General features: G+C 54.9%; 1 protein-coding gene across 1 annotated transcript; it reads left to right on the top strand.

Moving 5' to 3' along the window:
• Positions 1–19,123: 19,123 nt before the first annotated feature.
• Positions 19,124–63,980, top strand: TSPAN14 (tetraspanin 14). The gene is made up of 9 exons (XM_056120619.1): positions 19,124–19,315; positions 44,399–44,496; positions 57,769–57,819; positions 59,027–59,173; positions 60,533–60,703; positions 61,431–61,556; positions 62,173–62,217; positions 63,122–63,241; positions 63,769–63,980. The coding sequence occupies exons 2-9, from the start codon at positions 44,416–44,418 to the stop codon at positions 63,838–63,840; spliced, it is 813 nt and encodes a 270-aa protein (XP_055976594.1). The 5' UTR covers positions 19,124–19,315; positions 44,399–44,415; the 3' UTR covers positions 63,841–63,980.
• Positions 63,981–69,484: the final 5,504 nt, after the last annotated feature.

The raw sequence follows: 69,484 nt of genomic DNA, 5'->3' as shown, positions 1-69,484 counted from the left end.
GGGTTTTCAGACAAAAATTGAAGAACAAACATCTGATATATTATGTAATCCTGCTTGACCAAAAGCACAATTCATGAAGGAAAGACTTGATAAAATGAACTATTTTGTTTGTTTGTTTGTTTGTTTGGGTGCCAAATCCAGCAGTGCAATGGGGCTGCTACTGGCTCTGTGCTCACTGCTGGTGGTGCTGAGGGGACCATGTATTGCCGTGGATCAGACCAGGGTTCTTGCATGCAAAGCACGTGCTCCAGCTTTCTGAATAGCTCCCCTAGGTCAACTCTTTTAAAAATGTTCTGCTCTGTAAAAGGTCCTGCCAACAGAATGGAAAGATAAGACACAGATAGTAGAAAATATTTACATCTGATAAGGGACTCTCACCCAAAATACACAAGGAACTCTTAATTTTTAAAGATAAGAAAAGGAACTACCAACCATTTCAAAGGGGTGAATGAGGCCTATGGGTGTGATCAGCAACAACCCTTGTCTGGGAGGTATGAGGCCCTGGTTTTGATTCCTAACACTGGCCAAAATTAAAATAAACAAAAAGAGTGAAATACTTGGGGCCAGAGAGATAGTACAGTGGCATCAACAAGGCACTTGCCCTGTTGACCCAGATTCCATCCCTGGCATCCTATATGGTCCGCCCCACCAGGAGTGGCCCAAACCTCTCCCCACCCCCACCCCCCCCAAAAGCTAAAGACTTTAACAGAAATATCACCCAAAAGTATATATAGATGGCAAGTCATTGTATGATACAATGCTTTCCATCACTTGGTGACCCAAGAAATGAATCTTAGAACAAGATACCTGTTTTCCGAATGACCCGCCTCCTTGTACTCGCACCAGAGGCTGCTGAGGATGGGAAGCCACAGAAAGTCTCTGTAGCTGATCATGGAAATGTGAAATGGTTCAACCACTTAAGAAGACAGTTTGACACTTTCTTACAAAACTAAACACATTCTTATCATTAAGAAATTATACTCCTTGATATCAATCAAGTGAAACAAAAATGTTTATCCAAGCACACACCTGCAATAAATGTTTATGGTAGCCTATTCCTCACTGCCCAAGTTTGTAGGCAACCATTGTGTTCATCAGCAGGTAAATGGGTGAATAGGTACATCCTGAAAACGGAATATCATTTAACACTAAAAGGAAATGAGCAATCACATTGAAAAGACTTGGAGGTGGGGCTGGAGCGATAGCACAGCGGGTAGGGCGTTTGCCTTGCACGCCGCCAACCCGGGTTCTATTCCCAGCATCCCATATGGTTTCCTGAGCACCGCCAGGAGTAAATTCCTGAATGCAGAGCCAGGAGTAACCCCTGTGCATTGCCAGGTGTGACCCAAAAAGGAAAAAAAAAAAGACATGGAGGGAACTAAACACAAAAAAAGCTAACACCAGAAAAGCTACCAACTGTGTTTCTCCAAAAGGAAAATGCAAACCAATGGAAGCAATAAAAAATGAGAAGTTGCGAGGAGTTCTGGAGGATGGTTGAAGGGACAGAGCACAGAGGATATGTAGGGCTTTGAAACCGTCCCGTATGATTCCGAAATGTCTAATGTGTCATTATTGTACACTTCTCCAAACCTCCTATAAAGAATAGATTGGGGGAAGGGGATACAGTTTCAGAAATTATTAAAATGTAGTACTTTGGTGTGTGCATGTGGAGAGGGGCCTTAATAAATGAAAAGAACAGGGACAATGTGGGAGGTCTCCAAAGTTTCCACTCAATTTCACTGAAATTTGAAACTGTTCTAAAAAAGAAATCAATTCAAAAAAGGTTAATGAACTCAATAAAAGCTGCGAAAGAAGATATAATGAAGATTTCTGTATGAAAAGAAATATAGTGCATATGCTGCTTGAGCCCAGGTGCTGCTTGCACCCACGTGGCAGAGCACATGTGGTGCCCGAGCGCATGTGTCGCCCGCATCTCCCCTCTTGAGATGTGTACTTTCATGTTTTCGTGTCTAATGCTAGGATGTGTGTAGGGGCTCTCTCCGCCCTTGGAGAATCTTGTGTTCTCTCTTGAGTACATTACTCTCTCACTCTCTCCCACTCCACACCTTAAAAAGCCTCCAAATAAAATCTATTTCAAAAAAAAAGAAAGAAACATAAAAGGGGCAGGATAGTACAGCGGGTAGGACACTTGCCTGGAACATGGCAAACCTAGGTCGAATCCCCAGCAACCCATATGGTCCCATAGAACTCCAGCTCGGCCAGGCCAATCGCAGGCAAGGCAAACGCTGTGCTGGCACTCCAGTCTACAGAGGGTAGGGCATTTGTCTTGCACGCAGCCGACCTGGGTTCGATTCCTCCGCCCCTCTCAGAGTGCCCAGCAAGCTACTGAGAATATCTCGCCCTCAGGGCAAAGCCTGGCAAGCTCCCTGTGACGTACTTGATATGCCAAAAACAGTAACAAGTCTCACAGTTTGTTGTGAAATGTTACTGGTGCCCACTCGAGCAAATCGATGAACAATGGGAGGACAGTGCTACAGTGCAGTGGAAAGGGTAGAGTTCTTGCCTTACATGCACTGACCCCAGTTCTATCCCAGCACCACATATGTTCCCTGACCATCACCAGGAGTGACCCCTGAATATGGAGCCAGGAGAAAGTCCTAAGCAATACTGGGCATTAATCAAAAATCCAAAAGAAGGGGCTGGAGTGATAGCACAGCGGGTAGGGCATTTCCCTTGCACTCGGCCAACCCAGGTTCGATTCCCAGCATCCCATATGGTCCCCTGAGCACCCCCAGGAGTAATTCCTGAGTGCAGAGCCAGGAGTAACCCCTGTGCATTGCTGGGTGTGACCCAAAAAGAAAAAAAAATAATCCAAAAGAAAAAAATTAATGTGGTAGACAACACCCAATAAGAGAGAGAGAACAAAAGGGAATGCTCTGCCACAGAGGCAGGGGGGGATTGGGGGGATGGGGGGTGGGAGGGATACTGGGAACCATGGTGGTGGGAAATGGGCACTGGTGGAGGGATGGGTATTTGATCATTGTGTGATTGGAACCCAAGCACAAAAATTTGTAAGTCTACAACTGTACCTCATGGTGTCTCACTAATAAAAATTTTAAAAAATTAATGTGGTAGATAAACACATAGTATACTATCTACCTATATATTTGTGTACATAGCAATCTGCCTGGACAAATCATTTATTTTTTATCTAAAATTATTTTTGGTGGGGGCTAAACCCAGTGGTTGTGTGGCCGTGGGGTGCAGCTGACATAACAACCTGTGCTATGTCTCCAGCCCCTGGACAAATTAAATACAAAAAGCAAAGCACATAGACTCAAGTGATTTCTGTTCATACCTATTTCGTGTGTGTGTGTGTGTGTGTGTGTGTGTGTGTGTGTGTGTGTTCATATGGTTCTAACTAGATAGATGGTTCTAACTAGATGCATTAGTCTGGTGGAAGCAGTCTTGGTGGGTAGGATGGCTATGTGGGTGAGGGGCAGATTTTGATATTGTTGCTTGGATATACTCAGCATCGAGGGTCCAGGCAGCACCACATCCTCAGGCACTTGCACTGAATCACCAGCTCCATTAGGGAAGAGTCCCTTTGCCCCCCACATACACAAAGATCTACTCTCTTTCAAGTATACAGGACTATAGGTCAACTATAGTCACTGTGCTGTGCATTAGATCCTCAAAACTTACTTCTCCTATTAGTGGAAATTTGTACTCCTCAACCCTAATTTTCACTCCTCCCAGCCCTTGACAACCACCTTTCGGCCACAATGTGGTATTTGAATTTCTTTGGAGGATTCTATTAGCTTAGAACCCTCTACATTCAATCATGTCTCAACTGGAGAACTTTGTCTCTCTGTGTCTTTGTGTCTTTGTGTCTGTCCTCTCTGTTGTCTGTCTGTCTGTCTGTCTGTCTGTCTCTCTCTCTCTCTCTCTCTCTCTCTCTCTCAGCAGTGCTAAGGCTCCAGCCTACACCTCCTACATGCAAAATGTGGTTTCCAGCCTTCTGGGCTAGCTCCCAGGCCCCTCGGCTAAATAATATTCTATTGTCTACCCTCTGTACCATTCTTTGTTCTTTCATCCATCCAAGGAAATAAGGCTTGTTTCCATATCTTGATGATTGTGGCTAAAGCTGCTTTGAGCATGAGTATGCAAATGGTTCTTCAGTTTACTTATTTCATTTCCTTAGGCTGTACAATTTGGAGTGGAATTGTTGGATCATATGATAACTTAATTTTTAGAGAAAGCTCCCTATTGTTTTCCATAGTGACCAAACCAATTTACTTTCTTACTAATAATGTATAATGTATAAGAGATCACTTTCCTCCTAGCCAACATTTGTTATTTTGTGTCTTTTGGTAAAAGACACCTTAGCAGGTCCGAGAGAGTTCTCTGTAGTTTTAGTTCGCCTTTCCTTGATTATTACTATTGTTGGGCACCTTTGTCCATATCTTTTGCCATATCTAAGTCTTCTTTAGAAAACCTTGATTCAGGTCCTTAGCTCATTATTTTTTAAATAGAGTCATTTGATTTCTTGTTATTGTTATTGAATGTAAAAGTTTCTGTGTGTATATATACACACACACAAACATACACACACACACATATCTAGGGGTATTCTCTCTTTACGAGATACATGATTTGCAAATGTTTTCTCCAAGTCTATCGGTTGCCTCTTGAGTTTATTGCCTATGTCTGTGTAGTGCAGATTGATGTAGTCCCATGTGTTTATTTTACTGTTTGCCACCCATGCTTTTGGTTTCCTATCCAAGATATCACTGCCAAAAGCAATGTCAGGGAGATTTTTCCATATTTTCTTGTGAGTTTCATGGCTTTAGGTCTTATATTTTTGTCTTTGATCCATTTCAAGTCTAGCGTTGTAAGGAGTGTTAAGATAGGGGCTCAAAGAAACCTGAATGCCCAAGAACAGATGACTGGTTAAAGAAACTTTGGTACATCTACACAATGGAGTACTATGTAGCTCTTAGAAAAGATGAAGTCATGAAATTTACATACAAGTGGTACAATATGGAAAGTATCATGCTAAGCGAAATGAGTCAGAAAGAGAGGGATAGACATAGAAAGATTGCATTCATCTGGGGGATATAAAGTAACAAAATATGAGATTAATACCCAAGAATAGCTGAGATCAGCACCAGGAGGATTACTCCATAGCTTAGAGGCCAGCCGGGTATCCTAGAGGAAAGGGCTATTCAGATAGAGAAGGGAGCACCAAATAAAGGATGTTTGGAGGATCCTCCCAGGAGGGGAGATGCATGTCGAAAGTAGACTATGGACTGAACATGTTTGCCACTCAATGCCTCTTTTGCAGACCACAACACCCAAAAGGAGAGAGAGAACACAGGGGATTGCCCTGCCACAGAGACGGGGGGATGGGGGGATGGGGGTGGGAGGGATATTATCCATGGTGGTGGAAAATGGGCACTGGTGGAGGGATGGGTATCTGATCATTGTATAATTGAAACCAAAGCACAAAAAATTGTAAATCTACAACTTTAAAAAAAATAAAATAAAATAAAGGGGGAAAAAAAAGGGAAAAAAAAAAAAAGATAGGGGCTCAGTTCCATCCTTTGAATGTAGACATCAGTTTTCCCAACACTGTCTATTGAACACACTGTCATTTCCCCATTGTGTATGCTGGGTGGTCATGTCAAAAGTTTGTTGACTTTAGAGCAGGAGAGATAATACAGAGATTAAGCTACTTGCTTTGCATTCAACTGTGGTAGCAATGGTTTGACTCTCCTGTACCACATATGGTCCCCAACAAGCACTGCCAGATGTGGGCCCCTCTCCCCACCAAATTTAGTTGCCTCTATGTGTGGATTTATGTCTGGCCTTTCTACTTTATTCCACTCGTCTGTGTTCATGTCTTTTTTTATGTTCATACCACACTGTTATCAGGAGATCACTACAGCTTTGTAATAAAGCTTGAAATAAAAAACTGTGATGCGTTCAGCTTTGGTTTTTCATTCTCAGGATTATTTTGGCTATTGGTGGTCCTTTGTGCTTCCATACAAATTTTAGGATCTTTTTTCTTCTATTCCTATAAAAAATGTCTTTGGATACTTGATAGGGATTGCCCTAAATCTGTAGATTGCTTATGTGGTATAGTCATTTCCACCATTGAACATGTTTCCATTTATTTGTGTTTTATTTACTCTTTCTAATAATTTATTTATGTAGTAAGTTGTGGCTACTCCTGAAATATTACTTGGGGATCCCTTTGGTGGAACCTGCAACTAATGTATGCAAAGCATGCACTTCCAACCTCTGAGCTAGTGCCCTGGTCCTTTGGTAGGTTCTAATGATTTTCAGTAAACAGGCCTTTCTCCAATTTGGCTAAATGTATTCCTAAGTAATCTATTATTTTGATTTTTAGGTTTTTTTTTGTTGTTGTTGTTGTTTTTATGCTGGATAACCCAAGGCCTCACATATGCAAAACAGTTTACTGCTGAACTCACTTCTCATCCTGGTTTTGGATGCAAATTTTTTGTATTCTTATGTATTGTGACTTTTTATTCCTGAAAAAATCATAATAAAGGTCCCTCCCTTTCCATTCCCCATATACTCTCCTCTTATTTGGGGTGGCAGGGTCCACACCCAGCTGTACTCTTTAACCTGACTCTAGGAATGACCTCTGGCAATACTCAAGGGACCATATGTCAAGTGCTGGGGATCAAGCCAGGTCTGCTTTACTTTCTCTTCTGCTCCCAGTCCATCCTTTTTCCTGATTGTAATAATCCAATTTTTTTTTTTTTTTTTGCTTTTTGGGTCACACCTGGTGATGCTCAGGGGTTACTCCTGGCTTTGCACTCAGGAATCACTCCTGGCGGTGCTCGAGGGACCATATGGGATGCTGGGAATAGAACTCGGGTCGGCCGCGTGCAAGGCAAACGCCTTACCCGCTGTGCTATCGCTCCAGCCCCAATAATCCAATTTTTTGTTCCTAAAGTGTATCGCTAAAAACTGGTCAATTTTATTGATCTTTTCAACAAATTCACTTTGGCTCTGTTGATGTTTTTAGTATTTTTCCTCTATTTCATTGATTTGGGGCTCGGCTCTTTTATCTTTCCTTTCTTCTATTTGTGTATTGTTTAGTTTCTTTTCTTTGCCCCATTGTCTTGAGATGAAAGGTCTTTCTCAGAGTAGGGGTTTTTAGCTACATTTCCTTCTGCGCACTGTTATTTGCATCTCATAAATTTGAGTATGCTGTGTTTTTGTTTTTCCTCATCCCAAGGTATTTTGTAATTTCCCTTTTGATTTCTTCTCTGGCCTCTTGTTTACTTAGGAGTATGCTGCTCAATGTCCACATATTTGTGGATTCCTCACATTTTCCTCTGTTAGTAATTTCTAATTTTATTCCATTGTGGTCAAAGCACATGCTTTGTTTTGTTTTTAATTATTTGCATTTTAAAAAGCTTATTTGGTTATCTCAATATACTCCATATGGGAGACTATTACATGTGCACTCCACAGGAATTCTGCCTTACTGGGTACATTGTCTATAGAAACCTAGTATCTCACTTGGTCCAAGATGTGGTTACTTTCTTAATTTCTCTTTCAGATAATTTGTTACCACTGTGTAGAAACAATGACAGATTTGTGTGGGTTGACTGTATCCTGAAACTTGACCCAATTCATTTATACTTTGAACAGTTTTGGGGTAGAGTTTTTAAGGTTTTCTGTGTAAAAGCTCATGCCATCTATAAACAGATCATTTTTCCTTTTCCTTTCTAACTTAGCTACCTTTATTCCAAATTCTTGTCTGACCATTATGGGAAGGACTGCTGAATTGAAATGAGGGAGAGTGGGGGCCAAATAAGAGTACGGCGGGTAAGGAGCTTGCCTGGAGTGAGGATGACCTGGGTGTGATCCCCAACACCCCAGATGGGCCCCTGAGTCTGCCAGGAGTGATTTCCGAGTGCAGAGCCAGGAGTAACGCCTGAGCTCCACCAGGGGTGGCCCCTCAAAATAAATAAATAAATAGAAAGAGAAAAGAAAGAAGAAAAAGTGGAGAGAGTGACCATCCTTAGCATATTCCTGATCTAATAGGAAAGGCTTTTTGCTTCACACCATAGAGAACCAGGGCACACTTCTCAAGGTGACCTTTGTTATGTTCAGGTATAACTCTTTGATCATTTGTTGAGAGAGTTTATCATGAAACACTATTGCTACGTTCAAATGCCAAATGCACTTCTTTCTTTTAAAATAAACTCCGGGAGAAGCACACTTGATTCTCCTAATTTCTTGTGGGTCTGGCCCCAGGCCACCCTGAATTACAAGGGAAGCTGGTTACATGGTCTTTTTCATAGATTTGTACCCAGAGAAACCAGTATTTTGCCCCTTTAATAAAAGGGAAGGTGGGGCTGGAGCGATAGCACAGCGGGTAGGGCGTTCGCCTTACAAGCGGCCAACATGGCCGACCCGAGTTCGATTCCTCCGCCCCTCTCGGAGAGCCCGGCAAGCTACCGAGAGTATTCGATATGCCAGACACAGTAACAACAAAGTCTCCAATGGAGACGTTACTGGGCCCGCTCGAGCAAATCGACGATCAACGGGAGGGCCTTTACCTTTACCTTTACCTTAGTGGTAGAACGCACAAGCACATGCCTCAGAAATGGGAGTCTCGGGGCTGGAGCGATAGCACAGCAGGTAGGGCGTTTGCCTTGCACACAGCCAACCCGAGTTCGATTCCCAGCATCCCATATGGTTCCCTGAGCACCAACAGGAGTAATTCCTGAGTGCAGAGCCAGGAGTAACCCCTGTGCATCGCCAGGTGTGACCCAAAAAAACAAACAAACAAACAAAAAAAACAAAACAAAAAAAAGAAAGAAAGAAATGGGAGTCTCAGGGTTCAATCCTTGGTACTGTAAAAAAACAAAAAGTGAGTTGAACCAGTACAACCAGTACAATCTGCCGAGGGAAAGAAACAGGAAAATGATGATGATGTTTACCCTAGATATTTACCTAGGGTTTGGGTACCGGTGACGGGGACTGTGAGTGGAAGAAAGAGCTCTCTTTTGACGCCCTTTGGAACCTTGATAATTTGTTCCACAGGAATCTATTCACTAGTTCCTCACAAAGTGCTGCGCGCTTTGGGTGGTGGTGGGGACATGGGGACATGAGGCTGAAGGTTTGGTGCTCAGGCCCTGCAGTGTGGCAGGTTGGCAGTGTGGTGGTGCTGGCCGTGGTGGTGGAGCCTGTGACGCTGGGGATTGAACTCAGGGCCTCCCGTGTGCACGCACTCTGCTGCTTTACGCTATCTCCCTGGTCCTAGGTAAATGTTCTTCCTCAGGAGCAGTGTTGGGCTTTGCTGGCTCTGCTCGGGAGTGACCCCTGCTGTCACTGGGTGACTGGGGCCTCGGTGAGTGATGTTAAAGCAGGCTGAGTGGGAGACTCAGTGGCAAGCGCCTTCAGCCCAGTTCTACCTCTGCGGGCTGACATTTCAATAGAAACACTGAGAATAGTACCAATTCCCATGCTTAGCACTTAGAAAACTTCACAATGGGAGGCTCACTGGCAGGAAGCTTTTTGTGTCCCTCAGACAGGGATTAAAGACCCCTGCCACTGGAGACAGGACCTGTGGTTTGTGGAGACCAGGGGCCAGCCTGGGCAGACCCAGGAGAAGAATGTTAAGCTTGGGGAACCAGCGCACCCAGCACCCACTGCCATCCTGCGCCTTTCCTGGTCATACTTAAAGGGCTGGAAGCGAAGCCCAAGGGCGGGGTGGGGCTGGGGGCTGGGCTGCAGGGTCGGGGTGCTCCATGCACTCTGAAGCAGGGAGCCTCTGCTGCCCTCATCTGCCTCTGGTTTCTTCTGCAGTCTTCTGGCCACGAGACTCTGGATGACCCTTGGGCCACTGTGGGGTGGGGGTTGAGGGCTGTGAGCAGTGAACCTCTCAGCTTGGTGTACCGGGGCAGACCCTCGTGGGCTCCAGCCAGGCAGTGAGGAGTACAGGTGCCCTGGTCCAGAGAGCCTGAGGCTTATGCCTGGGCTGCCTCCTGCATGTCATGGGGCTCCTGACAGCTGTTTGTGAGTGCTCAAGGCTCTGGCAGTTGCCGAAACACAGCCCTCTCCACACACTTGTCTTTTGTGCAACGTGGGAAAATGCAAACAGGTAACATTTCCCTCAATCCTCACTTACTATTATCCCTGCCATTTATAAATCGAGTCTGTATACTTTTGGGGGGTGGAAGCACATATCCAGCAATGCTCAGAGGGAACTTTTGGCTCAGAAATGATTCCTGGCAGTGCTTGAGGGACCATATGGGATGCTGCGGATCCAATCTGGTTCGGCTGCGTGTGAGGCAAACTCCCTACTCGCTGTCTTATCACTCCGACTGGAATCTGTAGACTTTAAAATATGGTAGGTTCCTCTGAGTGTGTGTGTGTGTGTGTGTGTGTGTGTGTGTGTGTGTGTGTGTTGCCAGGGATTGAATCCAGGGCCTCACACATGCAAGTGCTCTGCTGCCGAACTATATTCCCGGCCCATTCCCAGACACTTAACCATTAAATATGACCCACTAGTCTCTTCTCATTTGTCATGTTTATGTCTCATCAGCATTTCCAACAGTTTAAAAAATAGACAAGAACATATTTCACACAAAACTGAATGCTCCTGCTGAATCTGATTCCAGATTCGAACACGTGGGTATGAGTGGTTTAATTATTGGTAGTCAGCAGCCCTCGCAGCAGGAGGATGGGATAGCAAGTCCCCTGTGCCATTGCATCACTGCCCTCTCGTGGGCACAACAAGATGAGACCAGGCCCCAGTTGCTATTGCAGGGACTATACCCAATGGTGCCGTATGTCACTAACCTTCCCGGGCACCACCACCAGAGCGGAGAGAGCCTTAAACTCTAGGACTCCGGGCTTCCCTGGCCTGTACAATTTTTTTTTTTTTTTGCTTTTTTGGGTCATACCCGGCAATGCACAGGGGTTACTCCTGGCTCACGCACTCGGGAATTACTCCTGGCAGTGCTCAGGGGACCATATGGGATGCTGGGAATCGAACCTGGGTTGACCGTGTGCAAGGCAAACACCCTACCCACTGTGCTATCTCTCCAGCCCCTGTACAAATTTTTTGCCCCAAGGGATGATGGTGATAGTGGTCATGGACCAGAAAAATCAGCCCAGGGAGATGCTGGAGCCCCAAGGAGCGTGGTAGAGTGGAGTTGTTACCCCTCACGGGAGAAACCAAGTGAGATCCTACTGTGGGTGTGTGAATGAGGGTATGAGAGTGAGCAGTGTGGGGACTCCTTCAAGCTGAGGTCGTGCAGCTCAATCTGCACAGGCCAAGGCTGTTTGGCAGTGGCCACGTGTGCAGAGTCAAACAGCACAGGGGACAGGAAAGGATCCTGAGTTGGGTGTGTAGGAGTGAGGGTGGGGCAGAGCCTGAACCAAGGGACCCCACAGGGAGCCTCCAATTGTCCTCTGGTTGTCCTGGAAAGAGGGAAGAAGGCTTTGATAAGCCTGGGGGCATGGACTTTGCTTCTGCCAGGGACAGTTTCCTCCTGAGTTACCAGAGTCCCACCCTAGATCCTCCCGAGGGGGCTCCACAGGCTCCAGCCCAGGGAGAGGGAGGCTGAAGATGGCGTTAGTGTGACCTGCTCGGTTGTGGTCTAGTGATTGGACCAGGTGAGATTAAAGATTCGGGGACATGAACTTCTAAGGTTTGGGGCACAGTCCCACTATGCCCACCAGGGTTTGCATTTATGCAAGGGAGGGAGATCCTTCGATTGGTACAAGGGAGGGAGATCAAGTCTACACAGGTCAGCCAGTGCTCAGGGGATATCTGTAGACCGGAATGGCAGAGACCACAGAGAGGGTTGCTGGCAAGAGGGGCGTCACACAAGGAAAGTATGAGGAAGAGCAGCAATGCCCACGAGGAGGGCAATCAAGGTGCTCAGTGGAGCTGAGTATGCAGTGTGGGGTCTTCCTGGAATGTTTGTAAGGGGAAGAAGGGCTGGGATGTAGCCCAGAGGCAGAGATGCTCTGGGTTTGAACTCTGGTACCAAAAAGAGACAGACAGACAGACAGAAACAGAGAGGGCCAACGAGGAGTGTCAAGAATATAAGCTCTCCAGGATAGAAGGACTGCTCCCCAAGTTAGAACGGAAAAGCAGGGGCCTGGAGAGACAGCACAGGCGTGCAGTCAGTCAGGGTTCAGTCCCTGGTATCCTGCATAGTTCCCCCAAACACCACCAGGAGTGATCGCTGAGCATAGTCATGAGGAAGCTCTGAGCACCACCGGATGTGGCCGCCAAATAACAACAAAGGAACTAGAAAGTCCCCTTCCCCCTGTTCCTACACACACCCAGCTCAGAGTTCTGCAGGCGGCCCCTAGGTGGCGGTGTGTGCACATCACACGGCCCGGTGGGCTCCTCAGGGACTGCTGGGCTTTACCAGGGGACCACTAAAAGCCCCCTGGAGGGGGGGCAGAGAGAGAGAGAGAGAGAGAGAGAGAGAGAGAGAGAGAGAGAGAGAGAGAGAGAGAGAGAGAGAAAGAGCGCAGTGGGTAGGGCACTTACCTTACACATGGCCCATCTGGGGTTCAAACCCCACCTCCAATAAGGTCCTGTGAGCATGGCCAGGAGTAGTTCCTGACCATCGCAGAGTGCGGCTGCAACCAACCAACCAACCAACCAACCAAGCAAACAAACAAACAAACAAAAAACCAACCCAGAATTGTGACTATGAGAGGGATGGGTAGAGCACCTGCGCCTGTTACACCAGCAATACCTGCCAATGCTCTGCTCCGGGTGGATCAAGAGGTGTGTTTGTTTGTGTTTATGTGACACGTGTGTTTCATGTTTGTATGTGGTGCACATCTCTCTCCTTAGGAGGAGGAGGAAGAGGAGGCGGGGGAGAGTGAACTCTGATTAGGGTCCTCTCTGAGCATAGAGTTCCTAGGAACTCATCAGACTGTGGGGCGGGAGATTAAGCCAGCTGGGACTCAGGGCTGGACAGGAAGCTGACGGAGAGTTCTGGCTCTACCCCTATGCCCTGAGGATCCCCTTTGAGCCTCTTTCCCACATGTCTTTGATCAATGCACAACTTTGAAGTTCTGCTCACACAGACTTACTCCTGAAGAACTTCTCACACTGTCAGGTGACTCACATCTGTATCTTCCCAAGTGGATGGAGATTTCCAGAAGCCAGAGCTGTGTTTTCACTCAGGCACATTGACTCCCTCAAATCTCTCCATCTGCTTCCTCCCTGCCATGCCTTATCTGGCCACATCTGGGGGTTCCTTCTTTGGTCAACCGTCTTGTCCCCTTTGTAGCCATTACAGAATGTTTGGCTCAGAGTCAATCAGGAAGGAGGTGACCTAAATCCTCTCTCCCCCAGTTTGATGGGACATCTGAGGTGACAGGGATAAGGTGCTCCCTGCCCCTCTCTTACTAACCATCTTAATCTCATCTTTAAAGAATATCCATGGGGGACACTCATTGCAGACCTCACTTCTCAGTCACTGAGGGGCCCCCCACCTGAGATGATGAGGGCCAGAGGCCTTGTGACCAAGGCTGCAGATGCAAATGGAAAAAAGAAACTCTTGCAAATTTTGAGATTCTCTGAAAAACAGACTTTTTCCCCCCTGGAATAAATAGGACAGGCATTGAGTGAGAGGACAAGAAATCTTTCTTTTGGGCTCACCTGTCCTCCAGGGTTCCTTAACCGCCTATCCTTCAAGAAAGGCAACTGTCCCACCATGCATTCCTGGGGTGTCCCAGCCTCCCTGTGACCCCCTCACCCTGAGGACCGTGACTCCTTTATTCCATCTTAGACACACTCGGCCTCTGTCCTCTGTGACCCCCAGATGCCATAAACCGCTATATGCGAGCACCCCAGCCGAAGAGATGTGACCCCACCCCTAGCCCCAGCAAACACTGCAACAAAGAGAGATCTACACAGGACATGTGACCCCTAGTAGCATATGCGTGAGCATCACAATGTCCCCCTACGAGCACTCTAACCAGAATAGGTGTGAGCACCAGAAGTGACAGAAGCATGTTCCCTGGCAAGGTCCACAGCTAAGTGTGTGAGCAGCACAGCACAGGGCATGCATGATCTTGGCCAAGATAATGGTGAAGAAGAGGAGGAAAGGGCATGCTACGGGGGCTGGAGTGATCACAGAGCAGGTAGAGCATTTGCCTTGCACCCGGCCGACCCGGGTTCGATCCCCAGCATCTCATATGGTCCCCCGAGCGCTGCCAGGAGTAATTTCTGAGTGCAGAGCCAGGAGTATCCCCTGTGCATCACCAGGTGTGACTCAAAAGTCAAAAAAAAAAAAAAAGAGCAGGGCTACAACAGGGAGCCTGTGAGGCGGGGGGAGGGCAAGGAGGGGACAGGGAAGAGGGACAGGGGCCAGAGCATGTGTGGAGGAAGGGAGAACTGCCCGAGTCACTCAAGAATGAAAAATAGAAGCTGACCCTTCTTCAGCTCCTGCCTTCTAGTCCTCTCAGCCTTTGCCCTCCCCCACCCCCAAACAAAATTTGAATACCAGTCAGCTAATGGAGCCAGATCTCAAGGACAGACTCTAATTCACCCAGCTCTGGTCACCTGTGCATCCGTCTGGTGAATAGGGTCATTCCTATGTCAAATGGTATATTCAGGACTGACTTCATAATTCCCGACAGTCTTACTATACCTGGCATTCCTTAGGCTCTAAGCAGTCACTGAAAGGTTTTAGGTGGCAGAATGACATGGTTAGAAAGATCCTATGGCTGAAGTAGGAAGAACGTATTGGAGGGAGCAAGATTGGAGGAAAGCAGAAGTTCCCAAACCCATGGGACCAACTGATCCCTTTTCAGAAAAAAAAAAAAAAAAGATTTAGCAGCTCCCTGGGAACGTGCCTTCTTTGAGTGAATAAAGAGAAACCGACTCCCTCCACCTCCCCCCTACACTTGTACCTTAGACTGATAACCCACCCCCAACAAGTAAACCCCCAATTGTAACTGAGGCTGCTCCACTCTCCCCCACCCACCCAAGGGGCACGACAGTATTGCCGAACTTGGGAAAGATTGGAGTAAAGAATAGTTAGGAAGGGCGCTGCTTAGGAAAAGCCGCTCCTGGTTCAGGAAGCCGATGAAAGGGAAAGAGGCAAACTATGCAACATGCATTTATTCAGGAGGGAGAACCTGGAGCCACTATTTGGATGTTTGGGTGGGAAGACAATGAAGAGATATGTTCCGGATGCATAGACAGATACAGAATCCAAGTCACCTCTCTCTCTCTCTCTCTCTCTCTCTCTCTCTCTCTCTGTGTGTGTGTGTGTGCGCGCACGCATGTGCAGTGTGGTTTGCGTGTATAGTGTGAGAAAGACAAATATTGGCAAGTAGTGATGAGTTGGCCCCGTATTAGAAGTGGCCCTGGACAGAGGAGAGAGGCTCAATTTGCTCTTTGGAGTTCAGGAGAGATCCCTGCAGATCCCAGATCATAGTAGAACCATAAGTCTGGGCGTTTTACTAATCAGAGTTTATTTTCAGCTTCTGTGAGAGCAAGGCAACTCTGCTGTTTAATCAAATGGATTTTGTTGCCATTCGCTGACATGGCTGCTGAAAAACTCTGACATCATACAAACAATTAAAGGTGACCCAAGCAACACTGGCCAGCCACTTACTCCTTGGTGTCGCCCAGGCTCCTGTTGGGCTCTGTAGGTCTGCTCTGGCTCTCCTTTTTTCATTTATTTTTTTTAATTGAATCACTGTGAGATGCAGTTACAAGCTTTCATGTATGGATTACAATCATACAATAATCAAACACCCATCTCTCCACCAGTGCACATCCCCCATCACCAATCTCCCCAGTGCACCCCCTTTCCCACCCTCCCCCTGCCTCCATGGCAGACAGTTTTCCCCATACTCTTTCTCTACTTTTGGGCATTATGGTTTCCAACACAGATACTGAGAGGTTATCATGTTTGGTCCTTTATCTACTTTCAGCACACATCTCCCATCTGGACTGATCACGCCCCCTCCCCCATTCATAAGGCAGGCTTCCAACTATGGAGCAATCCTCCTGGCCCTTACGTCTATTGTCCTTGGGTATCAGTCTCATGTTTTTTATTTTTTTTACACTCCACAAATGAGTGCAGTCCTTGGTTCTGGTTCTCCTTACGAGGAAGCTTGCGTCCTCAGTATCTGTCTACTTGTGCTTGCAGGGCCCGTGCTGGCCGCCCCCAGCATGGCTTCTGACCTGCACTCAACAAGCAGGAAAAGGGCAAAGGGTTGGCAGGGCATCACTTGTGCTGGGAAACCAACACTTTCCCAGGAATCCCCACCGAACGCTGTTATGCCTCATGGGTCAATTCTGGTCACAGGGCAAGCTGAACTCCAAGGGAGGCTGGGAAATGCAATTTTTTTCTTTCTCCTTTTAAAATTCATTTCCCTCGAATTTGAAAGGGGAGAAGGGACACTGAAACAATAGCCCAGGGTGATAATTAAAATCACAGGAGTAGAGGAGACGGGGAGATGACAAGGGCTAATGATGGCAAAATGGGCAAAGATCAGAAGTGCCAGAAGCGAAGCTCCAAGCAGCCTGAGAAAGAATGGCTGTATGGGGCACTTGATTCGAACACTCCCAGCCAGGGTTTATTTCCAGATACCACATATGGTCCCTGACCCTTGCCAGGAGTGACCCTGTGCGCAGAGCCAGGAGTAAGCCCCGAGCACTGCCGGGTGTGCCCCACACTCCAAATTAGAGGCTAGTGAGGCAGGCACAGTGCCAGAAGGGCAGAGTATATGGAAGTCAAGGGAAATGAGTATTTTGGGAAGGACGAGTGGGGCCCAGCCTCCAGAGCCGCAGAGAGGGTCAGCAAGACCACTGGTGTCAGCAAGAGCCCAGGAGTAGAAGTTGGCTGTGTCAGTGAACTGTAAAAATAGGAAGCTATTCTGTCAGAACTATTCAGCAGAATAGTTGGGTCCAAAGCTGGCCTACAATAGGCCCAAGGATAAACGAAGGTGAGAGGCTGTTAGCTGAGAGAGGATGAGAGTGAGAGATGGATGGAGAATTGTCTGGTGAAGTCTGTTCTTTGAGAGGGAGAGTTACAGTGAAAACAAAGAACATGAGGACCTACCTGGTCTTCAGCAGGAAAGGAGTACATGAGGCGAGGGAAGGGGGACAGGACAGGAAGGGGCAACAGCTATGGTGGAGGGAAGTGTTTGACTGGGAGAAGGAAGTGGTCCTGAAGGTGGTCAAGTGGTCAAGTGTTATGCACGAAACCCTACCTGTTACAGTACTGTAAACCACAGTGCAGAAACATATATATTAAGAAAGAAAAGCACCGCTCCTAGAGGAAGAGGTGGGATGGGAAACAAATGGGGGTGGGGCGGGTGGGGTGGATTAATGGTGGAGGGAATTGGATGCTGGAGAAGGGCCTGGTGTTGAAACATTGTAAGTCTGAAACCCAATTTCATGGTGACTAAAATAAAAATTTTGAAAGAGAATTGATTCTGCTTCTTCAAAACAAAGAGGCAGTTAATGAAGCAGTCAAGACTGGGGTGGTAGCAATCACACAGGGGAAGTGGCATTTGTCTTGCACACCGCTGCCCTGGGTTGGAGCCCTGGTATTCCATATGGTCCCTCAAGGATTCTAGGAGTAATTCCTGAGTGCAGAGCCACGAGTAACCCCTGAGCATCACCAGGTGTGACTCCAAAAGCCAAAAAAGAAATAAAAATAAAGAAGTGAAACTGTAGAGGCTGTAGGAAAAGAGTGAGACTTGAGCTCTCCCTTGGAACCTTGTGAGGAGAGTGGTGGCAGTGATGGTGATGGTGTGTGTGCTTGTGTGTGTGTGCGTGTGTGTGTTCAGCATCTTGACACATCCGGGATAATCTTTTTTAGGGTATTGGTACCTTCCTCTTAGGTTTGTCCAAGGCTATTTCTCATGCTTTAGACTTCAGAGTCAACATCACCTCCTTCTAGGACAATTCTCCTGACTGCTCCATTTATTTATTTATTGCTTTTTGGGTCACACCCAGCGATGCATAGGGGTTACTCCTGGCTCTGCACTCAGGAGTTACTCCTGGCGGTGCTCAGGGGACCATATGGGATGCTGGGAATCGAACCTGGGTTGGCCGTGTGCAAGGCAAACGCCCTACCCTATCACTCCAGCCCCCTGACTTCTCCATTTAAAGGAGCTCTTATTCTCTAGCCCAGTCCCTTGTGGATGTCCCAGCATTTATTTCCATTTTCAGTTATGTTCTATTTCACTGAAAAAATAGCTGAAGCCTCACTGAAAAAGTGGAAGAGGCCTCAGCTGTCCTGTTTACAGCTGTATCTGCAGTTTCAAAGCAGGGTCTAGCCAGGAAGCTGACCCCCACGGAGGCTAGCCTTTATAATCTGGATCCAACCAGCAGTGAGGACAGCCAGCCCTCCACTCCGGGCTGTCACCTCAGTGCCCTCCTTCCCCATTCAAGAATTCTCCCAACCATCTTCCATTCTCAGCACGGCATCTCAGGAAAGCTGGGTATTTTTTCGCACCCAGGCTAGCGGGATCAGGTCTTTAGTGCTCAGCTTTGCAAAGACTTAAAAACAAATCTTAATGTGGCATCCCTTTTTGGCGTCTATCCCCACTCGCACCCTCTCCAGGCCTGGCAGGAACGCCTTTCTATTTTCAACACGTCCATCTGTCGGGCCCTGGGCCCACCTCTACCCGGTCCCTCCCTGGATCCCTTGGAGGTGATGTCTGCCCTCGCCCGTCACAGGTGCTAAGGCTTCCCCCAGGTCCGGGTCGGTCGGGTCGAGACGAGGTCAGCGAGGCGAAAGGGCGGCGCACCTCGGAGGCGCGTTTGCCGCGGCCAACAGGGCTCGGCGGGCGGGATCCAAGCTCCGGCAGCGCCGCGCGCGCGTGCGCGCTACGGGACGACGCGGCGCCGGAACGCTCAGACCCTGCCTCTGGCAACGCCCAGAGTCCGGCGAAGGGGCGTGTCCGGGTCTTGGACCACGCCCCCAAGGCCAGCCCGGCGCCGTGGTTGGGCAGGGCGAGCGGCAGGAGGCGGGGCCATCAGTGAGGGGCGGGGCCAGCGGGGAGGGGAGGAGTCTGAGGGAGGGGCGGGGCCGACCGGGAGAGGGCGGGGCCGACCGGGACGGGGCGGGGCCGGGCGCGCTGGGCCGCACCGGGCCGCGCTGGGGAGCGCGGGCGCCCCTTCCTCGGCGTCCGCCCGGCGCCGCCCCCGGCCCCGCCCCTCCGCGCCCCGCCCCCGCCGCTCGGACGGCCCGAGTCGCGCCCTCCCGCCCCGCGCCGCCGAACTTGCTCTAACTTCCTCGGCCGAGCCGGGCCGCGTCGCCGCCGCCGCCTCCGCCGCCGCCGCCGCGCCCGGGTGAGTCGAGCGCGGAGCCCCGGCCGGGTTGTCGGGCCCTGCGCCCCTCATTGTCTCCGGCCTTGCTCGCCCCCGACGCTCGGCGCCCTGCCCAGCTCCCGGCTCGGCGCCTCGGGGTCCCTCGCCCCCATCCCGGGGCGGCCCGGCGGGCGGCGCGGGCTTTGTCTGCCCCGATCGCTCGCGGGGGCACTGGAGGCCGCGGCCCGGAGCCCGCAGAGCCCCGCTCGGGCGGCCCGAGCGCTGCGCTGCCGCCCCTGGCCCTGCGCGCCGGGGCCGGCCCGGGTGGCAGTGTGCGGGGCTCCTGCCTGCTTGGCCCCCCGGGCCGGGGGTGCGGGGCGGGGCGCCGAGCCGGGGGAAGGGGGTCGGGAGGGCCGGTGCGCCCCCCGCCCCGCCGTGGGCGTGCTCCCGGGGCGCCCTTTCCCGGACGTGCGGCCCTCTCGGCGCGCACAGGTTCGCGACGCGGCCCGTGTCGGACCCGGGGCTGACCCAGCTTCTCCGCGGGACTGGCCCCACCGGGCCGTGGGCTGCTGAGTCGGAGCTCCCGGGCCCGCCTGCAGCTCCGGCCCCGGGAGGGGGATGGTGTGGTGGAGTAGAAAGTGTGCGTGCATGCAATTTGTGTGTGTGTGTGTGTGTGTGTGTGTGTGTGCGTGAGTGTGAGCGCACTCACACACACACACACACACACATATGCAGGATTTAGGTTCCAGCACCGCCGGGTCGTCTTTGCGACTTGAAGTGGGTTCTCGGTCTGTAGGCGATCCGTGATGCGGGGTGTCGACTCAGTGATGAGTCCGGGAGCGGGGGGAGTCCTGGGGTCTCAGGGCATCAAGGCATCGTCGTGGATGGGGTCGACAGAGCAGGTGTGCTTTGCTCTCGAGGGTGCTTTTCCTTCTCAGATGGGGGTTATTCTTGGGTTGAGGGTCCCCCCATCCACCTCGATCCCAAGTTAGGGGAACTTAGTGTCCGTGGGGGCTTGGCTCACCCTGCCCCATTTGTGAAGGGGCAGCGGGGGCATAGGCTTGTCAGCACTCCAGTAGCCCTTAGTCCCCTCCACCTTCCGTCAGCCTCGCCCTTGACAGAGGCACTCATCTTCGGGGGTGCTCCTGGACCCTGAACCCTCAGAACCAAGCCTATAAACTCCTTCCTCCGCCCCCGCGCCTCTCAGTTGAACTTCGCCCATCCCAGCCCATCCCAGCCAGGGTCCCTGAGACTTGCCTTGGAAGGCCAAACTTTCCCCAGCGATTTCTCCTCCCTTCCTGCTTCCCCCGCTTTGTTGCAGCCCCCTATTCAGTTGGGGAGTGTTTGGATCTCTCCGTCCCCCACGTCTCTGAACTCTACTTCGGCTAGGGCCACCAAATTTCCTCCCCTCCCTCCACCCCCAGAGGGAGTGTGGGAGTGTGGGGGAAGGGTTGGCAGGAAGATGGGGGTGGGGGCGGAACTGGTCCAGTCCCACGCCTCTTGCCAGCTCCGAGACTACCTACCTACCAGCTCTGCGCTCTGTGAGCCCAGCTGGTTTTGTGGCGGGCACTCAGTAGAGTGTTTGTGACTCGGGCTTCAGCTCAGCTTACACCTGTTACTCAGGCAGACAGGACTCCACTGGTGGTTCTGGAGGTTTGTGGGTCACTTCTAAGAGGGGAGGAGAGGGCCACCCAGAGGTCGGCTGCCCGGGAAAGGCATCGTCTTGACCGGCTGGGTAGCTGTGCTGTTCTGAGGCTGGGTGCATCCCTGCCCGTGTTTGGGCGCAAAGAGGACAAAGCTCGTGCTGGGTGTGGGATGGGTCGCAGTGGTTGTGGAGACCCCCAGGAGGAGCGAGGAGTTCTGGAACTGGCAGCTGGGGTCTCACTCTCGGCTGCTGTGGGCTCGGGAATTTGACTCACTACCTGTTGTACTTCAGCTGAGATAGAGTTCAGTTGGGTGATGCCTGCCAAGTGCCTTGATGTAGGCCACTGGGAAACCTTTGCTGGGTTTAACATCCAGTGGCGATTATGGAGAATAGAGGGCCCTGCAGAGGAGTTTAAAGTTACAACAAACACTGCCTTTGATGCTCTACTTGAATAGTTTAATCCCTGGAACAACACTGTGTGGTGTCTAATGCGAGGTTCCATTTCACAGATGAGCGAGTTGAGGCCTAGGGAAGTCGCAGAGTACCTTGCATCCAGTCCCCACATGAGCCAGGCAGGCCTCCTCATTTCTGATGGAGGTGATGCCTTCCTCAGAAGCGATAGGAATTTATTAATACACCCAGCGGGCCTCGTTCACAGTGGGACTGTGGCTCTCCCGTGCTGGTCCCCTCCCCTCCTTTCCCTTGCCTTTGAAAGCACCTCTTCTTATCTGTCTGGTCACAGAAGGGATGCTCCTGAACTCCAGCTGATTGACTGGAGAGAGTTTTTATCTCCCGGATGCCTGGGAATGGGAAGACCCGCATCTCCATAGAAGATTGGAGAGTGAGTCATTGCTTCTTGCTCTCTGCCTAGATAGATCAGGGTTTACTGTGGTTACAATCCCCAAATCTCAGTGGCCTAAAGTAACAAAGGTGTATTTCTTGCTCAGGGCCACATGTATCACTTTATCTGCCTCCCCGCCCCCCAAATCTACTGTGGTTCTCAGTGGGGGACTCATGGTGATTAGTTGGAACATTCCTGGTGGCTTGGTCAGGATGACTCTCACCCTGGCTTGTAGAGCTCCCCCTCAAAGGGGACTTGCAAAGGCAAAAGCTGACCCAGGGTCACACCTTCAGGCTGGGGTGGGGCTGAGAATTGGAAACATCTAGTTAACAAACTGTACTGATGCCTCCCACCTACCTCCCCTGGAGCCTTGCTCAACCGCTTCCCAAGTTCTGGGCCTCTTCTCAGTCTTACGTTTCTGTGACCCAGAACACTGACCATGAGTTAGACGAAGAAATGATTTAAGGGTGAGTTGAGACACCACCTTTGAATCTAAGTTGGGGTAGCAAAGAGGTGGCTTGCAAAGGCAGCTGGTTCCTCTGGTCCCGGGCGAGTTGGTGGAGTTCCTGGGATTTTGTAAATTTTATTCGTTGATTTCATTATTCATGGGCCCAAGAACTAATGGCGAATCCAGGATCAGAGATTCTTTTTCAGCTTTTGGGCCACAGCCCATGATACTTGGTGCTTACTCCTGGCTCTGTGCACAGGGATCACTCCTGGCAGACTTGGGGGACCTTTTGGGTTGCAGGGTTCAAACTCTTCTGGCCATGTGCAAGACGAACATCCTACCTACCCGTAGTACTGTCTCTCCAGCCCCCAGAGTGTATTTTAAGTATTTGTTCATAGCTTGGTGCTGTGGGTAGTGCACTGGGTGATGATCCTTGTTACCTGCTGCTGTGTCCTAGTTGGCCTTCAGAGAGGCATGTCATGCCCAGGGCAAGGAAGCAGACCCCTAGTTCTCCACTGCCTTGGCCCGTAGCCCTTGGATTTGTCTGTTGTCTGCCTCCATGTGGCGCCGTGGCAGCCGTCTTTCTTCAAAGCAGGAGCTCTCTAGACCTTGGCCTTCTCTTATCATTTCTGGGACTGCGTTTGTAGGCACAGGGATGTTGGATAGAAGGATGATGAAACTTGAAGAGGGTGGAATCACATGTCTGACAGGCTTGAGTGTGATGCGTGGACCGGATTGGGACGGGGTGGGGGGGGGGTGGTTGAGGCAAACCTTTTTGTTCACTGCATTTGATCCTGGGCCTTCTGCCTGTGGGGTTAAAGCTCTTACTCCTCTGTGGGCTGCCCTTCTGTCCTGCGTGGGCTCTGCTGACTTCCAGGAGGCCCAGGAAGCATTCACTGGTGGCGGTGGAGAAACTGCCTGTTCTCCTACCCTGTGGTTCTCTCCCCCCGCCTCCTTAGGCATATTTCCTCCCTGGCCAGGGGCTCTGTGTTGCATCTGGAAGAAGCAGGGCCGATGGTGGGCTGCATGCGGCAAGTGTCTTGCTTCCGGTTGGTCACCCCCATCCTTGGGATCGTGCAGACTTGGAGGATCTGCCCCAGGGGACTGCTGGGTTTCCCGGTTTGCCTGTGTTCTGTTACTCTGTGTGCCCAGTCCACTCTGGGTGTTCACAGTATCGCCCCATTCTTGTTCTCCCGTGACAGCACAGCTTGTGGTTTCGATGACGTCAGTGGCTGTGGTAGGACAGCAGGGCCTGGAGTGGGGTAAGTGTTCAGCCTCTTTGCCAGTCACAAATGCGTGGAGGAGGAACAATCCCCCGCTTGTTGCGTGAATCTTGGTGAGACCGACTTTCAAGTAGTGTCCTTTACTAGCGGAGAGGTTTATTAATTATTTCCTTTGGTTTCTGGATCACACTGGAGATGCCTAGGTTGGGGCTCGAACCCGGGGCCGCTGCATGCCAAGCACTCCAGCCCTTCGAACCATCTCCCAGCCTCAAGGAACCTAATGATGCCATCTGCTTGCTCCCTCTCTTGGAAGTGTTTTTGTCATTTGGGCGTGTGTGTTGTTGTTGTTGCACCAGGTGGTGGGGGAGTGGGGGTGGACTGGGGGGGGGGGCTCAGGACTTAGTCCCGATTCTGCTCTTGGCTCACTCCCAGAGGTGCTTGGGGGGATCTGAGGGATAGCACTGGGGCTGTCTGTGTGGAAAACCGGCGCCTTATCCTCTGTCCTGTCTCTAGCCGTATTTTCTCTTTTGTGGAATGAGAGCAGAATCCCCCTTTCCTAACTCTCTTGGGGTAACTGTGCAGCGTGAGCACATCAGATTTGATAAGCCGGATCTGAAGCCTGCGAGAGAGGCCTCGGCGCGTTGGTGTGGAACCGCTTACATCACACCGATAGCTCTCAGCCAAAGTGCTCAGCAGTTGCTCATTCTGGGAACCCCACTTCCTGCACTCCTGCTGGGGTTGGGTGGGGCTGGGGGTTTCTGGGCGGTGCTGTGGTTTCACTTAGAGGCAAGGTTATCTGAGCTTCCGTGGCCGGGGCAAGTGGGAAAGCTGTAAAGCTCTTCTCTTGCTGGGTCTGTTCTCTCTCTCCAGGCAGCGGGGCGTGTCCTCAGAGCGCCTCAGAGTCTCCAGGCTGGACGGCTGGACGGCTGCAGGCTGGCCCCGAGCGTGCCTGGGAGTCAGGGCGAACTGACCCTCTAGTGGCCTCTGGGATCCTGGGGACGTAAGAGATGAACTCACTGTCCCCGGAACTGAGCAGAGCCAGTGGGCTCTCCTGGAGGCGATGGGAATTTTTCTCCTTTTCGATAAATCACCTTGAGATACACAGTTCCTGACTGAGTTTCAGCCATACAATGTTCTAACACCCACCTCTTCACCAGAGTGCATTTCCCCCCTGCCCCTGACCCCCACCTTCTGCCTCTATGGCATGCACTTTTCTTTGCTCTCTCTCTCTCTCTGTTCTGTGTCTCTCTCTCTCCTTTGAGGCACTGTGGTTCGCAGTACTGTTACTGAAAGGTTACCACGCATGTCACTTCACCTCCGTTCAGCACTCAGTTCTTGTCCAGGGCGATCATTTCCAACAGTTACTGTCGGAGTGGCCTGGAGGGGGTCTGTTTCGGGGAGCAGTCAGGGTTACGTGCGGGCAGGGCTGAGCCTGAAGAGAAGAGAGCTTCAGTGAGTCTCCTCTGGGTTTTGCCCAAGTGTGTGTGTGTGCCAGTGCCATTCCCATGCTGACACCTCAGCAGGGCCCAGAAAGCGGCTGTCTCCGGAGGGGCTTTGAGGCTTCTCTCACCACGCTCCAGAGGTGTCCTTGGAGTCGCCGCAAGGAAACGCGTGTCCCCTGAATCTCTTCCGCCTCCAACCCAAGGTCCGAGTGGTGAGCCCGGGAGGCGGAGGGCCGTGATCCGGAGCACGTGGTCTGAGAGCAGGACCTGGGCTTGTCGCTGACTTGCCTGACGGGCGAGGTCCACCTTGGCTTCCCAGGGGACAACCGGGCTAGCTGGGGCCCGCTCTCTGTGCCGGCCTTGGGGTGATTTCAGCAGCAGCTACCAATCTGGGGCTGAGTTTTTGTTATTTTGTGTTTGGGCCACACCTGATGATGCTCGGGGGTTATTCCTGGCTCTACACTCAGGGATCACTCCTGGCAGTGCTCAAGGGACCTCTTGAATGCCGCCGGGGATTGAACCCAGGTTGGCCGCGTGCGAGGCAAGCGCTTTACCTGCTGTACTGTGCTCAGATTCTGCCCCAGTAGGGAAGAGGCTCTTAGCGCACTCTGCCCCAGGTGGGGACGTGACCTCCCAGCCCCAGCCCCAGGGGTTCTCACACTGTTCTAGGTAAGGGGCCCAGAAAGACTTAGCGCTTCCTTCTGTTAATAACTGTGATTCTGGTGCTGGTTAAAGCTGCAAGGGAGACTTTCTTCTGGACTGTCCTAAGTTCACAAACCACTGCAGGGGTCCTGCGGCAGTCGAACTCTTGTTTTTTTTTTTTTTTTTTTTTGGCGCGGGGGGGGGGGGGGCACACCCAGCAATGCTCAGGGCTTACTCCTGGCAGTGCTTGGGGGACCATATGGGATACCAGGGATCGAACCAGGGGCGGCTGCGTGCAAGGCAAACACCCTACCTGCTGTGCTATCACTCTGGCCCCCAGCAGTGGAACTCTTTGACAGCTCCAAATGCAACCAGCCAAATTGGAAATATGTGAGCACAGCACCGGGTGGGGGTGGAGGGTGGGACATTGCTTAGAGGGTAGATAATTGTTTGCTCACCCCGCCTTGATTTTTGCTGAAGGCAGGGACCCAGTGGACTATCGCCTGGGAGATAGTGAAGTTGAGGAGGAGCCGGGCCAGCATGAAAAGGTGGTCAGTGGTGGGAAGGGTCCGGGGATTCCAGAGGAACCTGATTTCGCAGGATTCTTCTAAATGACATCTCAAGGGCAGAGATGAAGCCCTGGGTTGGGCCTAGCCGAGCAGAGGCCCCGTGTGGTCCTGGGGAGGCTGTTGGCATCCCCCACCTAGCAGGGGCCGGTGGTCAGTCTCAGGCGTGGTCCTCCCCTTGGCCTGAGTTCATCCGCTCTCACCATCCCAGGCTGTATCCCACTCGGGGGAGAGGGGGGCCAGCTCCTGGGTCCCCTGAGCCTTTTCAGCACTCCCTTCTCCTTGTCCCTGGTTCCTCGGGCGTTCCTGGCCATCCCTGCCCTTGCATATGGCCCCCCACCGCCCGCCCACAGCCACAGGACACGGGACGGGACGGGACGGGACGGCCTCCTTGCTGTGACCCTTCTTCCCCAGCCTTGTTCTCAGGCTTCCCTTCCCGGGCAAACCAGTCGGGCAACTTTATGGCCTCTCCCTGCCTCAGCCACAGAGGGTTGGACTCGCCTCTTTTGTCTGAGCTGGGCTGATGGGGGACGGGGCCTGAGACTTCCCATCCCTGCTTCCCACAGGCCTCGTTTCCCCCCTCCCTGCTGAGACTCCTGGATCCCTCTCCCCATGCTCCTGCTCTTCTCCCCCGCTGGCTGTTGGAGGTTCCTCCTGCTGGGAACCAGGCCTCCTGCCCTGTGGCACGGAACGGCATGAGGGAAACCCTGATGGCCTTGGGCAGGCGCCTTCCCTACTCCCGGACTCCACAGCCAACCTCACGGGGGGGGGGGGGGGGGGGGGGGGGGAGGGGGTGTGGGCAGCGTGGGTGACAGGCCCTGGCCCCAAGCGGCCATCCCCCCACTATTGTCTGCCTTGTCTGCCGCTGTCCCTGCTGTTTCCTGTGACAGACAAGTAGTGGTGTAAACACTGAGAAGTCTCCAGGGGGCATGTCCATGAAAGAGGTCTTGGCCAAGGTGGTGGTTTTCGTTCTCAAGGCGTCCCCCAGGAGGAGGTGGTGGCCTCGACCACAGGGCACAGGGTGAGGTGGTGGGTTCTCAGGCTGGGGGTGACGCTCACCCCGTGGGAAGGTGGCGGAGGTGATGGGCAGGTGTCAGCCCGGGTGTGGCAGCATTCACTGTGTGGAGGGCCAAGGCCTGCTTGGGGTGGGGTGGGGGGTCCTGCCCACGCATGTGGGAGGCGGCGGGCATGCATTCCTGGTGCAGAGACACTCAGACTCCCAAGTGCCCATGGGGGTCCCACTTGTGAAGCCTCATCCTGGGGCCGCTTGTGAAATGCTGAGCAGCTGCTGGGAAGTTCTCTGAGCACCCGGGGGTGGGGGCGGGGGGTGGGGGAAAGGCTGCCCTTATCGCTTCTGACCTTCTCTCCCTTTTCCTGGGAAGTCTGTGAGGTGGAGACTTTGGGTCGTTGCCTGGGTCACCTTGGTACCAAGCGTGGTGCCTTGTGCTGGGGACTGGGCCGGGTGGGGCTTCCCCCGGCTTCTAGGTAGCCCAGCTGTGCTCCCGGCCCTCCCCCCACTTCTCTCCCTGAGTGCCCTGGCCTGGCCGCCCTGCCCAGCGCTAATAGGCATTGTGTCATCCCCTTTGGAAGCCAAAGAGACCGGGATGGTTTTCTGTATTGTTCCTTAGAGGGAAAAAATCACTCGGAGGGAAAACATCATTGCTTCTGAGTGCAGAGTGCTTATTGACGGCCAGTTCAGGGAGGCTTTTAAGCTCCATATATGTACCCCGTTAGCGAGGACTAATATAGGAGCCCCTCTCCACGCCAGGCTGCAGCGCCGGACGCTGGAAGGTACGTGGCGTGGTTCAGGGAGGGGGCGTTCTGAGCTGGGATTTGGGAGCGACTGATTTTAGCCTGTCCTTGGAGTTCAGCCAGGCCTAAAAATCTGTTGAAATCATTTGCGTTAGCTGCTAAGATTGGCCGGGTTCCTCACCCCAGGGTCTGGAGCCTCTCCGCTGGCCGGGTCGGGCCCTTCTGCGCCAGGGGCCCTGCTGATCTGTGGCTCCCTGAGGATCAGCCGCCCCCACCCCCAGCATTGCCCGAAACCCTGGTCTTCAGTCTCACAGCACGGGGGGGGGGGGGGGGGGGGGGGGCGGGTCGGGGAGGCGGGGAGGGACTGGGGGCGGGCGGGATGCTGCCCGCAGATGGATCTCCATGAGGAGATCTTTCTACTTTGTTCTCTCTATTTTGTCAGAACTCGCTCTTGGACTTGGAAGAAAAACCTTCAACTTGGGGCTTGGGGAAGGAGTTCTGCGTAGGGAGCTCCTGGCGTTGGTGAGTCTCTTTATTCCAGAGATTGCCACCCTGCCTGGCATCCATTCTCCCTTCCCCTGTTCTTTTCACCTTTGCCCACCCCCACTTCCTTGTTTTAGAGGAGATCATACCAGAAGCTGTCTGCAGAGAGTTAAACATTTATTTTTGGGGGGGGGGGTGAGGGTGGAGGCAGCTCCCATGCTGTGGTCAGGGAGCCCAGGAATGACTCTTGGTGACTCAGCTTCCTGGGCCTGCAGGGTCCATGTGAGGACCTGAGGGTGTGACGCTGCTGGGACCCTGTGGGGCCAGGGACCACCTGGGACGCCTCGGTGGGTCTCAGGCGCCTCCTGGGCTCTTTCTGGTGACACTGAGGGGTAGGACATGTGCTGACCATCAAACCAGGCTTGGGCATGTGCAAAGCTACACCCCTAACCCCTGTTCTTTTGGTGGGGGGGAGTGGAGGGTGTTTGGGGTACACCCAGGGGTGCTCAAGGCTTACTCCTGGCTCTGTGTTCAGGTATCACTCTGGGTGTTGCTCTGGGGACTTACAGGGATACTGAGGCTTGAACCCAGGTCACCTTCCTGCTGTACTGTTGCTCATAAGTGTCCCTTATGCACACTGGGCTTTTTCTTCAGGCCTACAGTTAATTTTTTTTTTTTTTTTACTTTTCTGTACCTCCAGCCACAAAGTTTAGGCATTTTAAACGTTAAAACCTAAGTTAGATTTTTTTTTTTTTGTATGCGATATGCCAAACACGGTAACAAGAAGTCTCACAATGGAGACATTACTGGGCCCGCTTGAGCAAATCGATGAACAATGGGAGGACAGTGCAGTGCAGTTTGTTTAGTGTTAGGGAGGAGAAACCCTAGCACGGCAGATATGCAAGGAACATTCCCAGACCCTAAAATTTTAAGAAATGTGCCCATAGGGGCCGGAGCAACAGAAGAGTACAGAGGATGTTTGCCTTGCAGGTGGCTGACCCAGGTTTGACCCCTCTGCAGTTCCCTGAGCCCCTCCAGGAGTGATCCATGAGCACAGAGACAGGAGTACGCCCTGACCACAGCTGGTGGCCCAAAAACCCAAAAGAAAAGAAAGGAAATGTAGACATGGTTGGGGGCCTAGGAGTTAGCTTGGTGGTCAGGGTACCTGCCTTGACCATGTGGACAGCAGAGTTTGAACCTCACCGTCACGCAGCTCCCTGCCCCCAGCACTTCTGGTGGCCCCCACCCGGACCCGCCCACCCTCCCCCAAAGAGGGACCCATCTCCCTGATGAGAAACACATGGAGACACCCTCTGGGAGTTTGTGTTTTCATCCCGACCCCTTCCACTCGCTCGACTCCCCTAACCTCTAGGGCGCTGCCAGATGGTGGGTGGACTCCGAGTCACGTGACCCGGTGGCCTTCTCCTTTATCCCTGTGCTGGCGCAACAGGTGCCCTGTACTTTGTGTTGCCAACGCTCTGTCGGACTGTGATGCTCTGTGCATACCAATTTGTTCTTCTCCTTTTTCTTTTCTTTTTTTTTTTTTTTACTCTAAAGTTTATCTTGAGATCGCTCCATTTCAACGCATAATTTAGTAAACCGTGTTTCATACAGCCTGTCTCCCATTGGTGGACGCCGAGGCTATTTTCAGCATTTTTATTTCTAGCTAAAACATTTTGGTAGCATTTGTCCTGCCAAGTCGCAGGCCCGCTGTGCACCTGCTCGTAGGTTTGTGGTGGAGAGGGTTGCGCGAAGTGTCTAGGCTTCGGGTGCTGGACATGCAAAGAAGCAGGCTGTTCTGAGCCCAAGAGGGAGAGTGAAGTTTCTGAATTGTTCCTTCGGCAAGATCTTGTGTTTCTCTCTCTCTCTCTCTCTCTCTCTCTCTCTCTTTCCCTCCCTCCCTCCTCTCCCTCTGTCTCTTTCTCTCTCACTCTTTCTTTTTGGTTTACACCCCAGTGATGTTCAGGGCGTACTGTTGACTCTGCACTCCTGGCAGCGTTTGGGGGACCGTATGGGGTGCTTAGAATTGAACCCCTGTTGGCTGCATGTAGTAAGGCAAGTGCCCTCCCTGCTCACTGTACCATCTTTCCAGTGTCAGATACCTTGTGCTGCTACAGAGGAGATCTGGGCTGGTGTGGGTGGGGTGTTGGGGTGCTGCTTCCTATTGCTGCCCATCAGTCTTGGCTTCCGGTCTGGTCTGCCCATCCCTGAACACCTGCAGTTGCCTCCGGCCTCATGATAGGAACCCGAGGAGCAGCTGGAGCCTGAGTGTCCATGCTGTGGGAGAGGGGTGACCCCCTCTGCAGGGCTGAGCAGCCCTGGGGCAGGGCACAGGGCCTGATGGGGAGTTGTAGCTAAGAAACAAGCCGGGGTTCAGCATCCGCTGGTGGGCGAGCGCGTCCTTGGGGCTGCGGGGTGGTCTCTGGTGGGTCTCGTCTCTACCCCTCTTGGTTTTCCGGCTTGTGCTGCAGAAGGCACCTGGCTTACACAGCAGACGCCTGAGGAAAGCTGGACCTAGGGGACTCTGAACCCTTCACCCTGCCCCCCCCAGGGAGGAATGTGAGGGCATGCAAGTGGGGGGGGCCATCCCTTGGGAGCCTTCTTGGGTGTGTGTGTGGGGGGGGGGCGAGAGGGTCACAGCCTTCTCTAGGCCGTGCTGGCCGCCCCTTGTCAGGGCAGGCCGGCGGGCCACTGTCCCCGGAGGTGACTGTGACCTGGTGGGCCGCGAGCTGGGTGCCTGCCCTTGGTACTGCCCCGTGAGAAGGCCGGTGGGTCCCATGCCCACAGTGCACAGAGGTCCCCATTGTGGCCTGCGGCAGCTTGGTGGCAGTGTGGCTGACCTGTGGAGGGGGGGGAGGCGGGGCTGGGGGCTGACAGTGGAGCTATTCACGGGCGCTGCCCTGGTTTCCTGCTGCCGCCTATTGTGGATTTGGGGGTGGGGAGGGGCCGAGGGTGGCCGGTGCTGCCAGCGGGAGGCCATTCTGCTCAGTGGAATCCTGGGGCGGGAGGGTTTAAGCCACGTTAACCCCCTCCTCCCCCCAGATGCTCCCGTGTTTGGCCAGGTGGGCCCCCATGCCCTTCCCCCCCCCCACCCCCGCAGCCTGGGCAGGCTGGAGGGACCCAGCTTGGAGCCTGTGCCGGCGCAGGGCTGTGGTCTGTCTCCTCCCCGCGGGAGGCTCCTGCCCCAGTGCCGCAGGCCCAGCTGGGCCCTTGGGCGGGGGCCAGGCTCGTGCCTGCTTTGATTTCGGCCTCCCGGGCCCCCACTTGGCTTTGTCGTGCAGTGCACAGCCCGGTGTGGCCGCCACGGCTCTCAGCTGCAGAGAGAGGCCGCCTTGCTGGCTGGCAGGCAGGCGGGGGCCGCGGCCTCCCCCGCGCCCTGCGCCACAGCCACTTCCCTTTGTTCTGGCGGCTCCAGGCTCTTGAGGCTCAGGCAGGCGGCAGGCAGGGGGGACGGAGATGCCTCCGTTTGAAACCCTTGTGCCACGCATCTTCCCTCTGAGCCAAGGCCCGAGCGGACGGACTCCCAGTTCCCCTGGTCGGGCCACTTGCCCCACCCCCCCCAGTTCCCCCGGCCGCGCCCCCTCTTTGCGCACTGGTGCTGAGCTCTGTCCCTGGAGAGCGCAAGGTCCTCCGGTGCTGGATCCGAGTCAGTGTGACTTGTGCCACCCATACAGGGCGTCCCCCAGTGGTTTCCAGGGAAAGGGGCGGGGATGGGGTGGGGTGGGGGAGTGGGGGGAGGGGCCTCTTGCCTTGAGCCAGTTGCAGGCGCACAGAGATGTCCTGACCTTTCGTGCTGAAGTTCAGTTCGTGTGGGAAGACTCTCAGCAGCTCATGTTTTGGGTGGGTTGTTGAGGGACTTTTTGGTTTTCGTTCTCTATTGTTGTGGGAATTTTCGCTCGAACAAGAGCAGCCCTTTAACCTGGAATGTCTTTGGGGTGGGGGCTAGACTGGGCATCACCCACAGGGGCTGCTCCTGGCTCTGTGCTTGGGGTCACTCCAGGGTGATTCAGGGGGATCACGTGGTCAAGCCCGGCCTCCTGCTCGGCAAGCTTTCACCCAGCCCTGCGCACCAACGCTCTGATCTCTGGAATGTCTTTCTCACCCTTGGCGGGCAAAATGATTATTCCTGGGGGCTGTCCAGTTCATCTACGTGAGGGCCACGCGTCTTGAATCTGTGCTGTGTAACTTTGAAGTGGAGCCGTTCTGTTTGAGAATTTAAGTCTTCACCACTTGTCTGGTGCTTAGTATTTTTATCTTACACTCTCCAGACTCATTTGTCTCGAGATCTGCCTGGCTGTTCTTATTTGACTTTGGTAGAGGAGGGAAAAAAGAATCTTCTCTCCACCTTTCCAGGTTCTTGTGATAAAAGACTAACAGAAGAAAAACTGAAGATTAATAGCAGCACTTCCAACACTCATGAGAAATACCCAGGGAAGTGGACTAACTTCTCCAAATGGCCCAAGCCTTGACCCTTTTCAGCTAAAGAGAGAAAAATTGGTACTGCCTTGCATGCAGTCAACCAGGTTTCTCTCCTCGGCATCCCTGAGCACCACCAGGAGTAATTCCTGAGTTCAGAGCCAGGAGTCAGCCCTGAGCATTGCTGTGTATAGCCCAAAAACCACCACCGGGGAAAAAAAAAAGTTGGAGTAAGTAGCTCAGCAGTAAATACTTGCCTTACATGTGGGACTGATCCACAACATACACAAATATACATGAATCAAATACAAGAGGACAGGTTGTGGGCCACTACTTAGGTATGGTGACTGCAGATCGAAGCCACGTCCATCCTTCTCTACTCACGAAGTTCCTTCACGTTAGAGACCTCCAGAAAGCGAGACACCCCCACAAATTGAGAGTCTGTCAAAAATGTTCCCTTGTAACTTCCACTCAGTTTCCAGAGCTTCTCTGTCTGCTGCTACTTAAAAAATAGGGGGTGGAGAGAGAGCAGACAGCGGGGTTAGGGTGCTTGCTTTGCCTGTGGCCAACGTGGGTTTGACCCTGCACTGCACGTGGCTCCTTGGTGAAGGGATCCCTGAGCACTGCTGCCCTGAGCTCTCTCATCAGCCAAATCCTCCTTGCTTCAGCGAGTCCCAACCCGGGAGAGGGTTGTCCCTTGCAGTAGCCGCATCTCGCCAGGTATCTTCCAAGGCTGAGTAAAAGCACAAAGAGTCGACAGGAAATAATCAGTCCTGAGTCACACACCCTGGGTGTCTGGAGATGAGTCCCGCTGCCACTGGTGCTGAGACTTGGCCTTGCCTCTCCTCCGATGAGGCCTCAGGGAAAATGGAAGGTGACTTAGGGAGCCTTCCAGCTGTGGCTCCGAGAGGTTCACGAGTCTCCTTCCAAAGTCGCCCTTCGCTGCTGGGGCCCCTCACGCCCAGCCGTGCTTTTCTGGGGATGAAACCTCTCTGCCGGGAGGACCGGTCTCCTCTGGGCTGCTGCTTCCTGCCTTCTCTGTCCGCTTCCCTTCCCCTTCGTTGTGAAGTCAGGGGAGATTGAAGTCTTGCCGGTGGTGTTGGCGACCACCGCAGCGGTGACGGCGGGGCATACCTGTGGTACTCCAGCCCCGAAGGCCCCCTGCCTCCTCCTGCCTCAGCCACTCCAGGTTGTGAGGGCCGTGGGCGGTGTTGATCGTGACCTGAGACCGTGGTTTCTGAGTGGAAACCTTCCCACACAGTTGCACACTGGGTGCCGGGCTGGCTGTGGTCATGGGAGCCCACTGGGTCTTGCCTCACGCCCGGGGGTGAGGGCGGCCCGGTCAGTTCTGGAAAATGCATCACAGGTAAACTTGAACCCGGCAGGAAGGGAAGCCCAGCGTTCCTGATTTTACACCCCCAGAGTCAGTGAAACTGTTAGACTATTGAAAGTAAAAAAAATCTCTCTCTCTCTCTCTCTCTCTCTCTCTCTCTCTCTCTCTCTCTCTCTCTCTCCTTTTTTAATCTTACTTAGTGCGCTAGGGACAGTTCCTGTGTTTGACTCTCGTGTAAACTCGCTGCTGTTGCAGGGACTCTTGCTCAGGAGACCCCTGCCCTCTGGGGGAAGCTTCCTGTGTCTGAAAAAATAAGGTTTGTTTGCTGTTCCAAGAGGGCCCAGCCTTTCCCTTCCTGGTTCCCCTCAGGGTGGGTTTCAGGCCCTTTATCTGCCTCTCCCCACCCAGCCTCCCCACTGGGGCCTCCTGGGGGGCCTCTGTGCCTGTGCCCAGTGACTTTCCTCCCATTGTCCCCGGGGCCTTGATCTCTCCTGGCCACTGCTATGGCTCCCAGCACTCAGAGGCCACTGAGGGCCGGAGAGTCCGGCTTTCCCGAGACCTTTGGTTACGTAGCTTTCCAGTGAGAATGCAAATTGAAATAACCTGTGAGGATCCAGTGAGCTCATGTGAAAATGCCAAGGCGCGTTCTAGAAATCACAGCATCTCTCCGGGAAAGCCTTGGGATCCTGTCAATGGACACTTGGTGAAGTTGGGAGATTTACTCTTCTGCCGCCCCTCCCCCCTGCCCCTCAACTCGGTCTGCCGTCGCGGTACTGCGTACCCTCATCAGCATTGGGGTTCTCGCTTCCCCATCTCACGCCCTCACTGTTCGAGTCCCCCCCACCAAAGTCCCAGGCGTGCCACCACCAGCGTCCTAACGCCCTCTGATGGGCGGAGTTTCGGGCTGCCACCCACAGCTGCCGAATCCGAGGCTGCTGCCTTTCACCCGGTTCTCAGGTGATTTGCATGTGCTTTCAAGTCCGCGTCTCCACCCCGCTGCAGCCGGGCCTGTGGTTAGCCGCCTTCCCCTCTGCCCGGCTCTGGTGTCTGTCTGCTTTGATCCGCGCCTCTGCCTGTCTGTGTTTTTCTGCCGGTGGCCCTGGCACTCCGGGGCGCACTGGAGGTGGGGCTGGTGTCTCAGCGTCCCCTTGGCTGGCAGCGGTGGGCACCTCCTCCAGGCCTGCCGGCAAGGTCATCTTTGGGGCAGGGAGCCCCGAGGCGGGGGTAATTGGACCCCTCTTTTGCAGGCGGGCAGCGCCCAGGCCTTCCTCAGCCATCTGTTGCCTGCCGGACGACAGTCTCCGACTCAGGTTGTAAACGCTGCTTGCTTTGTAGTTGCAACAAAAACCGTTTCGGTATATGCCAAAGTGCGAGTCCGTCTCCCAGGAGGGGGACTATAACTTTATAGAAAAAAAAAGTTTGAGGTGAAACCTTGGCTTGAAAAAAGTCTCCGGATTTGCTAGATTCACCCCCTCATCTGCATTCTGGTGGGGGTTTGGGGGAGTGGGGGAAGGCTCGGGTCCGAGGGTGAGGCCCGTGGGTTGGCTGGAGCAATACCCCTCCCCCCCCCTTTTAGGGAGCACAGGGCGGCTAATCTGACGCTCCCACCAGCACACTAGAAACGTGCTGATCCCACCCACTAATCTTTTGACTTCTCCAGTGCTTAGTCTTACTTCTTTTTCTTCATCAGGTTTCAGTTTGGGGGGGCCTGTCTGCTGCGCTCACTGAGCGCTTTCCCCCTGCAGGCCTGCTCCTCCTGCAGGTGCTGGAGGGGACCAGGCCCTGCACCCCTCCTCCTCGGTGGGTGGCGGTGGTAGGGGTGGGGGTGCGGGGGAGAGAGCTGCTCCCCATCTGTCTCGGGTCCTGCGAGTGTGGCTACAGAGATTGCACCTTTCTGAGCTGTGATCCTTACCGCCTGCCTCCCAGGCGGGGAGGAAAGGAACAAGTGTCTCGCCCTCTCTGGCACTGTTCTTTGGGTGGCGGGGAGGAGGGCTACCGCGAAGAGAGCAACCAGCGTCCCCGGGGGACCTGCCCGGGAGTCCTCACCTGCTGCTGGCTGGAGCCGTGCCCCGGCCAGCCGCCCCACACAGTGGCCGCCGAGAATTCTCTTTTCCGAGTGTCGGCTCTCACGGAGCTGTCCGCCTTTACAGTGAGAGCGTTTCTCACTTCTTCCCGGGAGTGGCCCGTGGGTCTCTCGGCGGTGTTGCAAGGGCCTCTGCCGGGTAGCCCCGGGTGAGGATGATGGCCTCCTCAGGGGGTCCTGCGTGGGCTGGACAGTCGCCTGCATCTGCCTTGCGTGGTGTTGGGTCGTGTAGGGTCACAGTGCCTGGGTGACTGAGCTGGCAAGCATCTCCTGGCCGTCTGCCCTGCTGCCCGCCTCTTGGTCTAGTTCTTCTGACTTCACAGCTTCCTAGTGGCTGTCCAGGTCGCTGGGCCACCTTCCGTCAGGGCAGTTCAGGGGTCTTCGGCCCTCTGCTCCTCATCTGGGAAGGGCAGAGTGGACCTGACCCCCTGGAGTTCCCATAGTAACATCCCACGGTGAACGGGGCCCATGTCACAGCCTCCCGCGCCCGTTTTTGTGTGTCGGGTGTCTCGTGCTCTCTTCAGGGTTCAGAAACAGCCCCATCATGATTGTTCGGGGGCAAGGGCACTGCCACGGCTACTGGCCACTTCCCTGTGCCTCCAAGGGCAGAAGCAGCTTCTGGGCACAGTGGGACATGCACCGAGAAGAGAGCGTGCCTTCCTGGGACCCTGCTGGCTGGGACTCCCAGCCTCCGAACAGAAGTTCAGTTGTGTGTGAGGGCCTGAGAAGGTGGTGCTGCCCGGGTCGTGTGGTACCTGGGCCTCCAGGAACACACCTGGGGTAGGGGGTGGAGTTGGGGAGGCCATGCGCTTGGGTGAGCTGGGCCCAGCACGCACGTGCAAGGCCCGCACCCTAACACGTGCACCCGCTGATGGTGATCCCTTCACTGGTTCGCTGACAGAACCAGTGATTTTTGCTCTGGTTGCTGAGTGGTGATGATTTAATGTCTTAATTCCCATGTAGCTAGCTAGTCCTCTCCCTCCCGCCCCCGTAGGGGCTCTGCACGGGTTGGTGGAGAAAACAAATTAACATCAGACAGATTAGTGGGAGAAAAACAAATTTAATTACATATGCTGGGAGAATTTTCAGGCCCGAGAATTCTAGAGTAATGAGGTAGACCCGAGGGTTTCCGTTCTTGACCCGAGGAGCGAGACAGGTTCCCCGGGGTCTTGAGCAGAAGGTGACGCACGGCCAAGCCAGGCTTCGGGTGTCCGTTCTGCCTTAAGATGGGTCCCTCCAGTAGAGGAGGTCCTTTGTGGGTGTGCCCTGCATCTCAGTAATCTTTCTCCGTCAACGGTGCAGTGTCCCAGGACGCCTGCGGCCTCCATTGACCTCAGCACCCCCTGCCAAGGAGACACTTAGTGGACAGTGTCTGCTCTCCGCTTTCTGGGGGGAGGCCGAGCCCTGATTTGTTTAGGAATTGGCGCCCTGCTGTAAAAATCTTTTCCTTCTCCCCATTTATTGATCCATTTATCTACATTAGCGTGGACTTATGGATGCTTATCTTAGCCATTGGGTCCAGGTCTATCACCGTTATCTGATATTTGGATGCTCTGAGGATTCCAGATTTGGCCAGGGTCCTTTTAGCTCTGAACAATGTGAATTTCCAGGTCTGAGATTCCCACTGCGCTAGTCTCGGTGTGTAGCAGGGAGAAGTTTCTGGAATGGGTGTGATGTTCTGTGGCATTTGAGATGAGTGATTCCAGCCCCCGCCCCCTTCCCCACTGCCCAGTGGCTGCCGTCTCAAGCACCACTCTCCCCTCCGCTGGCCCCCTGGTGAGTTGCCAACTACCTTGCCTACCTCCATGCTGCGTTTCTGGGTCAGAATTCCTTTGAATGAAGACTCCCACAGCTTAAAAAATAGTAAAAATAGTAAGTCTGAAAATCACTGGGTTAGGTGGCCTCAATTCCAGGCCCAGGATTTTTCTTGCTGAACCCTTGCCTCCGCCTCCCTGTGTCTGCCCCGTGCCCCATATGTGTCCCTCTCGCTGGCAGTCCAGTGGAGTTAGAGCAAGGGTAGACAGTTGGGGGGTGGGTCCTCCATCTCTGGTGCTCCTTGAACTCAGTGGTTTTGGGCTATGGGTTTTTGTTGTTGTTTTTTTTCTTTTTTTTTTTTTTTTTCTTTTTGGGTCACACCCAGCGATGCTCAGGGGTTGCTCCTGGTTCTGCACTCCTGGCAGTGCTGGGGGACCATACGGGATGCTGGGGATTGAACCCGGGTTGGCCGCGTGCAAGGCAAATGCCCTACCCGCTGTACTATCATTCCAGTCTCCATGAGCTCTGGGTTTTGATGGTGGAAACTCACGGTGCTCTGCGAAGCTCAGGGTTTCAGACAGGAAGTTAAGCTCTGAGAACTCTGACCTGTTGGAAAGCTCGGTGGGCTCGGAGGTGGGGGCCCAGGCCTCCGGAGTACCTGTGAGGACCATCCCTGGGAATCAGAGAACCTGGGGCGGGGCCGGGGAGGTGTCTCAGCTCTTCAGCCTCTCTTTCCCCGCACCTTTGTGCTGGGGTCAGTGCCCCAGGGAAGGCATGTCCCTTACCTGACCCCTGGCTGGCTCTGGAGCACTTGTCTTGGTACACAGACTTCTGGATCCCTGGGAGTAGCTGCGGCCCCAGTCACAGCTTCTGGCAGGGCCTGGGTGTAGGGGTTGGAGCAGGTCAGAATACGACATTGGTACTGGGTCTTACTACTGTTCCACAGGATTCTGGAAGGTAACTCAGAATTGAATCAGAGCATTCGAGCCCCCTTGTCCCCTCTCAGAGAGTAACAGCACCTGAGACTCCGGAATCTGTGGCACTGAGGCACAGTGATCTGAGCTGCATGTGATCCGCCGTCTTTCCCTGTACTTACTAGTCCCCCCGCCCCTGCTGAGACTTCTTCCCTCGGACCTGCTGGGTGTTTCTTTGGCCAGTGAGTGACCCCCAGCACCCAGTGGGCCTTGATGGAACAGAGCCTTGGAGGGGGCCAGGTCGAAGAATCGTTTGAAAGCAGTTGTTAGTCTAAGCAGTTGTTTCGTAGATTCATTTTGCAGGAGGAAAAACCAAGGACGCTGGGAGACTTGGTGTTCATGGTAGGACTCATCAGGTGTTCAGCTCAGTACACAGGGCTAAGTCCAGATCTGCACCCTGACATTTTAGTGGACCAGGGAGAGAGAAAGATAACCCTACAAATTTACAGGGACAAAACAGTTATAGTTGAACATTAGGAATCAGAATTGTTTCAGGCTTCCCAGTACACTGGAATATAGATGGTTGAGCGTATGTCCTTGTTCTCTCTCTCTCTCTCTCTCTCTCTCTCTCTCTCTCTCTCTCTTGCCTCTCTTTTGGTGAGGTTGGCCGCGGGTTCCTTAGCAGTGCTCAGGAGGCCCCAGATCCGTTCCTGGTAGTGTTTGGGCAACCGTCCCGAATGGTTCCATGTGTGGGCCTGGCAGGAGACTACCCGTGCCACCACGCATGACCATGCTTATGGGAGCACATGGTGTTGGGGATTGGCCTTTTGGGGCCTTGTGTGCACAGCACATGTGCTTCCACTCTCTGAGCTAACTCCTAGGCCTTCCTACTTTTTTTTTTTTTAATGAAATTGCTTTCTGGCGTGGAGTTCCACACACAGCTGGCATTTTCTTTCTTTCTTTTTTTTTTAGGAGTAAAAGTAAAATACAGGTGGTTGTAGACATACTGGGTCTGAGAGCTTTGCTCTGCAGGATTTCTCCACTCATCCAGATACAGCCTGCCTCTGTTAGTAAGCTGTGGTTCGAAAGAGGCAAGGGAGTCTTGTGCCCCGCCCAGGCAGGGGCGGCTCAGAGGGCGCCAGGCAGGGAGAGAACCTGATGCGAGGGAACTTACTAGAAACAGGAGATCTGGGCCAGTGGCACTGAATCTGGCGCTGAGTATTGGTGAATTCACAGAAAATTATGCAAACAGAAAGGGAATTATTAATTCCGGGGAGCAGAAAGTGGTTCAGGAAATGAAAAGTAATCCTGGTTTACTTGACTCACCGTCATAACAGCGTAAACTCAGAAAATTACTCGCGTCAACGCTACTTTAGCTGTAATTAAGAGTGAAGATATAGGAAGAGTGGGAGGGGTGGTTTGTCCCAGGGCTGAGAGTTACACGCAGGGTAGGAAGTGGAGTGGTAGGGAATACTTAGAGCTGGAAAACAAAGGAATGGTACTCGCTGCGTGTTCAATAGAGGAAATTTCTAAGAAATTCTTGGGGTAAACACAGGTCAGGGAGAAGTTGAAAATGTTTCCTGAAAAGGGGAAGGTCTGTGTCCTCACAACAGCTTTATTTTTTTATTTTTTATTTTTTAAGAGCTGATCTTTTTCGATGAGGTGCAGGGGTAATTTTTGGGGGAAAAAAAAAAAAGAAAAACCAAACAAACCAATTTAGAATGCCTGGCATATAATTGCGAGACTCGCTCTGGGAAGCCAGTCTGCTGCTGAGAATGCGCCCGCACTGCTGATGCTGACTGTGTTTCTTGCCGTGGGAGGCGGTGGGACAGGGCAGAGCTGACCCGAGTGGTTTCTCGGTGCCAGTCAGCGGGGGCCTCTCTTTCTCTCCGCAGGGGCTGGGGAGGGAAAAAGGCTCCCCCAGGTTGAGGGAATCCCAGGCTCGGGTTCCCTGTGTAGGATGAGCCAGAGGCCATCCCGTCTGCACTGTCACACCGGCAGCCTGGGCGTGGGCTTCAGGGGCCCTTGGCCCCGTGGGTACCTTCGTACAACAGAGGTGGTAACGGGAAGTGGGGCAGTGGAAACTTTGGTTAAAAAACACTCAGAAACCCACCACTTGGGCTGCTCACCACACGCTTACGGGTATTTTCATGATTGAAACCATGTTTGGGTTATATCCTTTATTTCATTTTGCTTGGGAGAGGGAGGGAGGGAGGGAGAGGCATGAGCTTGACTTTTGACCATTCCCTGTGGTGCTCAGGGGTCTTTCTTGGTACTGTGCTTAGGAGTGACCCCTGGTGGTGCTCAGGGCACTGTGTGGTGCTGGGAATTGAACTGGGGTTGGCAGCATGCCTTATCCACTCTACTGCCTCTGTGGCTGTAGTATGTATTTTCTTTCTTTCTTTCTTTCTTTCTTTCTTTCTTTCTTTCTTTCTTTCTTTCTTTCTTTCTTTCTTTTCTCTCCTTCCTTCCTTCCTTCCTTCCTTCCTTCCTTCCTTCCTTCCTTTCTTTCTTTCCTCTCCTTCCTTTCTTTGTTTCTTTGTTTCTTTCTTTCACTGAATCACGTGAGATACAGTTACAAGCTTTCATGTTTGAGTTACAATCATACAAAGATCGAATACCCATCCCTCCACCAGTGCACATTCCCCACCACCAATGTCCCCGGTATACCCCCCCTTCCCACCCTCCCCCTGCCTCCATGGCAGACAGTTTCCCCATACTCTGTCTCTCTACTTTTGGGCATTATGGTTTTAGTGCATATTTTCTTTGTCTGTGTGTGTGTGTTTGGGGGGGAGCGTGACGGGGTGGGTTGCTCCCAAGCTGTGCTCAGGGAGCCTGAGGGCCACTCTAAGAGATGTGCAGGTGGGTGGTGGTGGGGGCCACTGGGGCTGCACCAGGCAACGTTGAGGGGACTGTGGGGAACAGGTGGTGCCAGCTTTGCGCCTGCGGCTTCATCTCAGGCCTGTGCTGTAGCCCTTGGAGCCCTGTCTCCCAGCCCCAGACCCCTCATCTAAAAAAAAAAAGTTCTGTTGGTTTTCTGCAGGCAGATCCTTATTTATAAGTTTATTGGATTCAGGGTATGGTGTGTGTGTGTGTGTGTGTGTGTGTGTGTGTGTGTGTGTGTGTGTGTGTGTGTGTGTGTTGCTGTCTCTGCAGCTATATTGCTTACCAAAAGACACGAAGAACTCACTCTGTGAAAAGCAGAGTATGAACCAGCCAGCCTCACACAGGATCGCCGGCATTGGTGGTGGCCGCTGTGTTAAACTGTGAATAGGATCCCTGGGTCGTCGTCCAGTTTTATTTCTAGTACAGGTTGGCTGTTTGTCCATCTGCCAGTTGCACTGTCCTTGCACGTCAGTTGGTGTGGTTGTGATGTGCAAGACGGGGGTGGGGGCATCTGCTGATTTGTAAGTGTGGATCTTTATGTGTCGGAGTCTCCGTTGCAGTTTCTGCAGCTGCAGAAGACTTATTTGCATTTTCTTGATTTTTTTTTTAACTGTTTGGGGATTCAAAACTTTTTTCTGTTTTATTTTCAGGGGTTCTTTTTTCTTGTTGTACTCAGGATTGTCTTTTCCTGTTGGTTCCAAAGTTAAGTTTAATAGAGTCTCCAGGTCTGGCGGCGCATGTGCGCCTGCCTGCGTGTGGTCTTTGGCATCGGAGCGTCTCCACTGGTTCTGGTTTATGTAGTCCCTGTTCAGTTGCCGACCCGCTGGGTCACAGTGGTCAGCGACTCTGACTGCCCTCTTGTTCTGAGGATTCTCTGCAGCAGCACATGTCTGGCTGTCACCTGAATGCTTCCTTTGATTTAAGTGTTTGCCATGCGACTAGCACGTGGCCCTTCTTTCCTGTCCTAGTGGTCATGTGAATCTGAAAAATGTCTCGTCGTCTTAGCGGGGAGAGCTAAGATGTGGGGGGGTGGGGGGGGTGGGTAGTGCTGCTTTGTGTGTTTTAAAGTAAATGTTAAATGCGTCCCTGGGTCAGAGTTAGTTCTGCCTTCCTACCAGACTCATTTTAACCAGTGAGGGAAGAGGCTGGGACCCCCGTTTACTTGGAGTGATGGCTGAAGTTGGGGTGAGAGCTGGGCACCAGTTTCAGCACCCTGACCATTGTGCTTTCCTAGGCTTCTTTGCAAGTGTGCTAACCCCTCCGAGTAGCGGCTGGGGAATTCCTTGAGCTTCTGCCCTTCCCTTGGCGCTTTAAAGCTGCTGAATCAGGTCGCAGGAGCTGCACACTGAAGGCCTACCAAGGCCTGTGCTGGAGCATGTGTCTCAGGTGCGGAATGGGGCGCGGGTGGGGGTGGGGAGGGTTCAGAACGAATTTTCCTATTGCCCCTTCTACTTAAACGCCGGCATCTGCCCACGTGGAGACCAGGATCTGTTGGTGACACTGAAGTTCTTTCTGCCTCTGATCTCCGCACTCTGGCCAGAGTGCAAGGGTGCAACCTTCCTCCTGTTCCAGGGATGTGTGTGTGTGTGTGTGTGTGTGTGTGTATGTGTGTGTGTGTATGTGTATGTGTGTGTGTGAGAGAGAGAGAAGTGTGTGTGTGTGTGTGTGTGAGTGAGAGGTGTGTGAGTGTATGTGTGTGTGTGTGAGGAGTGTGTGTGAGTGTGTGTGAGAGAGGAGTGTGTGTGAGAGGAGTGTGTGTGTGTGTGAGAGAGTGGATGTGTGTGTGTGTGTGTGTGTTTGTGAGATCCACACCTTCCATGGTCTCTCTCCACCAGAGTGGGCTTGTGAGGAGAGCCTGATTTTTCGGGCAGCAGTGTCTTCTGTGAATGGGGAAATGAGCGCCTGGGAGCACCCTGCTCCTCCCCCTGAGCGCGTGCTGGGGCTGTGCCTGCTGAGTGATCTGTGTTCCTCCTCCACCGCTCGCTCTCCTGGTGGGCCTGACTCATACAGCCCTGTGTGAGCTCAGTTACCCGCGGGGCAGGATGCTGGCCTGGGCTTAGATGTGGGCTTGACCTCTGGGACTGGAGACTTATTTCCAGTGGGGATTGTGTTGGTGGCCCCAGAGCGAGCAGCTCGTGAGGCGGCGGGCGCTGTCCAGCCCCGTCTCTCTGCTCCCCATGCGCCCGGAGTTCCTTGTGGCTTTCTGGGTTGGGGGGTGTTGTTGAACCTAGGTTGGCTGCAGGATCTCAGAGGTACCTGGTGCCTGGGTACGCTTGCCTGGACGGGGGGATCTCTAGGCCCAAGACCTTTGTATGACTGCGGGGTGGTCACTTTCCAAAGACCCGCGGCCACTCGTCCAGGTGCTGGCAGGGGCGAGGGCCAGCTCTGTGGGCACCATCCAGGCGTGTTCTAGGAAGCTGGTTTTTGTGTGTGGACAAGAGGGAACCTGGCTTCGTTCGCCGCCTTGCCCCTGTGGGGAGTGTTGTTTCCCACGGTTCGGTCCGGCGGTGTGTGTCCAAGGGGGGTTTCAGGGTAGGAAACCCAGGCCTGGACGCGTCAGAGAACACAGGGAAACCACTGGGAGATTTCCGGAGTCAGTGTATGCGTCTCATGTTTGCTGTCTCCTGGGGGAGCAGGCTTGGGGGTGATGCATCACCTGGGATGTTCCGTCTCTTCACAGCTGTCTCTCTCCGCAGACCCTGCTCCTCGGAAGATGCACTATTATAGATACTCGAATGCCGAGGTCAGCTGCTGGTACAAATACCTCCTTTTCAGCTACAACATCATCTTCTGGGTGAGTGGACAGCCGCCGCCGCCGCCGCCGCGTTTCCTTCCTCCTTTGGCTGGTTTTGGCAGTGCTGGGGTGGAGGAGGGAGGGTCTGTTTCCGGGTAGGTGCTCAGGGGTCACTCTTGTTGGCGGTGGGGGTGGGGGGCAAACCTAGGGCCTCTCAAGCAGGGCAAGGGCCCGCCCACGGAGCCACACTCCTAGGCCCGCAGGCATCCTCTTTTCCAGTCCTTTATTTGTAAATCTGGGTTCGCCAGTGCTTTTGATCTTCCAGCTCTCCTTTGAGGTCCTGTGTGGAGTGCTGGGCAGCGATGAGTCCTGCCTGCAGGGAACCAGCCCCTTCTAAATGATAAAGTAGAGAGGACCAAGGTGTCACTGGCACTGTCACTCCTGTTGTTCATTGATTTGCTCAAGTGGGCCCAGTAACATCTCCATTGTGACACTTGTTACTGTGTTTTGGCATATCGAATATATGTTTGGCGTATCGAATATCACGGGTAGCTTGCCAGGCTTTGCCGTGCGGGCGAGATTCATCGAGGGGATGAAAGCCCGGGGCCACTGTGGGAGGTAGAGGGGACTGAGTAGTGAGAGCACATTTGTTGACAAGAGAGATCTGAATGTCGAACCCTGGGATGCTTGCCCAGTCCAGCACTGCCTCTGGTGATTGACTTTAGGAGTGAACAAGAGAGTCTGTTCTTTTTTTCTTGGAGGTGGGGGGAGAGAGAGGGTGTTTGGGCCATACCTAGTGGTGCTTAGGGTTTACTCCTGGTTCTGCCCTCAGGGGTCACTCCTGGTGGGCTAGGGGGACAAGGTGGGGGTGCCGGGAATTGAACTCAGGCACGCCATGTGCAAGATAAGTGCCCTACCTGCTGCCCTCTCTTGGACTCCAAGAGATTTCGTCTTGGAGGAGCCTGGCGAAGGAAGCCTTCAGGCAGAAGGGGCAGCCTGCTGTGCCCTCCAGGCAGGTACACGAGAACCAGGACCGGAAATTGGCATTTGCTTTGGTCGAGGTCGAGAGGTAGTTGGGAACTTCAGCCGGAAGCCCGAGGAGTGTGAGAAAGTAGAGAGGATGGCTCAGGACACCTCTTTCCAGAACTCTGGCCTTAAAAGACAAGAAAAATTGATCCCTGCCTGGAGGTGGCCAGGGGGTTACGGGAGGTGTCATAATGGAGCGTCGCTCCTGGGATTGGCCCCAGGAGAGGCTGACATTGATTCTCTGCAGGGGCCAGATATGATCACACACAGAGGCTTTGAGCCCATGAAACATGGATGATGAGTGTCTGTGTGGGAAAGCTGGAGAACGAGGGTCCGAGTGCGTGGCCACGGATGGGACTCATTGGCCCGGCCCTTTCCCACGGGTCTTCCCTGTGCTCAGACTCGCGGCTCCCGGCCTCCTTTCCCCTGCCCGGTGCTGCCCAGTTGCTGTGGCTCCCCCTAGCCGAGAGCTGTCGGCCTCCAGACCTGCTCTGCTCCCGCCAGGAGACCCTTTGGCCCCACCTGTTGTCCCAGCAGGTGTTTTGTGTGGGCGGCCATCTGGCCTCACGGCGACCCTGACCCTGAGAAGCGCGTGTCTGTCCAACTGTCCTTCCCGCCCTGCCCGCCCTGCTGGCCCTGCCGGGCGCATCTGGCCTCCTGCCGTGACCTCTGACTCCCGCCCGGCTCTTCTGCAGCCAGCGCTCAGCTCTCCCGCCGATGCTGCGGCCGACGGCCCTGGCTGTCACTAGATCCCAGAGGCTCAGAGGCTTTTCTGATCTGAACCAACGCTTTTCCTCTGGGGAAGCCGGACAGCTCTGGCCACTGGCAGCACTGCGCTCGAGGAGGGGCAGAGTTGGATGGATCCGTGATGGGAGCGTGTTGGCGCGGCGGTGGGGAGCCTGGGCAGAGTGGTGCCGCGTCGGCACCGTGTGTGGCTGAGACGTAATTACCTTTCGCTGTGGAGGGGCAGAACAGGAAGGGACAGGAAAGCGAGGCAAGACGGAGCTTGGCTGGGAAAATGAGACGGGGCGGCCGCCTGGCCCTGCGGCTTGAGTTCTGGGTGATTTTCGGCCTCTGTCTGCATCTGAGCCACGAGTGTGGCGTGAGGCCTGGGAATGGGGTGCGGAGGCCTTCAGGAGAGGCGCCTGTTTGCCAGACAGGCCTCTCACCTGGACCGGGGACGGCGGTGACCTCGGTGTCTGCTGTGTGAAGTGACTGATCTCACCTGCCAGCTGCCCAGGCTCCAGCGTTGCCGCAAGGGTGAGGAAAGGACCCGCCAGGCCCTTGCCAAGAGAGTTTCTTTTTTCCAAATGGAGAATGTCCAGAAATCCTTGTATTCTCATCACCTCGCTTCCAGAATCATCCACTCGTAGCTGATCTTGCTCAATTCATATCCCCTCCCGCTGCCCCAAGGCCCCCCTCAGATTATTTTGTAGCAACCCTGAGAGAGGTTTCCTATGTCCTCCCCACCCCCGGAGAGCTTTGGGATTTGTTTTGTTTGGATGGATTAATGCAGAGAGCTGAAGGGATCCGGGGCTTGTGGTGGCGGAGCTGAGTGACGCGGGCTCAGCCTGAGCTGAGTGCACGGAGAGAAACCTGTTGCTTCTCTGCCCTATTCTGGGTGCCAGGGCTCACACAAGTTATATTTAGTGGTTTTGCCTGACTCAAGACTTGTCTTCACAGCATCAGTCTTTATAGCAAACACCTGTGGCACCTTGACAGCTTTTTAAATGTCTCTTCCACTTTTTCTTCATCTCCAGGGCTGAGATTTTCCCCAGCTTTTCTGTTAATGGTCCGGGTGAGACCAGCATCACAGATGCCAGCCCTGTCTGTCTGACCCTCTGGGATGCTTGCCACAGGATGTGTGTGTGTGGGGGGAACAGTGCTCCCAGACAGCCCAGGATTGTGAGGTTATTCATATATGTTTTCTATTGTATTTATTTTTTTAGATCACTCTTTGGCCACCACGTCAGACCCGTTTCTGGGGCACTATCTTACTTAGACTCAGGAAATGTAAATCGGGATCACAGTGAGATGCCACATTCTACTTATTAGAATAGTTATTATTTTTAAAAAAGCAACTAGAGGGGCTGGAGCGATAGCACAGCGGGGAGGGTGTTTGCCTTGCATGTGGCTGACCCAGGTTCAATCCCTGGCATCCCGTATGGTCCCCCAAGCACTGCCAGGAGTAACTCCAGAGCATCACTGGGTCTGACCCAAAAGAGAAAAAAAAAAAAACCTAACCACAACCAACAAAGAAACAAAACTCAAAAAAGAGAAAATATTAGGGCTGTGTAGGTAAAAAGCATCCAGGGTGTTTGCCTTGCTTGCAGTCTACCCTGGTTCTATCCCTGGCCTCACCTGTGGTTCTCCAGGTACCACCAGAGTGATCTCTGAGCACCGAGCCAGGAGTAAGCCCGGAGCACCAGAGTGTGGCACCCCTCCCCCCATCGCCCACCAAAACAAGAAAAAGGCCCAGAAAATGTTGGCTAGGATAAGGGGCTGTTAGGCTTTGCTGTTGGTGAGCACCTAAAACATCGTAGCCACTCACATAGTGTTAGGGCTTCTCAGGAAGGGTGAACTCAATGGTGCGAGCACTGTGGCCAAGAGCAGGACCTCTGGCGAGCGCCACGGCCAGTAGGCACATGAACACCACTGCCAAGGAGTGCGAGCCCCGGTGTGAGCTTGTGAGCGACAACCTGCCGTCCTCTTCTCCTCCCCCCCCCCCCCCCCCCTACAGCGGGATCAGCCACCACTGTGCCTGGTCAGCACAGTGAGGGCAGCCGAGGGATGCAGGTGGGAAGGGGCTTCAGGGAGTCCACATGCTCCATCTAGCAGCATGTCTGCCCCTGTACCCCGGGGGGTTTGGCGCCTCCTCTCACAGAGGCCTTGGCCCTGCCCTGTCCATAGCAGTACCCCCCACCGCCCCCGGGCATAGGAATGCAAAGGTAGACTCTGCTGAGTGTCCTGCGACAGGAGCCAACCAGCGAAGGGGGGCGGTTGGGGGGGGGGCGCGGTGTCCACACTGGTCCATTGTGTGCCACAACACAGATGAGCCTCAAAGACATCACGGTGCCTGGGGGAACAAGGCCGTCCCACTAGGTCCCCGCTATCACGTGACCCCCGGGTACTCATCGTCAGAGGGGTTGAGGTGGGAAGTAGAACTGGGGTTGCCAGCCCCTGGTGGGGGCAGTGGACAGTTGCTGGTCCCTGTGTTTTAGGTTTGCCCGAGGGAGGTCTGTGGCAGTGACCCCGTGCATGCCGCCTGCACCCCTGGGCGGTGAGGTCAGAGAGTTGATTTCTGCGGGTCCGACCCGGTCAGCAGCAGTGAGATCTTGCCCCAACTCGCCAGGGAGGAAGGTTGCCGAGCGGGTGGGGAGGGCGGGCCTTAGTTGGCACTTGCCCCGGCTCTGCGAAGAGTCTGAGCATCCCTGCCTGCATCCTGCATGTGGGCTGCTGAGCCTGGATGTGGCCTGCATCTGCCTCAGAGGAGTCCCCTGGGCGTCTATGCTCCATGTTGGCCAGCCTGGGACTGCAGGAACCATCTGCCTGCAGCCTCCAGGAGGGGGTGACCGTACCCTTTACGGTCCAGGTAGGGGAACTTAAGTTTTGCCTGAATGGCAGCCCAGCCCCGGGAGGCAGGACCCTCCTCCAGGAGAGACAGAGCGAGTCCGGCTCTCCTCCCTCTCGCTCTCTGGTTCCCTCACCTGCCTGGGTGGGGAGCAGCTCATCTCCCGTCGCTGTGCTCCCCCCCCCCCCCCGCCCCGCCTCCGTCCTGGGCTATGGCGGGGAGAGGGCCCCCTGTACTGGAGATGAACTCTTGCCTATGAGTCAGGGGACCGCAAGGGGGGCCGTGCACTGGTCTGCGTGAGGAGCGTGTCCCCGTATCTGCCTGGCGGGGAAGTGCCTACTTCCTGGTCACGCGTGTCCCGTGACCTGTGATCGTTTGCACAGCTGAGAAGCGGTGCCTTTCCCTCTGGTCAGATGGCCCGGAGCATCCCAGCTGCAGCCTGTCATCCGTGTTCTGTTGTCCTGTCTGCAGCCCCAGACAGTGCCCCCCCCACCCCTCGTGAGGGTACCCTTGCGGTGACAGTGTTGTGCCCTTGCAGCCGTGGCATCTGTTTTCCAAGCAGCATCACCTAGTGTTCAGGTTGCTTGAGTTCCAATTGTATTTTTAGAAATTCCCATATTGGACATTTAGGGTGTTTGCGCTCTCTCTCTCTCTCTCTCTCTCTCTCTCTCTCTCTCTCTCTTTTCTTTTGCTGTCCTAGATAAGGATGCACTGATTAGTGTTATATGATACAGATCCTGTCCTTACAGGAAGGAGGGAAATGATTGGCTGGGATAGATTCCCAGGAGTGAGAGGAAGTAGGTCAGAGGTGTGTGCATCCTTCACACCTGACATATTTACATAGTCGAAATAGCTCCTCCAGAAGGACTGCCCCACTTTGTAGGAAACCGCCTGCCTTGTCTTTCTTGTCTTTCGGCACATGGGGGATGTGAGAGAGGGGTGGGGGCGAGAGAGGGAGGGGAGGGGGAGGGAGGGAGGGAGGGAGTTTTCCACATTGTGTGGGCTTGCCAAGGGCTAAGATGACCCCGTCAGAGTCCCAGAACAAGGAGCTGCCAGTGGTGCTGACCCCTCTGACCCCACCGCTCTGTGGCAGGGGTTTCCAGGGAAGTGCCACAATGGAGCCCGGCAGGAAGGCCCCTGGCTGCCATGTGGGTCTGCTCCCTGCGTGGGGCCACGGCCGTGCTGGAGTTTTCTCCGGGGAAGCGCTCTGTTCCCATCTTGTTTGTGTCTTTTTTTTTCCCCTCCTAAATGCTTAAAAAAATGAAATAAATCCTTCCCTCGACTGAAATACGATTAAGTGGACACAGGTTTCAGGTGTCCAGAGGGAGGAGTGGTCAGCTGTAGGTGCAGCGTGGCTGTTGGTTATCTCGGGGCAGAGAGGAAATGTGGCCAGCAGCCCGAGAGTGTCCTGAGCGCTCTTCCCTCCTCATTCGAGATTTTTTCTCCCTCTTGTGTGTAAGCCGCCCCGTCTCCCGACCGGCCTTTGGTTGGCTCATTACCTTTGTTTCTTTTTTTTTTTATTTGCTTTTTGGGTCGTACCCAGTGATGCTCAGGGGTTACTCCTGGCTCTGCACTCAGGAATTACTCCTGGCGGTGCTCAGGGGATCATATGGGATGCCGGGGATCGAACCCAGGTTGGCCGCATGCAAGGCAAACGCCCTACCTGCTTTGCTATTGCTCCGGCCCCTCATTACCTCGGTTTTTCTCTTGAAGTGACATGGCCCCCAGTAATGCACATGCCCCTGTATTTCACACTTCTGTAAGTGCCCGCTGCTACCCCATCCCCCCTTCACAGTGGGCAGCACTGCCCGTGCTCCCCCCCCCTCCCCCCCAGGTGCTGGACCTCTGGGAGGTGGCAGTAGGTTCAGAAGCAGCTGTGGCACTCTCTGTTCTACATAAGGTCGATTTCCCGGGGATGCTGAAGGCTTAATTTTTTTCTGAAAAGGGGCGGGGGAGGGCGCGGTTTGGCCGGAACACTTTGAAATCTGTTCAGGGTTGACTGGACTGTCCTCACTGGCCGCCGCTTCTCACCTTGGAGAATTTTCTGAAACCAGCATGCGAATCAAACATCGCTGAAATTTATTTTAGAGCAGATTTTCTAAGATTTTTTGTGATTTCCCCCACCTTCGGCTTATGACCCATAGTTTAAGGAGCCAGGGCTTAGGTGATGCTTTCTGGTTTTGGATTTTGTTCATTTGTTTAAATTTTTTTTTGCTTTTTGGGTCAGACCCGGTGATGCTCAGGGCTTACTCCTGGCTCTGCACTCAGGAATTACTCCTGGCGGTGCTCGGGGGACCATATGGGATGCTGGGAATCGAACCCGGGTTGGCCGCGTGCAAGGCAAACGCCCTACCCGCTCCGGCCCTAAATTTTTAAAACGTTTTGTTTTCACAACCTGTGGCGCACACTTGTCTCTGTGGGACCATGGGTGGTCATTCTTAAGAGCACCCTCGGTGGCACTGCTCTGGAGTGGGTGCCCTTGGCTGCCCCCAGACCGTCGCACACCTCTGCTCTTCTTCAGGATTGTTTCCCCACCTTCTTGCTCGGGGATTATCTTGCTCCTTTCCAAGCAACTCAGAGTCCAGTAGTTACATAGCTCTTAGCTTCTTTCCTAGCGTAAGAACTTGTTGCTGCCCTCCCCTCCCCCCCTCCCAATATGTACATTTTGGTTGGTCAGTTTTTGTTTGGTTAAAATATCTTCGGCTTTTTTTCTTTCTTTTTTTTTTTGAGGGGTGGGAGATGGGGTTTGTTTCTTAGTTTTGGTTTTTGGGCCACGATCTGGCTGTGCTTCGGAATCACTCCTGGTGGGCTCGGAACCATGTGTGGTGCTGGGGACTGAACCCAGGTGTCCGCATGCAAGGCCGCCTGCAACCTTACCCACTGTCCTGTTACACACGCTGTCTGTGATAAGTGGCATCTGTGTGATCTGTATGTGATGTATGTCTGTATGTACTGTCTGCGTGTGATGTCGTATATGCTGCTGTAGTTTTGTTAGGGTTTGTTCTGTCAGGGAGTCATTGGGCTTTTGAGTCATGCCGGCTTGGGTGTGGGGCAAATTTAGGGCTGCTTGGACCATAATTTCTTCAAATCCTATTTCCCCTCCCTCCCTACCGACTCCTTGTCCTACAGATCACCGAGACTCTGTGGAATTTCCTTACCCCCTCATCCGTCCACTGTAGTTTGGGTCATTTCTATTCTCTTCCTTTGTCTTAAAATTCACTTATATTTTTTCTTTTGCCTAGTATCTAATTTTCTTTTTCTTTTCTTTTCTTTTTTTCTTTTTGCTTTTTTGGGTCACACCCAGCGATGCACAGGGCTTACTCCTGGTTCAGGCACTCAGGAATTACTCTTGGCCGTGCTTGGGGGACCATATGGGATGCTGGGAATTGAACCCGGGTTGGCCGTTTGCAAGGCAAACGCCCTACCCACTGTGCTATCACTCCAGCCCCCTAGTGTGTAAACTCACACAAATATGGGGGTGCGGCACCCACACGGCGGCGGCTCTATCTCTCCCACCACCCGCGTTCGGTAGTCTCACCCTTCTACCACCCCGGAGAGGTCGATGGCGATGGTCAGGCGGAGGAAGGAACGAGGGCCAGGCTGGTTGGTATTAGTCGTAGTTTATTCTGATTCTTTCTTCTTCTCCCCTTGTCTCTCTCTCTCTCCCCCATTCTTCCTCCCCCAGCTACTTCATTCTCCTCCATTCCCCTTCATCCTCCTTCTCTGGAGTCTGGGTTCTGTTCCTCTCTGAACTCTCTTCTTCCTTCTGCCTTCTGCCCCCCTCTGAACTCTCTTCTTCCTTCTTCTGCCCCTGTCTCACTCCTACAGTACAGTTAAATCCTCTCTCTCTGAGGAATTGGGGGAACAATTACACATAGGTGTGGTCACAATCAATAGGGATAGAAATCTTAGCCTCAGGGAAGACCGCTCCTAGGACAGATCCTTCCTTAGCAGGAGGACCCACCCTAGAGCAGAATTCCATGGGCGTGCCTCTCCTCTCCTTGACCGACAAGCGTACAAGAATATAATATAAATCATTTTGTATGGATACAGTAAGAAATATCTTAAACTTATAGAATTGCTCTCCTAGGGCCATCTCGATCTCAGACTACGGTGCTCAGGCCAGATAGTCTTTCCCACCCCTAGCAGGATCCTAGTCTTGTCGTTACCTTTGGATCATGACAGCATTTGTCTATGATCAAACTCTTAACTTATAGTTAAGAATCGTGGCACTTTGGCCTGGCCCATTTCGCTGCCAGGGTAGCTCACTGCTTGCCCTGGGTCCATTCAGTCCCTCGTCGGGACCCTGCTTTTGGGGTGTTAGGAACTATGGGCAACTGAGGCTTAAGTCGAGAAAGATGCCCGGGAGTGAATAATATTCAAGGCCAATCAAATCCTAAATTACAAAGCATAATGTTAACGGTCTTCCTGTATCTATACAAAAAGGATATTACTTTAAGGTAAACTATTCATAAGGCATAAGGAGAGGAAAAAGGCAATATTTCACTCATATATAAAATCATAGATTTCTGGGAAACTGATCTTACAAATTAACAAAGTCTGATTAAGGGGAAAGCTGATTAACTGGATGAGGAGGAGAGCATAGGAAAGACTGTTTACATGTTTACATGTAAACACAATGGAAGTGGAAGTGCCTCTGGAGCACTGTGGTGGGTGTAACCAGATAAAACCTAAGCTTCTTGAAGGACAAAGCAATGTTACCCAACACCTAGTATCTAATTTTCTAGTAGACTTCAAACGAATTCATTTTTTTTACAGTATGAATTTATTTATTATTATTATTTAAATTTTTCTAGTTGAATCACTATGAGATAGTCCCTTACAAAGCTGTTCCCAGTGGACATTTCCCAGCGCCAATGTCCCCAGTTTCCCTCCCACTGCCCCTCTCCCCCAGTCTGCCTATTTATTATTTTTAAAAGGCCACATTAATAAAGGTGGTCCTTAGACAGGCTCATGAAGAACAGAGAAAATCCTAGTAAATAGGTTAAAAAACAAAATGATAGAAGTTGCAACAGGTATTGCAGAAATACAAAGGATCATGAGACTGCCATGCACAGTGATAAAAAAAAATTAAAAGACGTCAATGAATGGCAGAAAATATACACACATTAAAGGATACTATGAACGATATATAAATAGCTCATAAATATCAACAACAAAAATAACAAGGCTATCAGAAGATACAGGCAAGATCTGTATAGACCGAAGAAGACCTAGAGATGGCCAGTAAGTCCATAAAACAAAGCTCGGTATCACTTATTTTCAAGGACATTAACATAAATAAAAATGAAGTTGAATTGCTACCTCGCTACTGTACAAGCAATCTACATCTATAAGTATTATAATAAGGATAAGTGAATTCATTTTTTTTTTTTTTTTTGCTTTTTGGGTCACACCCAGCAATGCTCAGGGTTTACTCCTGGCTTTGCACTCAGGAATTACTCCTGGTGGTGCTTGGGAGACCATATGGGATGCCGGGGATCGAACCCAGGTTGGCCGCATGCAGGGCAAACGCCCTACGTGCTGTGCTATCGCTCCAGCTCGTGAATTCATTTTTAATGTATTTTTTATTAGTTTTAATTGGAGCCCAGCAAGCTACCGAGAGTGTCTTGCCCGCACGGCAAAGCCTGGAAAGCTCTCTGTGTCGTATTCGATGTGCCAAACACAGTAACAACAAGTCTCACAATCTGCTGTGAGACGTTACTGGTGTCCGCTCGAGCAAATCGATGAACAGTGGGAGGACAGTGCTACAGTGCAGTGCTTAATTGGATCAGCTTTAATTTTTCTGTTTCATTTTTCTTTAAGTCTCTGAGCACATTGGTAGCATTTGACAGCTGCTGCTAGTTCTCGCCTCTTTGTGTGTTTCCTGTGTTCTTATCTACCTTTCTCCCCCTCTTGTTATCAGTCACATTTTCCTCCTTTTTTGCCTAGCTAAGTTACTTTTGGGTAGATGCAGACAGTTTTCCAGCGAAGTATTCTTCCTGTTTTGGTCATCCCAGGCTGCCGAAGCGAATTGTCACCGAGTGACTGAGTGACTTACACAACAAGAATGAGCGACTCGATTAGCATATCTCGGGGCTAGAAGTGAGGTGAGGGTGCCCCGAGGAGCCCGTTTGTGGGCTTGGGGTGGGGGCTTCTTGTCTCTTCCTCCTCTGAGGGTGCTAATCACCGAAACCCCTCCTGGCCTTGTCTGACCCTGAGAACCTCCTCCAGGGCCCACCTCAGACACAGCCCACTGGGAGCGGGGCCTCCGTCCAGGGAGCAACTCAGCTTTCCATCCGCAGTTCTTCCTGTGCCTGACATCTCTCGTGTGTGTGTGTGTGTGTGTGTGTGTGTGTGTGTGGTGTGTGTTGTGTGTGTGAGTGACTCCTGCTGGTGTGTGGCCACTCAGCTCTTCCTGTTGTGTCACATTCCCTTGCATTGCTGTGTCATGTTCTCACCCATGTGTCATTTGGGTTATTTACAAAGCAAGGCCATTAAGACCAGCAGCCTAGGGGCCTGGATGAGGGGGATTGTTCCAGGGGTCCTGAAGGAGAACGCTGCCCATTGTCTCTAAAGACCAGATGGCGTTGCTGCCATAGTTGAGTAGTTGGCAGGCCACGGTTTGCAGGCGGTGCCTGGCCCTCTGCCTGTTTCTGCCTATACGGTCGCACAGGAATGCAGGCCTGCGCCGTCGGGTCACCTACTTGCTCTGGCTGTTCAGCTCGAAACGCACCGAGCAGTCGGGAGAGACCGTCTGGCACGTAATGCTGCGGGTAATTATTATCTCCGGCCCCGTGGGCCCTTGCATGTCAGCTGAGGTTCTTGGTTTCCCAGTGCAAGTCGTTGAGCTGTGCCCGCCAGGGCAGCTCGGGGCGTGGCGTGGCGTGGGGTTGCCTCTCTCGGGGCGCTGGGAGCTGCTGTGACCTCCCTGGGATGAATCTGCACCTCCACTCCGCCTGCCTTTCTCGGGCCTTGACACAGCCAAGGTCCTGGGCGGGGCAGGGCGGGGTGGGGCCCCCTTATCAGGGTGCACAGCCAGCCACGGACGGCCGCCCTGGAGGCCCCTGGGAAGCGCCAGGCCGTGCTCCTGGGGGCCTGGGCTTCTCCGGCACTGCTGGGAAGGGCACATGTGCTGTTTCCGAGCCGCCCATCCGGCGGGAGGAAAAGCTGGTGTGTGATAGCGGCGTGACCCTGCCCCCCGCGGGGGGCACCTTCCTGCTGGCCCCCAGCCCGGAGACTGGACTCTGGCCTTCCTTCCCTCCCAGAGAAGAGGAGGCTGCCCGCCTCTGACCTTCCCCGCCCCCCCCCTCCCCCAGGCTGGTGGCTTTGGAAGGGGCGTTCCCTGCTCTCCACTGTGTTCAGGGAGGAGCGGAGGCTCCGTGCTCCTCCTGCTCCTCCCCCCTGCCCGCCTTCCTCGCCTGCCTGGCCTGCGGAGGCGTTTCTCCAGAGCCTGCTTCGCCGCTGCCCCAAGCAAGAGGCCGCTGGACGGCAGGAGCTTGTTTGGCACAGACTGGGTGCCAGGAGCCTCGGGGAGGGTGGGGGGCACTGGGGCTGGGTCACACGGTGTCTTTGCTGCAGTCGGTGCTTGTGGTCCCCAGAAGTGCCTTCCAGGCCTTGTCCTGCCGACAGGACCAGCAGAGACCTCGAGGGGGTGAAAGGGAGGCAGGGACCGAGATGGGGCAGCCGGAGGGTTCGCTCGGTGACTGCAGGGAACATGGGCTCTGCCTGGTGGCCAGGCAGGCCCACCTGCTGGTCAGTGAATCAGCAACCCAGACTGGATTCTGGCCTCTTGGGCCTTAATCCCTCACGCGCCGCCCCCTGCAAAGCCCCCTGTTGTAGAGCAGAGGGAGGGTCCCGCGGGGCGTTGTCTCTTGGGGCCCACAGACTGCGCTGGCACCAGCAGCAAGGAGTCTGGATGGGTGTCGGGTGCTCACCTGTGTCCAGGGCGGTCTGTGACCCTTCTACCCACTGCGGCGCCCTGCCCCTAGCCCCCCTCGGATAAAAGCAGGCAGGAGTTGGAAGCCAGAGCCGCACTGGGGAAAGTGGAGTGTCACAGCGACTGTTTGCCTTTCATTGGGTGGGGCGTGGATGCAAGGCAGCCCCGAGCCAGTGAGCCTCCAAGGGGCTCAGCAGGAGGCTTGGGGGCGGCTTGAGGCAGCAGAGGGAGACGGGACCACCCCCTGTGTCTGCACCTGTGCTGTGCATTGGGGGCCAGGTCACTGGGGGCCAGGTCAGGGGCGGTCAGGGTTGGGGGGTGGGTCGGGGATGGAGCCATTGTCCCGGTGCTCCCCTGCGTGTCTGTGTTTGGGGGAGGGGGCCTGGGGAGACTCGGACAGGGAGCACACAGGAGGCCTCTGGCCCGGGTCGCTGCTGACTGTGCTTGGAGTTGCTCCTGGGCTGTGGGGGCCCTGGTGTTCCAGTGTACCCGGGGGCACCTTAGGGGAGGGGACAGTCTGTGCCCCCCTGGCTCCTTATCCCTCCAGCAAGCTCTCTATACCCAGATCTTGGCCTCTGCTCACAGGGCTGGGGCATCTGGACAAGGAGCTGCCCCAGGCCGCCGGGATGGCTGCTCAGAACAGCTTCACAGGGCCTTTGTCCGGCGGAGTCCCAGTCTCCTGCAGGAGCCCAGCCCCCACCCCTGTCCCCCAGCCTGGCCTGTATCAGGCTGGCAGTGTTGCCTTCCAAGCTAACGTGTGTCTCTCCCTCTCTCCCCCACCCCCGCCCCTCCTCAGCTGGCTGGCGTTGTCTTCCTCGGAGTCGGGCTGTGGGCATGGAGCGAAAAGGTAGGCACAGCTGTCGCCAGACCCTCTGCTCATTTCCTCAGCTGTCATCGTCCCTCCCTCCCTCCCTCCACACCCTGACATGCCTTTTGCAGTGCGAAGACACGGCTCCTAGGCACTCCGTCCCTGCAGGCCTTTGCTCGGTACCAGGCTCTGCACCTGCCGTGGAGGTTGGGAACTCAGGCCAGGGCTGGGTTGGATCGGGTTTGGGACTCGGGGAACTCCCAGTTTCCCAGCGGCCCCGGCCTTTCCGTCGCTTGGTCCAGCTGCCCCTCTCTGAGGTTTGGCAGCAAACAGGTCCTGGGCACAAAACCCTTGTCCGCTCCCACAGACAGGGCCGCTGGGCTCAGGACACAGGTGCTGCATGTGTCTCCTGGACACTCAGGGCTGGGCTGGGCTGGGGCAGATCTGGCCTAGCCTGAGCCCCTGGGTGACTTCCTGGAGGGGCTTGGGACCCCAGGAGCTTGGGGTGGGGACAGGGGAAGGTGGAGGTGCATGCCTGCTCCTGCTGCCTGGCGGGAGGCGAGCAGCCCAGAGGCCGCCCAACAGAGCTGCGGGAAGTGAAGCTGACACTCTTGAGCTGCGTATCTGCTCCTTCAGCCGGGAACTGCAGGAGTCCTCTCCTTTGCATACAGGAAGCCGGGGTGCTTGGGCTTGGGTAAGGCTCCACTGTAGGTTTGGAGTAAACCCTTGTAGGTGAACCCTTCAAGGGCAATTATTGAGGCCAAAATAGTCTTTTGTCCCAGTGACCACCAAGGTGCGACTCACAGTGCCACCGCGTGGCCACCCGTGGAACAGCAGTAACCCTGAAGGTTTCTCTGGGCTCCAGGCTCAGCTTCCCGGAATTTTCTCCCTCCTCTCGAGAACGTTTCAGACCAGTTTGGTTGTCATGAATACGTGCCCGTTTGTGTTGAATTAAAATCGAGTTCTTCAGTCCCACTGACCCCAGTTTAGGTGCTCACAGTGGCTTGCCCGCAGCACCCCTGGCTTGGTGTTCGCTTCCTTCCTACAGAGAAGCTCTGCCTCAGTCTGGGAGAAGCTTGAGGCCAGGGGGAGGGTCTGCTGATCAGGGGCCAGGGAGGGAAGCAGGGGGGAAGGGCCACACCTGAGCTGCCTCTTTGAGGGAGGCCCTGGCCTCACCCCACCCGGTTCTCCCACCCACCCTGGCCCCTCTGTGGTGATGCTGCCCTGCTTTCTCTGCCTCCTTCAGGGGGTGCTGTCCGACCTCACCAAGGTGACCCGACTGCACGGCATCGACCCTGTGGTGCTGGTCCTGATGGTGGGCCTGGTGATGTTCACTCTGGGCTTCGCCGGCTGCGTGGGGGCCCTGCGGGAGAACATCTGCCTGCTCAAGTTTGTGAGTGGCCCCAGGGGCGGCTGGGGTGGGGGAAGCGGGGACAGACTGGTGGGTTGTGTGGCCAGACGCAGGCTGCAGCCGCGGGGGGAGGGCGAGCGGGAGGATGGAGGGAGGGCGGGTGGGAAGATGGGAGGGAGAACAAGGGGGAGGGTGAGTGGAAGGATGGAGAGAGGATGGGAGGAAGGATGGAGGGAGGATGGGGGGGAGGGTGGGTGGGAGGATGGGAGGGAGGAGGGAAGGGCGGATTGGCTTGGGGGATTGGAGAGAGGATGGGAGGAATGGTGGCCTGGCCTGGAGGTGCCCAGTCAACACGTCTCATTTTCAGGGACCAGTCAGATGAGCTTGCTCTTCACCCTGCCCGTGGGAGGGTGGGGTGGTGTTTGGGTTTTCAGCCCCAAGGGTGTCCTGCAGACCGGCCCCACTGTCTGTCACCTGCCTTTTTCGGCCCTGCAAGTCCTGTTTGCTACTCACCTTCTGCCTTTTTGGCCAAAATCAAGAGCAGCTGCCAGCTAGCGGGAAGCGTCTCCCGCTCCAGGGAGCGTGAATCTGCTGGATGCTCTTGGTTTCCTGGCAGGACTTGGAGTTACTAGGAGTTTAGTTTTATATTTAGATACGGCTTTCTTTTTGAAATGGTGCGTTCGGTTAAAATTAAATAGCACCTGGTGGAGGGAGCACATAATTGAGGCTTGCAGTCTTTTTTGTTGCTGTTGTTGAATTTATTAAATCAAATCTGTTCTTTGTCGGCCTTAAGAGCACCGTTTTTCTTTGCCTATCACCCCCCATCACCCCCCTCCCCCCACACACACTTAAAATAATTGCATTTAATCTCTTGTTTTCCTGTGAATGGAGGTTGTGCTTTGGAGGGTCTGTGTGTGCATGTGGGCAAGTGTGTGTGTGTGTGTGTGTGTGTGTGTATGCATGCACATCTGTGTACATGTGCATGTGGTGCATGTGTCTGCATGCCTGTGTATGTACGTGTGCCGTGTGCTTCTCTGTGAGCATGCACGTGTGTGTGCATGTGTGTTTCCCTGGGTGGCTGCCGGTGATGACTGAGCGCACTCTTGGCAGTGCAGGACAGTGGGGTCTTCTGAAGACGCCCCTGCCCAGGGCTGTTGGCACCTACAGAGATGCTGTGCCAAGCCCCGCATGGACTGTGCCCCCCTCCCCTCCCCCCCCCACACGTTAACACACGGTGTACTGTAGTCTGCTTGCCCTTGCAGTGGAGGACAAGGGGGCTTTGTGGGAAGGCTGGCTGGGAGGCGGGGGGGGGGGGGTAGTGCAGGAGCTGGAGCCTGGGGGGCCCCCGTCGTGGGGGCTGGCCTTGCGTGGTGACACGTGCGCTGCCCCCCGTCCCTGCAGTTCTGCAGTGCCATCGTGCTCATCTTCTTCCTGGAGCTGGCGGTGGCCGTGCTGGCCTTCCTCTTCCAGGACTGGGTGAGGGACCGCTTCCGGGAGTTCTTCGAGAGCAACATCCGCTCCTACCGGGACGACATCGACCTGCAGAACCTGATCGACTCCCTGCAGAAGGCCGTAAGCACTGCCATGAGGGTTCCCCCCCCCCCGGGGGGGGGGTTCCCCTTACCCTGACCCCTTCCCCCACTGCCCTGGGCGCTGTGGTTCAGGAGCGCTTCCCCTCAGCAGTGCGTGACTCATGACTCACCGTCGGAGGCTATTCCTGTCCTTCCTGCCCCCTTCCCCTTCCTGTGCACTCGGGCAGAGCTGCCTGGAGGGCACTTCCTGCCAAGGAGTGGGATGTGACCTCCCCTGCACGGTCCCTGGGTCTGTCCGAACAGTGGCTCATGCATGGCCTCGACGCCCCCCTCGCACCCCCAACCCGCCCACCCCCCCAGCCTCGCACATGCATGTTCGGGGCTGCACCTGGAGCCTAGGACCGCAGCTGCTTCCCCCCCCAGAATCCCCAGGGAGGACCCACCCCACCAAGGCCGGTCCAGCTGCTGGGGCTGTTCCGCCCGCAAACCCAGCTTCTGCATGAACCTTTGATCTAAAAGAAAACAAATGAGGGAGCATTAAAAATAACTGTGACCTGCTGGCCTTGTTAACCAGAAATGTGTCTGCCCTTAATTCCGTGTCCACTGGGCTGCCGGGGTCTGGGGAGTGGCCAGAGGTGAGCAGAGCTCGTGTGTTTGCACAGGGTTGAAATGAGCTAGGCACAGTGGGCACCGGTTGTGGGGCTCCCGGGAGGGTCCCCTGCTTGCCGGCACTTTCCCATGTCCTCGGCTTGGCTTTGCGATTGCAGAACCAGTGCTGCGGGGCGTACGGCCCTGAAGACTGGGACCTCAATGTCTACTTCAACTGCAGCGGCGCCAGCTACAGCCGCGAGAAGTGTGGGGTGCCCTTCTCCTGCTGCGTGCCCGACCCCGCGGTGCGTCCCCCGACTCCCTCGACCCTGCCCGTTCGCCGGCTGTCTCCCCGCTGGAGGGACAGCATCGCTCTCCTCCTCTCCCCCACCCCCCACCCCCCAGCCACGGCTCTGGCTCCTGTACCTGAGACCCCCAGGAACGTGCTTCCGTTGGCCCCATCTTCACGGGCACCCTGGGAGAGACCAGTTTTGGGGGGTGGGGGTGGGGGTTTGGACCAGACTTCACAGCTTGATCGTCTGTCCATGGGGGCAGCGAGGGCGTGTCCCCATTTAGTGGGGCGTACCCCATGTCTGTGGTCACTTTCTGTCCTCTGTCCTGCACCTGTGGTCACTCCCAGCCCAGGGTCGGGGCTTGTGTCCCAGAATTGGGCTGCTGGGTTGGGCTGGATGGGAGGGAGAACTGAGAGTCTGTGTGGATTGGGCCTGAGCAGGCCTCCGTCCACCGGGAGTGGACACGGCTGCCGGCTGCCGGCCACCGGCCGTCTGCGACTGAGGCTGACGAGTGCCGGGGTGCTGCCGGGTGTTTGGGTGTTTGGGGCCCACTTTCCTAGAAGCGTCCTCCCACGGGCTTCTCCAGAGAAGTGACATGCCCTCCCCTTCCCGTCTGCTTTTCTTGCAGCAAAAGGTCGTGAACACCCAGTGCGGCTACGACGTCAGGGCCCAGGTGAGGAGCCCGGGCACGCGGCTTCCAGAGCTCGAGGGGCCACAGAGCCTGTGGGTGCCGCTCACGCCAGCCCCACGGCTGGCCAGCCCTGCTCACCCCACCCCCCTCCCATCCCCCCTTCGCCTAGCCCCGGGAGTTGTGGCCTCAAAGCCCTGCGGTGGCTGCTTTAGCGGGAAGAGACCAGACCGCCTTAGGGAGGACAGTGAATGCCCGTCCATTTCACTTCCGTTTGTGGTGCTGGGGGTGGGACCCGAGCAGACCTTCTTTGGAGGCGCGTGGAACCCTGGAAAGTGTGATGCTGAGCTGTGGGCTGAGCTGTGGGCACAGTGGCGAGGGGGCACGGGCGCCGGGCTGCCTCTCCCCAGTGCCACTGGAGCACTTGTGAGTGAGCAGAGCAGGTGCCCAGCCCAGTGCCCGCTCTGCTCTGGGCCCCAGGGGACCGACAGATGCCCCTCGTGTGGTCTGTGGGCTCTAGGCTGGGGTGCAGAGCCCGAATTTGGAAGCTGCCTCACTGCTTGACTGCAGTGACCTCTGTGTCACGGGTGCCCCGTGGGCAGCTCTGTGAGTTCTGTGTGTGTCCTCGGTTCTGGCTGCGGAGGCTTCAGCGCCCAGGGCTCTTCCACTCTGAGGGCAGACACCAGGGCTCGAAGGGAAGGCTGGGTCGACTTCACGGAGATGTGTAGAAAGTTCTGGAAAGTTCTGCCCATCCCCCTTGCCGACTTCCCAGTTACCTTGTTCCCTGCGGGCTCTGCCCGGCCCACTGCAGGTGCTCTCTGGGGCACGGGGGTGTGTTTGGGGTGTGTGTGTGTCTGTGTGTGTCTGTGTGTGTCTCTGTGTGTTGGGGGGGGGGGTTATGACTGTCTTGCCCGCCCGAGCTCAGGCTGCTGTGGTGGTTCCCGCACAGGCGAAGAGCAAGTGGGACGAGTTCATCTTCACGAAAGGCTGCATCCAGGCGCTGGAGGGCTGGCTCCCGCGCAACATCTACATCGTGGCCGGGGTCTTCATCGCCATCTCGCTGCTGCAGGTGCGGGTCCTCCCCCCACCCCCCTTCCCATCGTCTGTATGGTTTTGTTTTGCCACCCCGGCAGTGCCTGTTACTCCTGGCTCTGCAGTCAGCCCTGGTGGTGCTCGGGGGACCAGATGGGGCGTCGGGGGATCGAACCTGGGCCAGCTGCCTGCCAGGCAAAGCGCCCTCCCCACCTGCTCTCTCTCCAGCCCCTGGAACTCGCCTGTTACCTCAGCCAGGGGCCCAGGGCCGGGGGGCAGGCGGGGGGCACTTCCTGCCTCTGCTCGGCGAGCGTGCACAGGCTGGTCTCGAGGAAGGCAGCGAGGCACCAGATCTAGAGAACGCCTCCGAGCAGAGCGGGCTGGCGGGGGCACGGACAGCAAATCCCAGTGCCGGCGGCCCAGGCAGGAAAGCCAGAGTCCCAAGGCTGCCCCGCCCGCACCCTCTGTCAGGCGCTCGCCCCTGGGGATCTGGGGTAGGTACAGGGAGGGGTCCCCGGAGCACATGCCTTGAGCCCTCACGCGTGGCCGCCCCCTTGGTTGCAGATATTCGGCATCTTCTTGGCGCGGACGCTCATCTCCGACATCGAGGCGGTGAAGGCGGGCCACCACTTCTGAGGCGGCCGGAGCTAGCGGAGCTGAGCCATGGGTGGTGATGGCCCTGGCCGTGGCCGCCCCTTCCTGACTCTGCGTGCCGGGCCCGCGCCCCTCCTGCCGCACAACGGGGCCCGGGTTCCCGCTAGCCTCCGCCTCTGAGACAGACCCCCTGCGGGCCCACCCGGGCCAGAGACTGTGTCTGCGGGGCTGGCGACTCACTCTGAGGGACGGATGGGCACTTGCGCGCCCAGCAGGGGCTAGACAGCTGTGTCCCGGAGCCCACGTGCCTGCAGGGGCCCAGGCCGCCTCCCGCTCTCCCTTGCGCCAGCCGCGCCCATGAGCGGCTGTGGGCTCAGCGGTGCTGCCTGTCGCTGGGCCAGGCGGCATGAGCCACGTCCCCAGGGAGGGATGAGCCGGCGCGTGGACTGGTGCCACGGGAGCCCTCGCCCGCTGTGCCCAGGGCCTCGCCGCCTCCGGCCTGGCGGCAGGGTGCCCAGGTGCCGCGGGCTGGGTTTTTTCGCTGAGAGCCGGCTCTCCTTTTCTTGAAGTGTATAAATGGTTTATTTATAGGGTAAGAAATGTGGGCACACCATCTCTCCCTCTGCCCCCTGGTATTCTTCTCTCACGGCCTTACTCGTGTCCGGGGCTCCAGCCCTCCCCCTCACTGCCCCTGAGGCTACCCCTCCCCCCCAATCCCCCCCCCCCCCCCCCCGTGCACCCCCAGCACATGTTCACCTCGTTCCCTCTCTCGGCCTCACTGTCTTCCGGTCGTGGTGCTACTGAAACTGTCCCTGGGACGTGAGCCCTGACCCTCTGCAGACCCTGCCTGCAGCCCTGCAGAAGCTCCAGGGCCTCGGGTCACTCATGGGGATGCCCCTCCTCTGCCCAGTCCCCACCCGTGTGCCCCCTCCCCTCCCCACCCCTCCCCAGGGCTGCTCTTGGAAATGAAGTTGTCCTGGGAACTGACCCGCCTGCAGGGGCCGCCTGTCTGTTGCCGGGCCGTCCTCCTCCTCCTCCTGCTTTCCAGGGTCTCGTCAGCCCCCCCCCTCCGCCCCCCGGTCTGTCCTCGTTCAGGGATCGAGCGCTACCTTCGCCGACTCGCCCACGTGTACGTTCTCGTGCGGTGTGTGCTAGTGGGTGTCTGTTGACGCTGTCGTTAATGATTTTTAAGACCTTTTTTTTTTTTTCTCTGTAGACTTAGGGGAAGAAGAATGCTCGTGTTTTTAGGAAGTGTGATGCTTTTCTTTGACTGCCAAACTCTTTTATGGAATATATCTTTATACGAATGCTGTTGTTTGGTCCCTTTCCTTCGGGGTGGCGTGAGATGGTGTCAAGATTCTCATGGTGTCCTGGGTGCTGAGGCCAGGGTGGGTCTGGGCTCCGAGTGGGGTCAATAGGGCCGCCCCCCATGGGCACGCTTGGGAATGTCTCACCGAGTGGCTGTTGGACCCTGCGAGTCTCTGGGCCACTTGTCCTTTGTCCTGGTGGTGTCGGACACAGCCATGGTGGACTGGACGATGCTGGGCAGTGGGCACTTTGCATGCCCGAGGGAGTCCTGTTCTTCATCCCTGTCCAGCCCCGCAGTGAAATCCAGGCTGAGGGGCTGTGCGCTGTGTCCCGGTGGCAGTGACACATTGCCTGCTCCCCTGACCCTGCCTGCCCGCTTGCCTGCTGAACGAGGTGGCCGCACCCCTGCCTGCCTCTCTTCCCTCGAGGGAGGAGTTGAGCTGGGACTTCTCCAGAGTCGGGTTTGTTTTCCAGCGAGCTTCCAGAACCTTTGGACCCCTTTTCAGCTGTCTCAGCTGACTGAGTTGCTGGCTGAGGACAGAAGAGGTCACCAGGATTAGGGGTGTCCAGTGCACCCACCCCCCTGCCTTCCTCCCTGCACAGACACTCCCTGCCCAAGCCCCCACCCTCTGGCCCTCAGATGGGTGGGGACTGGGGGTGACCTCTGGCTTGTTGGGTCACCCCTGGGTTCCCCAGCCCAGTCCCTGCAGGTCCTGAGTGCTCCCACACCCTGTGAGCCCAGGCCTGTCCACTCTTCCCCCACGGCCTGCTAGCAGTGGCCTCGCATGACTGTGTCTGCCGAGTGACCCTAGCACCTTCCTCTGACTTTCCCCAGAGGCCCTCACAGCCTGTCAGCTCTCTCCCTGGCCAGCCTCAGGGGAGCCGTGTTTGCACCCTAAACCAGAGACTCGGAGAAAGGAGAGTCACTGGGCAGAGCAGGGCCTGGACACCAGCACCCAGGATGCCCTGGGATGCCAGGGCTTTCCTGCATGTTGCCCAGAGGACTGAGATCAGGATGGAGTCAGCGGAAGAACGTGGCGTCATGTCCCCAGGTTTGGGGTCTCGGAGAATGTGGCGTGGATCCCGGGTGCTCAGCATGCGTTACTCAGATGGCTCTGGGCAGTAGGGCTGTCCTTCTGTGCCCAGCAGGCCAGTGGATGCGGCCTTCTCCCAGCTGCTCCACAGCTATGACATGGCAGGGGGGTGCTCTGGAGGGGGCTCGGTAGGGGGGAGGGAGGGTCTTAGGGGGCTCCTGAAAAGACAGAAGGGCCTCCGTCTCTACAGCGAGACCAGCTGGTCATCTCGGCCAGCATCCTGAGAGCAGGGGTTGTAAAGCTGCATTGCCCTGGCCAGCCTCCTGTGCCTCCCTCACTCCCAGAACTCCCAGCCTGGGTGTCTCCCAGGGCTCACCCTCAGCTCTAGCTTCATGCTGGCCCTGTCCAGGTCTCGGGTCACTTGCAGTATCAGTGTTCAGAGCCCCGGGGCTTCTCGGTTATCCCCAAACTGGTCACTTGTCCCTGGCAGCGGATGGTGGTGGAGGAGTGTCCGTGCCTGGGGCCTGGGGGGCAGATGGTGCCTCTTCTGATCCAGAGACGTCCCCTCTCCAAAGAACCTTCAGGGCTTTGCCCCATTCTCAGTGGCCGGCCCTGGCATCTCCTCGGAGGCCACCGTGAACCCGTGGCCGTTTCCCAAACACATTCTGGGAAGTCAGAAGTAGGCCCTTGAGAAGTGGAGTGACTTGGGGAGGAGGCCCGAGGACCCTCTCAAGTGGTGCCTGCTGTGCTTCAGTGGCCGGCGCCCAGGAGGGAGAGGAGGATGAGGAAGAGGAGGATGAGAAGGGGCACTGTGTCGGCCTTTACTCAGTTCCTCCAAGCCTCCTCGTCTTCTCTTCACCGGGAGCTTCAAACACGAGGCTCCAGATGGCCGAAATAGTCTCACCTTCCTTCAGATCTAATCCTATCACCTCGAGCGACATTTGAACCAGCCTACGCACGAGTGACAAACTCATCAGAACGTAGACAGCAAAGCGAAAACTGTCTCCTGCCCCTGCCGCATCGTCCCTCCAGTCCTGTCCAGAAAACAGGCATGCTTGTGCGGTCAGGCGTTTCGACCCCACACACCCCAGGTGGTGTTTACGCAGGATTCCACGGCTGCTTGCTTTGACCAAGTCACCCGGGAGTGAGCCCCCCAGGGGTCGGCCCCTTTGCTCCTTCCCCCTGGAGCAGCTCAGGGCAACTCCGCAGGGAGCCTCTGGGAGGGTGCGTGTTTCCTGCAGCAGGTAACAGAAAACCCATTTCAAAGTGGCCTGGACAAGGAGGGAGGGTTTTGGCTCCTGAAACTGGAAAGTCCAGAGGTGGGGCGAGGTCAAGCTTGGAGCCGAGTGGCTCTGGCTGGATGCCAGCCAGCAGGATCTGGTTGCTTTTACTCTCTGCCTCCAGGTTGTCACCATCTGCGGGGAGCGGTCACCCCTCCAGCTTAGACCCTGTGCTTTGGCTCAGACCAGGTCGGGGGACGTGGGGGCGGGCTGACTGGGACTCACCACTCATCCCATTTCTTAGAGGTAGCAGCGGATGTGGCCACAAACCAACTCCCTCCAACCCCCCTCTCCCCCTCCCCTGCCAGCATTTCTTTGTTATTGGAATTACTTCCCAGAAGGGCTTATAGGAATACCAGGCTTTAATTTCCCCAGGGAGGTCGGCTGACATCACAACCCTTGGGGCTGCTGGCTCTGGGCCCTGGGAGAGATGGTGGGACTCCAGGATTGTCCCCGGCAGGGCTGGGGTGTACCAGGTCACAGAAGTCCCGGGGAGGTCAGTTGCCAACCTCATGTGTAGGTGAGGGCAGATGCCCTGGGGGGCCAGCGCCACCCCAGATTGTAGAGGGAGCCGCAGAACCCCGGGGGAGGCAGCAGAGCCCAAGATGGCTGGTGGGCCTAGACTGGCTCTGCTACGTCTACGAACAGCCTCATCCACCAGCTCTGAGTCCGGGGCGGCTGCTTGACTCTCCGATTGCCCGCAACCTCCCAGACATGCAAGGCAGCACTCCAGCAGGGTGGGGGCCGCAGGGGGTCCCCACACGGCTGCCAAGGAGGAGAGAGGAATTTTCCCTGTGCTCAACAAAGCCAGTTTCATGCCTCCCGTTTATTTTTCATTTTTGTTATTTCTGGGGGCCGACTGTGTGCTCAGTCCTTGATCTGGACTGGGGGAAGAATACGGGATGCGGGGAGAGAACCAGGCAGCTGTAAGGCAAGGCAAGTGTCCCACAAGCAGTGCCATCTCGCTGACCCCAGTGCCCTGATTTATTTGTAAGGTGGAGATCACTTTTATTTCAGGTTTCGGGCAGCCAGGACCGATCTCCTGTAGGTGAAAGGGCTGGATCAGCTGGGTGGGGTGTGAATCAAATCCCCCCACCTGTGCTCCTCGCTTGCCTTTGGGCGAATGACTTGATGGGAGTTTTCCAGGGTAATGGGGGAAACGCCAACCCTGGTGGGGAGGGGCTCCTCGGATTAAAGGTGATGAGGCAGGTACAGGCTGGATATAAATTTCCGGTTACTACTCGCTCACTGGGTGGGATTATTGGAGAGGTCACTGACTGCTGCTGTGATGTGTGGCTCAGTCCCCATGGTGTCAGGATTTCTAGTCACCTGGGCTGTGCTCAGCCTGAGGCCTCTGGATACACCTGGACCTGGAGAGATCTGGGGTTCAAGGGATGGAGTGGGGCTCTGCATGCGGCTTGCTGAGAGCCTGGTCCTAGCCCTGCTGGGAGTCCAGGGCTTTTTGCTTGTTTGCTTTGGCACCACACCTGGTTGTGCTCAGGGCATACTTCTGGCTCAGGGATCACTCCTGGTGGGGCTCCGGGACCCTATGGGGTACTGGGGATTGAACCCGGGTCAGCCACATGCAAGGCAAAAAACACCCTGCCCACTGTCCTATCTCTGGCTCACCCAGGAGCTCATTTTTAAGGTAGAACCCAGACTAGGAAGCCGAAGGAGCATAAAATGGGAACCCTGGAAGTCAGAGGGACCCCTGGTGCCTTGGGTAAGGGTTAGCCTTGGGGCGTGCGGGTGGGGGTGTGAGGCGGGCTGGAGCCCTCTCAGTGCACAGGTCAAGCAGCCAACGCATGGCACCTCGATCCTCGCTCAGAGGAAGAGGAGGGGCGATGCCTGGGTGCCGTGTCTGCTACTCAGGAGCGTGTCTTATCGGAAGTGTCACCTCTCTGCAGAGGACTTGGTGGGGTCCCCGGGGCCCCCTGGGTCCGAGAAGCCAGCCCGCTCCGCCTCTGCTGTGGGTCAGGGTGATCTCGGGGTGAGGTCCTGCAGAGGGCGGCAGGCTGGCCAGGCGCTGTGTGGCTGGTTGGTGTGGGGTGAGGGCTGTGGGCG

Source organism: Sorex fumeus, unplaced genomic scaffold (genome assembly GCF_029834395.1).
Source record: "Sorex fumeus unplaced genomic scaffold, SorFum_2.1 ptg000043l, whole genome shotgun sequence".
Lineage (NCBI taxonomy): Eukaryota > Metazoa > Chordata > Mammalia > Eulipotyphla > Soricidae > Sorex > Sorex fumeus.
Note: the sequence above shows the minus strand (reverse complement) of the source record. Positions and strands in the feature narration are given on the sequence as shown.

What these genes read in the sequence shown, in the direction of transcription:
- TSPAN14 (XM_056120619.1), top strand. Translation starts at nt 44,416, where the DNA reads ATGCACTATTATAGATACTCGAATGCCGAGGTCAGCTGCTGGTACAAA. An exon ending in ACATCTGCCTGCTCAAGTTT is followed by an intron (nt 59,174 to 60,532) that starts GTGAGTGGCCCC and finishes CCGTCCCTGCAG; the next exon opens with TTCTGCAGTGCCATCGTGCT. An exon ending in GCTACGACGTCAGGGCCCAG is followed by an intron (nt 62,218 to 63,121) that starts GTGAGGAGCCCG and finishes GTTCCCGCACAG; the next exon opens with GCGAAGAGCAAGTGGGACGA.